At 34.2% G+C, this 72,089-nt stretch overlaps 1 protein-coding gene and 1 long non-coding RNA gene across 3 annotated transcripts; one reads left to right on the top strand and one right to left on the bottom strand.

Annotated features, from left to right (window-relative positions):
- Window positions 1–11,990: 11,990 nt before the first annotated feature.
- LOC108592858 (uncharacterized) lies at window positions 11,991–23,855 on the bottom strand. 2 transcript variants are annotated; one of them, XR_013523717.1, is made up of 4 exons: window positions 23,675–23,855; window positions 23,236–23,395; window positions 20,440–20,548; window positions 11,991–12,230 (listed from the first exon to the last, which is right to left on the bottom strand). It is a non-coding gene; the product is annotated as an uncharacterized LOC108592858 (long non-coding RNA). The 2 variants fall into 2 exon arrangements; XR_001913162.4 differs by lacking the exon at window positions 20,440–20,548.
- A 118-nt stretch (window positions 23,856–23,973) lies between these two features.
- Window positions 23,974–70,239, top strand: AHR (aryl hydrocarbon receptor). Its single transcript, XM_002751529.6, has 11 exons — window positions 23,974–24,661; window positions 35,329–35,516; window positions 48,031–48,137; window positions 53,018–53,107; window positions 55,175–55,298; window positions 55,980–56,110; window positions 59,126–59,328; window positions 59,910–60,019; window positions 60,690–60,831; window positions 63,460–64,708; window positions 67,343–70,239. Exons 1-11 carry the CDS (start codon window positions 24,597–24,599, stop codon window positions 67,484–67,486), a joined length of 2,553 nt encoding a protein of 850 aa, XP_002751575.3. The 5' UTR covers window positions 23,974–24,596; the 3' UTR covers window positions 67,487–70,239.
- The last annotated feature ends 1,850 nt before the right edge of the window (window positions 70,240–72,089 follow it).

The raw sequence follows: 72,089 nt of genomic DNA, 5'->3' as shown, positions 1-72,089 counted from the left end.
GTGTGAAGAACTCCCTACAGCATTTTTTGTAAGGCAGTTCTAGTGGTTATAAACTCATTCACTTTTGATTGTCTGGGAGAGTCTTTATCTTTTATTCATAACCATAGGACAGCTTTGCTGGATAAAGTATTCTAGGTTGCCAGGGATTCTTTTCATTTCATTTTGTTTTGTGATTTTCTTTTTAGCACTTTGAATATGTAGGCCCACACTCTTATGGCCTGCTATGTTTCTGTTAAGAAATTTTCTGATACCCTTATATTCTTTTGTATGTCACAAGGTTGTTTTTTCTTTTGCTGCTTTCAAAATTCTCTTTCTTTTTTGACAGTTTGATTATGTGTCATTTAAGACCTCTTTGAGTTGAAACTGCTTATAAACTTTTGAACTTTATATTCCTGGATATCTACATTTTTTTTTACCAGATATGGGATTTTTGGAGCCATTATTTCTTTAAAGTTGCTTTCTGCCCCTTTCTCTTTCTCTCTTCTCCTTCTGCTACTCTCCTAATGTACATATCACGGCACTTGATCATGTCCTATAAATTCCTGAGGCTTTCTTCACATTTTACCTTTTATTCCTTTAACTGGTTAATTTCAAATGACCTGTCTTTGAGTTCACAGATTCTTTCTTCTGCTTGATCAAGTTTGCTGTTGACACTTTCTATGGCATTTTTCATTTCATTCATTGTATCCTTCAGTTTCAGAATTTCTGTTTGGTTCTTTTTCATGACTTGTATGTCTTTATTAACTATGTCTTTTTAGTTTTGCTCATATGTTGTTTTTCTAATTAGTTCAGTTTTCTATTTGTTCTCTTGTAGCCCACCAAACTTTCTTAAAATAATTTATTTTGAATTCTGTGGCAATTCATAGATGTTCATTTCTTTGAGATCAGTTATTAGAAAATTATTGTATACTTTTGTTGATGTCATGCTTCCTTGATTTTTTCATATTTCTTGTTCCTTGCAATGATGTCTACCATTTGATGGAGCAGTCACCCTTCTAGACTTTTCAGACTGGTTTTAGTAACAAAGACCTTCACATTGAGGCAGGTGCAAGAGTGCCACGTAGGTGGGATGTGACAATTCCAGGTTTGCTGATGGCACAGTAGAACACTCTTTGTGCAGGTCTATCAGCTGCAGTCAGCATCAGCAATGGTTACAGTGTTCCTCAACAGCCAAAGCTCTGGGTGTCTGCAGTGGTAGTAAGGACTGTTGGGATCCTTGATGATAAAGGCTATTGGGGTCTACTTGGTATCTTTTTCTCCCACAGAGGAAGTTGTGGCCAAGGGGATCACTCTGAGTGCCAAGGCTGGCTCATGGACACTCATGGGGCAGTGGTATCAGTGTGTGATGCATGACATCTGTGGAGTGTCATAGAGTTGGGGTCTAAAATGTAGGCATGCATGAAGGAACTGAAGCTCCAGAGTCTGTGATAGTTGGTGTCATGGATTTCCAGGGCCCCTGCAGCAGCACTAGTAATATCGTGTGAGGCTTGGGTGCTTGTGGAGAAGCTAGGGAGCTAGGGTCAAGAAAACAGGCATATGCAGAATCACAGCAGCTATGGAGTTCAGAATATGGATGCTCCTGCTGTGACAGTGACTTTCTGTCCTGGGCATATGTGCTCAAGAAAGCTGCCACAGAACTGGGGTCCAGAGAGTGGGCATGCACAGAGCAACCATAGCTCCAGGGTCTTGGGTACAGATAAACCTACTGTGGCAGCAGCTCTGGTGTCCTAGGAATAGGTGCTCAGTTTGGCCATGGAGCTGGGATCTGGAGCATGGGCATATGCAAGCAGACTGCAGACTGTTGTTCCAAGGTATGGAACAATATACCTTGGAACAACCTATGCTTGTACCTGCTCTAGCCATGGCCCTGGTGTCTATGATGCAGGAACTCAGAGAGAAGCCATGGAGCCAGGTTATAGAGCAACAGTAGCTCTAGGGTCTGGGGTGCCAACTGGCCTACAGCAGCAGTGGCTTTGGTATATAAAGCATGTACATGTGTAATGCAGCCATAGAGCCAGGGTCTGGAATGAGGGTACGCACACAATGGCCACAGCTCTGGGGTTGGTAGAGCAGTGAGAGCCCCAGTCCTAGAGCAGCAGAAAGTGTTTCTTCTTGGCTAGAGTGTTGCAGAAGCAACTCCCTCTCTGGGAGGTCCACAGTATCAGTGGTTGTTGGTTACCTTACAGGCAAAAGCTGAGGTGTCCTAAGTGGAGCAGGCCACTGTGATCCATGCAGATGAGCACTAAGGGAACCTCCACTGTCAAAGCTATGGGAAATCCATGACTGTGGCAGGGGCTACTGAGGTCTTCAATGGCAAAAAGCTGCCAGGTCCTCTGAAGAGCAGATCACTAGGGACTGCAGTGGCACCTGATGGATGGTTGACACTGGTAGTCCCTGATCTTCTTTGTTACTAGCCATCTCCAGATGTCTCAGGTATATTGCTCTCCCCAACAATCCTTTCTGTGCTGTTATTCTCTGTTTTTCACTTCTCTATGTTGCTGCAGGTTTTTAATTGCACTGTTAAGCCCTTCCAGGGTTATTTTCATTTTTGAATAGCTGTCTGTTGTTTTTGTGAGGGGAACAAAGGCCGCTATCACCTACTTCACCATCTTCCTGACATCACTCTTACTACTTTTGTTTTGAAGGAACCGGCAAACTATGATAAGACAGAAATTAAAGAACTCAAACTAACAGGCTGATTTCATGTCTTTACCTGGTACAGAGAGAGCTTAAAAATATTGTCAAAAAGAAAAATCAGGAATGTGGTCTTGCTAAAGTTTGCTGAGCAAGTTAATTACTTGGAATTGCCAAAGTAGATTTAGTAACCAGAAGTGATCCTTAGTAATCAGAAGTGATTTTTTAAAAGATTAAATATTTTCTTTACAGACTGAGAAGTAGATACTATAACATGTGGCCTGAATCTAGGTCTTATAACAATCCAATAAATCCAAAACTGGGCATACATCCGATTAAGGAAACCACATGTAACATTATCCCCTTCCTTTCCAAGCCTTCTGCCTTTGCACCGGTCATGCATGTCACCCTCTTAAATCAGACAGTAAGAGCTACACCCTGGCTCCCAGTCTCTTACTCTTCTCACCAGCCCACCTCTAGCCATCAGTACTCTTTTCAGAAAACACAAATCTGATCTGATCTTTCCCTTGCTCAGCATCCTTCGATTAGCAACTAGTCCATAAATAATAGCATGTAAACTCTCGTGGTTGGGATTTAAACTTCTCTAGTATATGGTTCCTACTTTGCTTTCCAGCCTTACCTCCTGTTACAGTGTGCCCCCACTACCACTAACAACTTCACTTTCAATATACTCTAACTGCAAGTCGTCCAAACATTTCTTGCGTCCTACTGCCACCATACAGAGTCGAACAAACTTGATATTTTTAATGGGAAATTCAGGTTTTAGTCCATTATTCAACAACTTTGACTTGGTACCAGTCACTTTCCCTCTCTCTTCCTTGATTTCATCATCTATAGATAGGAAACTAGGAAGCATATATACTTTACAATGCAGCATTTAGGGTCAAATAAGAATGATAGTGAAAACACATTTTCAGTTGTAAATTAGCCTCTGGATGATAGTTATTATAAATATGGCCATTCCTCTTCCCAATTAGATACTTAGCTCCAGTAGGTAACTGCCCTGTCTTCATTTTGATATTTCCCAAATCTCACAATAATTTCCCCTCAGAAAAAGTATGTGCTAAATTGAGTGAAAATATTCTGTGTTTTAGGTCCTAACAATTACAACATGCATCATTAAAGGTTTACAGAGTACAGGGCTATGGAGGACAGCATCCTCAAACCCTCGCAAATAAATTTTAAAGAAGCCTACAGATAAAGAATCTATCTCAATAATATGCATTCTGTTTCAAAAATCAGCACTATTATGATAGGCCTTACTGCTACTGTTCTTATACTATTTCTGATAATAATAGTATCTACAAGGATCCTGGGAGCTACATAATAGGTAAAGAAAAAAAAAGTCAATGACTATTTTGTATAAATTTTCACACCTTTAGCATTCATAAGATCCAATATGAAGTATTAGCATTCATAATTCCTAAGATATAGGAAGAAGTTTCAAGATGCATTATTTTTAAACTGACTGGTAAAAACTGAAGGAAAATGGAGAGGAAAAAAGAAGGTAAGATGAAGGAAGAAGCTGCCTTTCTTCATTCTTAATTGTATAATTGCATTTTATATTACAGTTACCCTGTCTTTACAGGTGCTAGTGTCTGAGAAAAAAAGAATCAGAGAACACAGATGTTGAAAGCTAAAAGTTTCCTTATGGGTTATCATAAAGATAACCATAGTTCGGATATGGTTTGTTGTCTCTCCAAAATCTCGTGTTGAAATTTGATCTCCCGTGCTGTGGTGTTGGGAGGTGGGGCCTGGTGGGAGGCATTTGGGTCTTAGAGGTGAATCCCTCATGAATAGATTAATACCCTCCCTCAGGGGTGAATAAATTCTCACTCTCTTAGTTCCAGGAGAGTTGGTTGTTAAAAAGAGCCTGATATCTCCCTTCTTCTCTTGCTTTCTCTCTCACCATGAGATTTCTGCATGCCCAGGCTCCCCATCACCTTCCACAATGAGTGGAGGCAATCTGAGGCCGGCACCAGAGGTAGATGCTGATGCCATGCTTCTAATACAGTCTGTAGAACCACATGGAAAATAAACATCTTTTCTTTATTAATTAGCCTCAGGTATTCTTTATATCAACACAGAATAGACTGAGATAAAATTGAAACTCCTTATTTTTTCAAATGAAGAAACTGAGGCATAAAGATGATACAGGAATGGCCCAGTTGGCTTACAATCTGATAAGAGTAGATTAACTTTCTGCAAATTGATTTGACAGTTACCTTTAAATATATATTCCATCTAGCAAAGCAGACACTGCTACTTCTGTCTCATATAATGGTATCTTTATTTCATAGCGGGTCTCTCCAATGTGACAGGAAGTGGTTTTCCTAAAGCTATGATTCATACCCTCTATGCTTTGTGAGGCACTGCAACTATAATACAGGGAACAAGACCCTAGTGCCCTCACAGAGTTTCAGAGCCTCCCAAGGCTACTAATTTACTATGAGGGAGGAGTTTAGAACTCAAGAAGATTAGATTCTTCTTTATTATATCAGTATCCTTTTATTTTGTTAACCTAATGCCCCTAGCATTTCCCACCATTATACTTCTTTCCTTCCTTTGGTACCCAAAGTCCTTAAAATAAGTAGCGTATGCTTACCACCTTCTTTAGCTTTCTCACTGTTTAATCTGCTTTTTGGCTGCTTTCCATATGCCAATATTCTGCATGTCGGGGACATTCCTTTTAGACAAATTCAAATATCTTTTCTTATTCTTCTCTTTCTTGATTCCTTGGTCATATTACACAAGTTTAACTATTGCCCTTCTTGAAACTCTTCCATAATTTGGCTTCTATCATCTGGAAGAACAAACTTTCTGACCGACACTGACCTCTAATTATAACTTATCCTCTTGTCTCTTTTCTGTGGGTATTTCTAAGCTTACTGGTCTTGTTGCTCTCTTCTCTTGGCAAATTTATCTATGCTGATGGCTTCAATGACCATGTCAGTGTTAACAATCCCCAAATCTTGGTCTTCATTCCTGATCACTCATGAACATTCTAATCTTATAACTCCACTTGTTCTCTGAGATCTTTTGCCATATGCTAACTTATGTCTAAAATCGAACTCATTGTCATACTGACTAAATTGTGCTACTCTCCAATATACCATTTTGAAAAACTAACACTACAGATTTCTCATTTTTATATGTCCAGTCATCTTTACTCCTACTTTAAAATGTATTTCAAGAAAGGATTTATTCCGTTTTATTATTTCTTATTTTTCTTGGTAAATGCCATCATTTCTATGTCCATTGTCTTTACCTAAATCCATTCACCCACCCATCCATCCATCCATCCACCTACCATCATGCTCTGGTTAATCTTCTTCCAGATAAATCTACTTATAATCTGCACAAAAAAACCTGCAGTGTCAATTTTTGATTAAGTCAAAATTTGATTAAGTCAATTACTACACAAAAAAAATCTGCTGTAATCAATTTTTGATTAAGTATATTAAGTGCTCCTGAATATATTAAGCAGTTCCATCTGACATAACTATTAGTTCTCATCTGCTTCTAACTTGAATTCTCTAAATTAAGCATCATGTGCCCAAGGCTGTGCTCTGTTACAAAAGGGTGGGATGGGTACAGTCTATAGCAGCTGCATTGTGTCCTTTTTGTTCTTATTTGGGTTGGGAGCAGTTCCAGGGGGAATAAAGAAGGTGGAGAGAAACATCCCACTACAATGACAGTTTATTTAATAATGGCCTCATGCCAATGTTATGCTCACTCTTAAGACATATTAATTCAAAATCTCTAGTTTTCATTTCTAGATTTTGCTAAAGAGTTACTTCCCTTCATGCAGCACAGCTTACAACAATATAGAGCACTTGGCTGCTTTACTTGGAGAGGCTGTCTTCTCTGCCAAATATATGTATCATTCTGTGTACTTACTAGCAGCAGTCTCTTTAAAAGACACTGTGGGTAATCATCTCAGGGAATAGGCATCTATGTTATAACCCTTGAAGAATGTTAGCAATCTTTCATTTTTATCCATAGTTTTTAAGTCTTGTTGTTTCATAAGTTTATTTATTCTTTGACTTCATTTGGCAAATAGCGTTTGACAAATATTCTTGAGCTACTGCCACTGGATGCCAGGTATTTGTTTGGTTCTGAGAATAAAATGTTAAATCTAATAGACGCAGACTGTGCCTTCTTAGACAGGGAAGCCAGATACTGGGTAAGCAATTACAAAGAAGTCTGAGGAGCAAGAGTTCTGTGGAAGCACATGGTATTAGCATGACTATCTCAGTTCCACTACTTGTTGGCAGTGAGATCATAATGCAGTTGTTCAACATCTCAAAGGCTCATTTCCTCATGTGTAAAGTTGTGGCCAATAATAGCACCAGCTTCACAGATTTTTTTTTATTATGATTAAATGTTTTAAAAAGCATTTAGCCTGGTATTTGGGACACAGTAAGTACCCAAGAAATGTTAACAGCAATAATAAAATAACATTAATTTTACATTCCAAATCATTTTATTGCATTAATTTATACTTTGAAAACTTTACATTCTGTTTTTTTAAAATGTCGGCAGCTATATTTTTTCACTTCTTACTCAGTGCTTATAAACTTCTATATGTTTGTCCATTTATTCAGTTTCTCAGGCATTCTTCTATTCAATAAATATTTTTTGGGTGCTCACTATATACCAGACCCTGTGTCAGGCACTGATAATTCAATGCTGAACACAGAAAATAGGATCCTTTCCCTGAGGAGCTTACAGTCTACTCAGACAGATGGGCATTAAACAAACCATCACAGGAAGAAGTACAAGATCACAAATGTTCTCAACATAGGCATAAGTACATTTAAAGAAAAAAGATTTAAGGCAAACAAGATTCAAGTTATAAAATTAGAACAAACTAGTCCAAATATCATGAAAATATTATACCTTCTTCTAAAGCCCCAATCCTAAAATAATAAAGATTAACCTTAAAGCCTAGAATATAAGCTTCCAATAAGCTTCTACTTTCTTGCTCTATAAGGTAGCTGAAAAAAAAATACTATTTATTACAATTTTGCAATGGGCTCTATTATACAAATAATGACAATTTACACATGGCCATATTATTTAATATGCTAGTTACACTAAAACTCTGTTAGCATTAGAAATATACTATTCTATTTCAATCTAACAGTGCTAGCCACAACATACATGCTTGTTTTGCCAGTGAAAACAAGCAGACACATTAATGAATACATTGATGTTTTATTTAATTTGTTTCCAGGCCCCAGCTTAAAGTGCTTTAAAATGTGGACTCTGGAATCTACCCTAACTGTGAGGCCTGTGGTCAGTTACTTAAACTCTCAGTGCTTAGTTCTTTATTTTAGTAAAGTGAGTTAACCATAGTATCTACCTCAAGTGCTAGGAGACAATGTGACATGTGCCAGGTGTGGTGGCTCATGCCTGTAATCCTAGCTCTTAGGGAGGGAGAGGTGGGAAGACAGCTGAAGCCTAGGAGTTTGAGACCTGCCTGGGCAGTGTAGCAAGACCCCTACAGAAAAAGGAAATTAAAAAGACCAAAAAAGAAAAAAAAAGGGAGAGAGAGAATGTGGTGTGTATTGAGAACTCAGTAATATTAGGGATGAAATGGTAGCTACAGACTCTATGTTTTAATTTTAAAAATGAATGATTTGAAGTTATTTGGGGTATGACTTAGGGTGACCAGTCTCCCTAATTTGCTGTGGACTGTAGGGTTTCACCTGAGGAAGAACTTCCAGTGAGTCTCATGAACCAATGATGAAATGTATGATGAATCAAGAATCATGATAAATCTAATTTGGGATACTTGAGGGTCATGAATTTTAGTCCTGGAATTTTGATTAGGTAACAATATTTTAGTGTTTGCCATATGCATATCTCAGAAGCAGAAAGCCAGGGGATAATAAATGGCTCCTCAAGCACATCTGGACTAGTCTACGACTTCCTAAAATAGGCAGAATTTAGCACCTGTGCTTTAACGAAGGTTTGACTAACATAGCCATTTGAGAGGAGAGTTAAAGGTAAGAGAGAGACTACTGGTCTTTAGACAGGTGCTAAGAGCATTTCTACAGGTATAGAATGAAGAATAATACTAAATTAAATTCTGGCATTCTTGTTTTTTTCTTCTTCTTCTCATGGAATGTGTCTATCATCTATCATCTATCTATCTATCTATCTATCTATCTATCTATCTATCTATCTATCATCTGGATATATTGCTTCCCTTATAAACCTTGAACCTTAATATGGTATTTAGCAGCTGTTTGTTTTTAACAAAAAAAAAAATTGTAGACTTTTCTCTTTATAGATCAGTACCTGTTGCAAACTTATAGTTCAACTTAAAGAGAAGTGGTAATTTCTAAAGTTTGTTGTCACACAAATGACTTTGCAGCTTGGTGTTTATTTTATCAAACATCACTTATGTGCCCTTTACAAATATAGCTTTGAGAAATGACATGGTTAGTTTTCTTAGCTTATGCTTCACGATGTACACAGTTTTGCCAATTGTTGTAATGTCAATATGGGAAATATTATATGCCAAATACAGATACTATATTTAGCAACTGTTCTAGTAAAGCATTCTCCAGCTGTCAGGGAGTAACAATCCATAGTCTTAAATAGATGTTTCTGTCATCAGTTTCATTAGCTTCAGATTATATGTGTCATCTGTTGGTTTTGGGTGTAAACTGGTGTGGGGAAATGTTTTCCTCAAAATGTATTTTTTTTCAGACACACAATTCCCTAGATATTAATTTTATTCCAGAAATTCAGAATCCACAAATAATTTTGTATTTTAACTACATTATTTCATGTATTTCATCTATTATGTATTATTATCATCTCTTATTTATTTCATCTATCTTATTTTAATTTCTAATGCCAGAGTCCACCTGTGACTATTAAAGATGTAGAGAGGTTTGTTTGCCTTACATCATTTCCTAGTTCCTTCTAAGCATGTGCTTAATGAAGAGCTGCAGCAGAGGACTGGGAAAGCCTTAAACTGTTGGGAAAATTGCAACAGAGAGTCTATTTTCATCAAATTGAGAGCCCGGGTGACTGATTAATGTACATGCAATCAACTTAATAGATTTGAAGCAGTTTGCACTGTAAACACAGATGAGCTAATGCCATACAACAGTAAAAAGAAGAAAATCTTTATGAAAAGATCCTGCAACACACAAATACATAAGAAATAGACTTTAACCCTTAGCTTCCTTGTTCACAAGGGCAAAAGAGAAAAACCGGACAGTGACTTCACTTTAATTGGTTAGAACAATGACTCCTAAATTAGTACTCCCTAAGGAAAGTTAAAGACAAGTAACCAGGACCTGGGCACCCCTCATCCCTGAGTCAAACAAAGCAGCACGATGTTCACTTGTTTTCCCTATTAGACTAGTTGGTAAATGCTTAATAGCACTGGTGAGGGGGAGAGTAGGTTTTGATAGTAGTGCTTGAGACTTCTGTGGTATAAATGTACATACTATGTCCAATTTCAAGATATCAACATGACATAACTAATCACAATGTTGGAAAGAGATGTGCGCAGTTCACTCTCATGAGGTAAATACCTGTCTAGATAACTGGTTGTCCTCTTCAGTGCATCTACTGTGCAAATTACAATTAATTACCAATGATATGTTGATCACCCCAAGTATATCTCTGGCTTCTCTTTCTCTCCTTAGCCTTTAGAATCCTTTTCTAATTACCTATTAGATACCTTTATTTTCAGGTTAAGCAGACAATCTATACTTAGTATGTTCAAAACCAAATTCACTCCCCCATATACACACATATGCTCCTGAATTCCCTCTCTTAATGGCATCATTTTCTGCCCAATCATTGACAAGGAAACATGGGAGTTATTCTATGTTTTACCTTCAACATCAGTTGACCATCGAAGACTATTAATTTTACTCACAAAATACTTATCAAATCAATCCTATTCTCTCCTTATCTGTACACCTTTAGTTCAGAGCTTCGTTTTTGTATCATAATAATCTCCCTACTGGTTTTACCTTTTCCCATTCGTTTCCAAATTTTTATGAGTTATTTTACCAAATATGGTTTGTATAACAAAACACTCATTGAAAACTATTCAGTGAAAACCATGGACCTCACACACACTAAAATGTTTTGCCAGTTTGCTTCCAGCCTATTTTTTCATTTTTATCTGCCAATGAATCCCCCACAATAAATAAAGATGTTAAAAAATGATTTCTGTTCCTTTTTAACCACAAACTTAAGACAGACATCACAAATTAACCACAGCCAAGCTTTCACATGGAACGAAGATTGAGCTTCAGAAATCTCAACAATCAACCACGGCTTTCAAGCAGCTGTCTGGTCTTTCCAGTGCCAAATGCAATGAATTGGCCTTCATTCATTATTTTGGAATGACATATGAGATTAAGGGGTCAGTCCAGTAGCATTTACTATCCTTTACTGAGCATATAATATGTTCTAGGAATTGTGCTACAGATTTTACCTTAAAAATTGTATCACATTTAATTCTCACAACAAATCTGTGAGGACCTATATTCGATAAATACTAATTTTTCTTCTTCTTTTTTTTTTTTTAAAGTTTGAATGGTAAAGATGGCTTTTATTCATTTGGGGGAATTATTAAAAATTACAGTTTACATGAGATATATGGAAAGAGGATACAAATCTATTAAAATATTTTTTTCAGAATACTTCATATAGGGCTAATCAAAAGAACCCCTTTATTCATTTTCCTGACTAGTGAAATTTGCACTAATGTGGGTACACCAAGTTGTGCTTCTTATAAGTTATCACTATAATAATAAACACCTAGGGATGGACACAGCACCCCATCCAAAAACCATGTGAACTCGTTACCAAATTATTATTATTGCTACTATGTTGGTTGCTACATAACAGATATGAAAAAATACAATGTAATCACAGTAAAAACAATGTCAGAATTTCATGTCATCATTAGTAGGCTACTGGCTGTAGCAAAAATATTTTAAATTATCAAAGCTAACCTAAAATCTTTTCACAGGTACAATATGTAGTGGTGAGCATTTAACTTTAAATAGCACAGCAAATTGTAAAAGTCACCCTATGTCATAAGAAGTGTATACAAATAACTGTTTATGGTTCTACATCTCTAAAAGATGTGCATGCTGCACTAAATGTTTAATGTGTCCTTGTCCAAAGGGAAATAAAATATTAATTTTGTTTTGAGGACAAGTTGACTCCATAAAAAAATAGGTAACTTAGCCAGGTATAAAAGTTTCAGAAAATTCTGTTTCCAAGGTGGTGGGATTTTTAGGAAACTTACCTTTCTCAGGAACATAATGTCAAAAAACACTCTATAAATTCATCAAAGTTTAATGATGAAGAGACACAATAAATATTATACAGTTTAGTGGGGGATACTTTGGAAGTGAATGCTGAAGATTAAAATTCAGAGAAGACTGCAACCATGAAACAGTTCACAAAGTTTCAGTTGAATGAAAAATTTTTAAAAAGCACATCCAATTTCTTCAAACAATTTGTTTCTTCTAAGATTTCAGGTTTAATTTTGTTTATCCCATGACAGGTAGTTCACAACACTGGGAAAAGAAAGGAAAAAAATATTTTATTTGCATTGTTCATATTTTTTATATTAATGTACGTATCTAAGAATATTTGCTTCACAGAGCTTTTATTCTACTTTTTTTTTATGTGTAATTAAAATTCAAGAGGATTTGACATCCCAAATCTTTTCTTAATGTTTTTCTCTAAATGATCAGCATAAAACACAAAATAAAGTTATCTTTCCACCTCAGTCTCCCAAGTAGCTGGTACTACAGGAATGTGTCACCACACCCAGCTATTTGTTTATTTTTCATAGAGATAGCCTTTCACTGTGTTGCACATGCTCCATCATCTATCATTTTTTATTGACTAATTCTAACCTTAATAGTTTCTTATTTTTAGATTTACCTCCAATTTTCCCATCCCATGTTAAATACTACCATAAACTATTCTGAAAACTCTTTTCTAAATCCACATCACAGCTTCCATCTCAAGAACCTATAATTTCTTCTTGTTCATCAAATCAATTTTAAATATCAGTCCTAAGATAACCCCATCAACTAATCTAACTTTGCTTTCTTACCTAATTATATTTTCCCTGTTCCCTAACACATACCTTCCACTTCAGACTAATTTTCTTCATTTCCTCAATATGTCAGATTCATACTTCTCACTCTATCATGTTTAATTAGAAAATCTACTCGTCACTTACTTAAATTGTACCCATTCTACAAGATCCATTTCATAAAGTACTTGCTTGTGCCATATATTCTTCACATTAACTTATATTTTATCTTGTATTGTTTATGACATTTAATCAATAAGCCATGTTTCTCACATAATTGAAGAATAGGCTGGTAAAATCTTAAGTGCTTAATCATTGTGTGTTGAATTGAGCTAAATTTGTATACTTAACTTGAATTTATATGCTTAAATATTGTACTGCTGACGTTAAAAATTTTTTAAATCACAGTTGTATTATTTTATATTATTTATTTGGTCACTTCCAAGTTTTCTCAGCTACAGAGCCCACGAGGTTGAGACCACAGTGAGCTGTGGTTGTGTCACTGCACTCTAGTCCAGGCAACAGAGCAAGACCCTGTGTCAAAAATAAATAAAAATAAATGACGGATGAATTAAGAAAACTTTATTCCACCATATGATGGAGTTTTATACATGTGGAAGTAAATGAATAAACTTTCAGGCACAAAGTCCTGGAAAATTTGATGTAGTTTATTCTGTCCAATATATAAAATAACCTAAGAAAGTAATGAGTACTTAGTGTAATTCTCCTATTTTCTGAGTTCACCTATTGAGGAAAGCTGAAGGGTGTCTTCATAGTCAAGGTTCAAGTGAATGTAAGTCCTGAGGGATGAAAACTAAAGTATATATACACATATATGTTTTTAGGAGACTTTCTTAGGTGATACACACATACACCCCTCCTAAGAAAGTCTCAAGGAAAAAAAATGTCAGTGGGATGAGCCTTTTAGGAGGGCAGAATAAAAGACTGATTACAAATTGAAAGGCCAAAGAAGCACCCACAGATGGAAATAGAAGCAAGAGCCAGGAGCCAGGCTGAAACAGGAGGGCAACGAATCAAGTCAGGAAATAACTGCTATGAAGTACATTGGTGCCTTAATAGTAGCTGAATATGTGGGCTAGTTTAAATGGGAAAAGGTCTCTTGATTCCATAGATACAACAACACATATTTCTAAAAGGAAATTCATTAAAAAGGGGAAGGAGAATTATTTTATTCCTTTAGAGAGTATAAGATCAAAAGAGAGCAAAGAGCAACATTTCTCCAAATCTGCTCAAAATCTTGCCACACATGGCGTCATGTCAGTCCACTTCCACTTACAAAATTAGCCATAGTGCTTCTAATTATGACCACTGCAAAATAAAAATAGTAACAATACTAGTAAAATGTAAAATTGAAGTGAAAACTATTCATTTATAGAACAGGTATCATACAAACTCACATTCTTAGAACTGGAAATTTATAAAATCTAGATACCAATTGAATATGCAATTGCTTCTTCTGCACTATTTGCGCAGGAGATCCAATACGTCACAAAATTTGTTTAGACAATATTAGCTGAGCAAAATTAATGACAAGAGAATGCCATGAGGCAATTTGACAGTTGCTTCTCATATCATGAATATGCATCTTTCAAAAGAGGAAGCAATATTAAATATGCTTAAAATGGTTTAATCCTCTCAAAGACTTTGTAAGGTATGAATGAAATTTGCACATGTGTGTCAATTAGGTTTTGGTACAGAAAACAGAGTAAGTTTCAGGTATTTTCAGAAAACAGGGATTTAAAACAGGGAATAAAATGCTTACCAAATCTTTGGAAAGGCTGGCGAGAGAGGCTCTAGGCTAGGAATTCAGGAATGTTTCCTGAACACTGTAGAACTGATTTATTAGAGAACTATGACCTCTGGTCCAATAAGAAAAGTGGAGACTCCAGAAGTCACTACAAAATTTATTGACTTCAAAAACACACCACTCTAGCTACAATTGAGAGATCAGGGAGCCACTACTGCTGACACCACAACAGCCTCTCAAACCCTAGAACTTGGATGCTGGAACCCATCACAGAAAAATCATGTTTCCACAATCTCACTTATTAGCAGAAAACATGGAAGCAGCAGGAGGATGACCTCCACTTGACTTCTGCCTCCTAATCTCAACAAGTGCATCTAATTGGATGAAACTTATTTACATTTGGAAGTTTGATGGCACAGGAATTTGGGATAAGCAGTTTTCAGCTTTCTAGCTGCTGTAGTATAGAAATACACAGTATGAAAAAGTGCAAATGGTTGTCAGTTGGCCATATGCACCATACTGAGATGCAAAGGTTTTAGATATTTCTCATCCAAGGTCACAGAACTTGTGAGTGCTAGAGCAACAAACTTGAATTCAGAGATTTTGGCCACTTGCCCAGTGCTCTTTCCACTACATCAGTCTACAGCACTGATTACTCTCTGAAGACATTTGCCAAAGGAGACATATTTTCAAATCTTGTGCTAATTATATTTTTCACTGAAGCATTAATTCAGGCATCTGTGAACACTGTTACCTTTTAGTCTTATGTCAAACCTAGTTCTTCTTCCAAATTCAGACTTAATCTTATTTTACAGTAATTACAGTTAAACCAACACTGCTAGGGTTTAATACCTTTGAGTATTTTTCTCAGCAGGCTTGCTGCTTAATCCATTTAATGTCAGAACAACACAAACCTTCTTATTAATATGGGGGAAAGGACATTATTAGAGGCTGCATTCGTGGGTTTTTTTTTTCTTTTTGGTAAAAGCCACCAATATGGCAAGATTTGTATCTTATTTTTATTTTGTTTTCTGCTGACCATATGCAGAAAAACATTAAAAAATGAAAGATTTCAGATGTCAAATCCTCTTGAATTCTAATTAGACATAAAAATACAATGAAAGCTCTCTGAAGCAAATCTTCCTAGATTTGTACTTTAATATTAAAAATATGAACTATACAAATAAAATATTTGGACAAAACAAAAAAAATAATGCATCAGTGATATCTCATTCTGTTAATCAAATCGTCACTTTCAAATGCACTTGAAAATAATTTGGGGAATGTATTTTAAAATGCACATAGAATGACCTAAACACAAAAATTCCTAACATATACCTTAAAAGAAAAATATAAACTACTACTTAATACTTCTGCTTAGACTTAAGCAACAGCACTATGTTAAAATTGAAGAGGTGATTAAATTCATATAAATTCATTGAAGGTAGATATTATTATTATAGTAATAAGAGATTTGTGTTCTTTAAACAAGGAAATGATTATTGTCCAAAAGTTGTTTAATCAAGTGGATCTAGCTTTGTGATAAGATCATATAGAAAAGCATATAATAAACAATGTATGTGGTTGTTAAGGATCAAATAAAGTCATCTAAGTCTTGTGTAGGTTAGACTACATCAGTTTCACAGATTATTTATCTCCACATATTAATTAGATACAGAATGTTAACTCAGAGTGGATACATTTTTAAATCGAAAGGAACTCTTGTATTCAGCATACAAAGCAGTGAAGGCTGTGATTAATCTCAAGGTAAGTTTGGAGAGCTTACTAGAGAAAACAATTGATCCTGAGATTTTTCTGAACATTTCTATCTGTTATTGGAATCCATCTTTTTGTAAAAGACTGTTTTCACTCCTGAAAGTCATTATGTATTCTGTGTCTGTGTGTGCATATATATATATATATATATTATATATTTATTTATTATTTATATGTGTGTATATTATATATAGAAGTCTGTGTATATATATATACATATATACACACACACACACACACACATAGACACACACCTCTCTATATAATATACACACATATAAATTTTGGGGGGTATATTAGGGAGCAAGAGATCACACAAGAAGGCTTTTTCCTTTGCTTTTTACATAGGAAACTAAAATAATAGTTCAGTTTAACATCTAAATTGATTCAGATTAGAAAGAAAGAAAAAAAGTTAAAAATTGTAATAGTGTATTCTTTTTTGTGGAAGAATTTTTCACATTAAAGTCAGTAGTATTATTTGGTAAGTGGACTAGAGAGTATAACTTAAAAAATATATCCCTATCTCAGTTATCCCACATATTTAGTATCCTGTAAGAAATGACCAAAGACCAAAAGTTGTAAACTACAGAAGTTGAAGGAAGCTTTATGATTTTATATATACATATATATTATTTAATATATGTGTTTGTGTGTGTGTTCATTCTTTCTTAAAACTTGCTTTTTAAACAGATTCATGTTGGTCATATAGTTCAATGTCAAAGACAGTGCTTTTCATTATCCTTTAGGTAAAATAATGAGGTCTAGATGACTCTAGTAAGAGCTAATTGGAAAATTTTAACAATAGACACATCATCTCTTATGTTTTTTCTTATTTTTTGACTATGTTTAAAACCATGTGTAGAAAATATGGAAATCAAGTATTAATTTCATGGGGACAGATATCTACCATCTATTTTTTTCTGAGTATAATATATAGTAATATAGAACTCAGAAATTACTGGCTTAAATCAATGCTATTATTACCAAATTAACCATTATTATTCCAGTTATTTACTGAGCTGTATAATTTCCAAATAAAACTTAAATTGCCACTTAAGAGACTTGACCCTTAAGAGGTAATGACATAAAATGCTCAGTTTTGAGAAGTATATTTCACTTTGTGCACTGATGTATTTTCCTCATCTTCTTGAGAGGATACTAAAAGGTAAGAAAAGGGCTATTAAGTTACAGCTATTAAGTACTATTTCTTATTGTTATTGAAAAAAATATATTTAGGTTGACTGATAATGACATTTCTTTTAGAAGGACTGAGTGTTTATGTTCCTAAAAACCACAACCTACTTTATAATTGGCCAATACCTTCAGTATGAACAAACTTTTTAAGAATAACTGCTGTATGTGAGGCTATTTCTTTTATTAATATTTCATGTAGGGCATGTTTATAAGTGAGAAAATTCTATCAGAATGTCAACCTTTTTATATCCTAAAATAGGTAAATACTAATTAAAACCAAATGGTCTGGGGGATTGAATTACCCTATACTACTGATGTCCACTTTTCTCATCTTGTTAATGCAGTTCTTACTGTCTGAACTGTTCAAGAGTAACAAAAAAATCAAAGTTTGCATTTTATATCTTTCATTTACTTTCCATATAGAGTCAAAGCACTCTAGCAGGATTCAGACTGGTATTTTTACTAACATAGATGTATGCAGACTTTTTAAAAATATATTTTATAGGAGAAATTTGCTTCAAAGAATTATACATACAAAAAGCTGGCATAAATATGACCATTCACAAAATGTATTTAAATAATATAGAAAAATACAATACAAATGTGTAATGAACATTTGAAAACTCTGGTTTCTGAAGAGTTTAGATAGGGATTGTTTACATTATAATCTACTGGTATTTCTTTAAACACCAGTGTATTCCAAAATAATTATTTATTTCACATGGTTTTCTCTGAAACATACTTGCTTTATGTAATTCTTTAAAGACTCAGATAACCAGAATGAATTCAACCTAAAGCCAGGATTTAAAGAATGTAAGAGATTTGTCCAAGATCTGGGAATAAACTGAATCCTTCCTACTCATTTCCATTAGAAGCCCTTGCATCTGTAAAGGCAGATGGGAGCTCCACCTATATTCAGGCAGGAAAACCACTCAATTAAAGTTTAAAGTTTTACAAGGAAAATTCTTACTGCTTGCTTTAGGAGGGAAGGGTGGAGAACATTCTGTTTTACAGGACACTCCACCCTCCACTATATCCCCTTGATTAACTATGTAATCAGATCTCCTTCATCAACTTACCAATCAGGTAATGGTAGAATATTTCTGATGCTTGGTATGGGGTCTGAGTGAGGAGAGTCCTAAGAGTATTACTTATAGCACCTGTTTTGCATAGCATTAATGTGAAAAGACTTAACTTGCAGTACAAGTTAACATTTGTTCCAAGTTTTTTTAAAAAAACATTATTTTAGCATGTAAGCCTTATAGACATAACTCCTGTCTACTGATACATTATAAAGTCTTAGAAAAGTCACTGATTATATACAAGGAAGTGGACAAAGGAGAAATTTCAAATGCATAAGAACCAGTAAAAAGGTATTCATAAGGTATTAAAACGATTAGCATTTAGTATAAATAACTTGAAATGCACAAGTACCTACACCTGTTTTCCTGCCCACAGAGTCCATACAATGAAGATTTGGGATTCTAACTTTGTTTTTAAACTGGAGAAGTACAGAAACTTTGAGTCTTTTTACATTTATCTTACATCATTTAGTATCAAGATTTAGAGTAAGGTCTAAAGCTTTATCTTATGTTAAAGCTGGGTGCCTAATATGTCTGTCCTGATCTCCCATGGAAACAGTTATCAGGCTTCAGATAATTATTTTGTCTCTCAATTTTTTAACTTGAAAATACATGGCTATTTATTTTTGCTCTTATTTTTTCTTTTTATTATGCAATTTTTCCATCATTTGGTAAGGTTGAAAGAATACCACAAATGTTTGTATACCTTTCACAATTGTGTATATATGTATGTGTGTGTGTGTGTGTGTGTGTGTGTATAAATGTTGCAGCATGCATTTCCTGAGATTAGGATCTTCTCTTACCTAACCAAAATACCTCTATCACCTGTAAAATCCCAATTCCAGGACACAGCCTAGATAAATTAAATAAAAATCTTTGTAGTGGAGTCAAGGAATCAGTAATTTTTACAGCTCCCAAGTGATGACAATATGCAACAAATGTTAAGAACCACTGTCTAACCATCGACTAAATTTGTTAAACATTTTCAGTAAAGAATACATTTTGTTTCTTAATATGAATAAGAATGATAGCCTTTTAAAATTTAGCAAATCTAAATTATAGATTTTAGGCCAGAGTTTTCTAATAATTTACATTTCCTTAAGCTGTTCTTATTAATATTTTATTTGTTAAATGTATTTTATCTTAATTTCAGTTTCTTCTACATCATGATTTGAAATGCAGAAAATATATATTATGTAGATTCCAAATATATTTATCTCCAAAGTTAAATGAATTTTAGTAAAAATGATATTTAAACATATATTTTAATAAAACATTTAATAAATTAGATAGAAATCTTAGCATGTAAAGCATAAAGCTTTTTCATAACCTTCCACATAATCAAATTTTAAATTAGGAGAAATAAAGGTCCAGACAGAAAAAATCAAAATCCAAACTTACTGCATGTTACATTTAATAGCTAATGTACTTTCATGTCTTAAAAATCTAAATGTTTCTTATAACAAAGCATTATCCATAAATGAATAATCTTGACTCATAACAAATTATTCCTATATTGTAGTTTTTGTCAGAACTAAGATTAGCATTATCCTAAAACACATTTCTGAAATTTTTCAACATCTATTCATTACTTCTCTGTGGCTTCTTTGACGCCGTTGTACCCAAGCAAGTAAAGAAGGCATTAAATATTTAGAAACAGCCCTGAGATATCTATGTCCGTTCTTCAGTGTTAGGAGTAAAAGGAAGCAATGTGTAAACTGATGATTTTTAATAAATGAATTAGAACAGTTCAAAGTGAGGTAAGTTATACATTTTAGACTGAAGTAAAAGTCACAAGATCCAGATTCTAGGCTATGATTAGCAGAGCACTTCATCTCCCTGGGCCTGAAGTTTCTCACCTGTTAAATGAAGGATTTAGTTCTGCCAAAGGTCCCAAACTTTCTCAATTCGCAGCATTCCTAGTATCTCAGTAATTTTTTTCATGGTATTGCAAGTTACAAGAAACACCTAGCAGTTTCATTTATTAAACAGTTAACTCCAAACTTATGTGTGTCTGTCCTAACAACTTAGTAGCTATTTAAAAAATAATATACATTAACATTTTTCATTATTAATGGGATGTGCACATCTATCTGTTGGGCACTTTACAACTTCTCAAACCTTGGAATAAACTTGGAAACCACTTCCCTCATTTCCTGTTCTACAGTAATTTTCCCATAATCCTTGTTTTATTACAGCAATTTACAAAAACACAGCCTCACAAAGATATGATGTTGTCAAAAGGAATAAATTACAATTTAATGTAGAAGTTATGAACTACCTCAAGATGTCTGATATAACTACTGTAACCCACAGTGTCTGGTATATTATAGGGGCTAAAATCTTGCTTACTGAAATGAACTGACAGAATAGGTTTAGCGTTCATTTTGATTATTTTCCTTATTCAAGAACAGTTGATATTTATAATGGCATTCCTAAAACATTTTTCTCATACTATTTCACAGGAGAAAGAAACCCATATACATACAACTGCATCTGAAACCTCGGAAAGTAAGCTCAACCCAATTGATTAAGAGGATGTTCTCTGGATAAGGTAATCAAATGTTCACCAACTTATAGTCAAGTTAATTGTTATGAGAAAAAAAATCATGTAACTACAAAAAAAGAAAACCACTCACAAAAAAATTTTTTTAACTCTTAGCAGATGGCCCCAAAACTTTGAGAACCATGTTCCACAGTGGCAATATAGGAAGTTTCTAGATAACAGCAGCTCATTTTTGTTAAATGGCATTACACTACACTGGTTTTATTCACATACTTGCAAAATGGTTAAAGGAAGTTCATGTCACTATTAAAATGAATTCTGGGAATTGTATTGATATTCCATTTTAATCTTAATTATGCAAAGACCTATTAACTAAGACTATGTAACATAATACAGTATGATATGACTTCTGGATAATGAAAATAATCCTAAAGTTAAACATAAAAAAATAAGACAAAATAAGATACAAAATGACTGTACCAAATAGGTAACAACCTTAAAAAGGGCAGGATTTTTAAAAAAATCACTAAATTAAGATTGGGTCACTGGATTTAGTACATCTCTTTTCTGAAGAGGAATGATAAGCTACAGAATCAATCAATTATGTTTTGACATGAATTTTTCACCCTTAAAGTTCCTAGCTAGGAGTAAATTATTCTTTTCCATTTATCCATTTATACGTTTTAGATAGAATGACTATGAGTAAGTACAGAAAATGAAGAAATGAAAGAGAAGGGAAAATACAGATGGCTGATTCTGTCTCTGCAATTGCTAATTCATAAACACCAAACTTTCCCTGTGTATGCTGTCTTCTTTGGGAATTTGCTCCATCTTTTCCTTAAACTGAAAGCTGGCATGCTGAAGCTATTACTTCCCTATACGCTCTCCCAAATACTGCCTAATTATTTTCTCTTATCACACATTCCGGATATAGGGTGGATGTCCATCTACTTCCTCATTGCCACTTTCCAGATCACTTTTACTTTATGCTCTTCTAAAATTAAAACAAAGATCATCGACCACAAATCACACTTGGTCTTTTGTAGCTCATGCTAGAATACCCTCTTTGTCACATCTTTTTCATCTTTCTGATTCAAAATTCAGTAGCCTACTTCATCTCACCCCATCCTTCTTTTCTCCAGCTAAAAGACAGCTGCTCCTCAAACTTTAAGGACATCTGAATCACCTGGAAGTTCTTGTGAACTTCGGGTTCTGAATTAGTAAGGGCACCCAAAGAGTCTGCATTTCTTATAACTCCCGTGAGAAGCTGTGGAATACTCTGAACAGCAAAGCACTAGAAGTGCTGTTTCTGTTGGTATCTAATCTATTAGTCCTAATCTCTCATTTATACTTTGGAACTCATTCTCTCCTGCCTTCACTATGTTAACATCTATCATTCCTTTACTGTTCCCTTGGGTCCCCTACACAGTTTGTCTCCACCTGCTCTCAGCTGCTCAGTATCGCCCATTTAAAAAAACAGAACTGGCCGGGCAAGGTGTCTGACGCCTGTAATCCCAGCACTTTGGTAGGCGGAGGCAGGTGGATCACGAGATACACGAGGTCAAGATATCAAGACCATCATGACCAACATGGTGAAACCCTGTCTCTACTAATAATAAAAATTTGCTGGGTGTGGTTGTGTGCACCTGTAGTCCCAGCTACTCGGGAGGCTGAGGCAGGAGAATTGCTCCAGCCTGGGAGGCTGAAGTTGCATTGAACCTATATCACGCTACTGCACTCCAGTCTGGTGAAAGAGTGACACTGTCTAAAAAAAAAAAAAAAAACTGGCTGGGCGCGGTGGCTCACGCCTGTAATCCTAGCACTTTGGGAGGCCGAGGCGAGTGAATCACGAGTTCAACAGATCGAGACCATCCTGGTCAACATGGTGAAACCCCGTCTCTACTAAAAAAAACAAAAAATTAGCTGGGCATGGTGGCGCGTGCCTGTAATCCCAGCTACTCAGGAGGCTGAGGCAGGAGTATTGCCTGAACCCAGGAGGCGGAGGTTGCGGTGAGCCGAGATCGCGCCATTGCACTCCAGCCTGGGTAACAAGAGCAAAACTCCGTCTCAAAAAAAAAAAAGAAAGAAAGAAACTAAACCAAAATAAAATTAGAAAACCCTCATTTAATTCCTCATTCCCATAACCTACCATCTGATGTCTCTCTCATCCACAGCTAAACATGGAAAAAGAAATGTCTGCTTGACTATGCCACTTCTTCATCTCCGGCTCAATCCTGTACCCACTTCAATGTTATTTGCAGGCCCATCACCCCACCAACACAGCATTCACGGAAGTCATCAGTGAGTACCTATTTAGAAGACAAAATGACATTTTCAGTTCTCACCTAATTTGAATTTCTCAAAAGTATTCAATACTATTAACTACTCCCAATATTTTTCCATATTGTCCTCCATGACACAACACATAATAGTCCCCTTATTTTCTATTTTCCTGTCTATTGTAGAGACTTCCCGCATACACCACCCCAAAAAAGGTCAATGAAACGCCTAGCCTTCAAGTCTCAACTAAAATCTGGCTTCTAACGCCTCCCCAACTAGGAAAATATATAGTCCCATTGGTTGTCTACCAGTTTCTTGTAATTCTTAGCCATAAGTTAGCTGATCCACCGTCCCTCAGACAGGTGAAGTTAAGCTCAGTATTTGTCATATCTTGATATACAGTCTAGTTAAAAAGAGTTTGCATATGTAAGAAGATGGCTACCGGGGGGCGTTGTTACGTCCTACGTCATCACGTGCCGGGATGAGGGTGGGGCCCTCAAGGAAGATGGAATGGAATCCAGTGGGCGGGGGCAAGAGGACGGGGCGGGGCTACGCAGGATCTGGGCGGGGCGGGGCCGGTGAGGGGTCGGGGGCGCTTCTGCTATTCAGCCGGTGCGCGCGGCGGCGGGAGGCAGTGGCGGGTTAGTCCCCTTGACGCTCTATTCCGAGCGTGCCTTGGACCGCCAGCTCAGACCAGAGACAGCCGTGTAACTGAACGGAAGCTGGAGGCAGCGGGGACTAGTGCCCGGCGCTGGAGCTCTGCAGGCGGGAAGCACCCAGCATTTGGGAAGTCCCGGGAGCAGTACGGCGGCGCCTCCTTCGCCCAAGGGGCCGCGGCGGCGGTCACGGGGCGCGGCGCCACCGTGCGCGACCCAGGCCAGGATTCTAAATAGCCCAGGCTCCTCCTCCTCCCGGGCCGCCTCACCTGCGGGCATTGCCGCGCCGCCTCTGCCGGTGTAGACCGCACCTGCGCCGCTTCGCTCGCGGGTCTCCGCCCCTCGCCACCCCTCACGGCGCCAGGCCCGGGCAGCTCACCTGGACTGGCGCGGAGTGCGGGAGCCGGGTCGCTGAAGCGCGGCGCTCACGCCGCTGTCCGGAGAGGACGCAGGTGGAGCGGGCAAGACTTCGCGGAACCCGGCGCCGGCCTCCGCAGTTGTCCCAGCAGACACCGAGTCCCGGGGACCCGGACGCCCGTGCCCGAGGAGGAGCCGCCGCCGCCGGCTGGGCACCATGAACACCAGCAGCGCCAACATCACCTATGCCAGTCGCAAGCGGCGGAAGCCGGTGCAGAAAACGTGAGTGTCCGGAGCGCGTCCTCATCGCGGGGGCTGGGCGCTCTGGCACGCGGGTGCGGGAGGCAGCCCCACCCCGCCCCCAAATCCCTGCGATCCTGGGGATTAGGTTCTTTCCCGGCACTGCCTGTGGAATTGTGGTTTGGAGGCCGGTCGGGAGACCGAGGACTTGGATTCTCCAGTTTTCAATGATTGCATTTTAAAAAGTGCCCTCCCACCCATCCTCGGCCCCCGCGCCAGTGCACACGCACCCTCTCACATCTGCAACTTTTTCTCTCTTCTTTGGTCCTAATTTGTTGACAGCTCTCATCTGCCTTGTGCTGGTGGATTACTTAGTATAAACCTGTCGAAATCTCCTTCCACTTCTAATATCCGCATGGGTTAAGTTAGAGGACGGTCTTAGTTCTTCTTCTTGGTAGAGTTTGGTAGGACAAGATGTTTTAAAGAGCAAAACACGTGGCGAATTTTTGCGAAGGGGCAGTGACTCTAAAGGTACTTTTTGGTCCCCACCAAATGGCTTTCTATTGCGCTCTTATTTGGCAGCGATTTTGTAGCGCTCATCGTGATTGTATTGGTAAAGTGGATAGAAGTGGTAGCAGGTGGGAGTGGATGCAATGGACAGGATACGGTGGAGGATTTGTATTCCTCAGACACCTTTTTGGGAAACTTGCTTATCACTTTTGGGGTGGTTTTAGGATCTGTAAAATAAAAGATTTAGAACTATATTTGAGAGAGGTTTTCATTCTTAACATCTACCTCTAACTCTTTTTCGCTTCGAAGTTTTGTTACTTCTAATAGAGTCAGTACAAACTTGCTTATGAGGTCGGTTGATTTTGGTGGGATATTTGTGTGAGATGGCAAATACTATAATTTTTTTTTTTTTTTTTCAGAGAAAAACTAGCCGTGCTTGAAATATTTCCTTTTGTGAGGTGGTTGTATTCCCGTGTTTATTCCAGTTTTTTTATTTCTAATTTTATCTGAGTTACTTTACATATTTTTCAAGTTTCCGTAAACAATTTTAGGACTCTTAAACGTCTTCTCAGACCAAATTAGAAGTGTGCATTTTCCTTAGATTTTACCTAACACTAATGGGAACCAGAGAAATAACAGTTTAAGATTTACGTGTAAAATCAATTATTGGTTTAAAGGTACATTCTAGAATTCAACTTCCTTTCAGAATTTCAGTTATCGTAGTTCTTCAGAACTACACATATAAATTGGCATTAAGAGGATAATTATAAATAGACTGATTAAAATTTGGAAGTTTTACAGTATAGTGTGTCTTAAGGGAATATTGTCAGACTAGCAGTTTTCTACCTTGGCAGTTTGAGACATTGGTTTATACTACTTTTAATTTTGTAGAATGGTTTCTTAAAGTATGTTTGTTTGAAGGACAATTTGACATTGTCCTTGATGGTTCAAGTTGGGAGGCATCCCAAATGTCTGTTCTATGTATTTATTAATACACTTAGCATCATGTATAATAGGTATATTAATGGGTTTTATGTGTATTGTCAGAAAACGGGAAGATCTCCCTGATGTGTTTTTAAAATACCGGGTTCCAGTTAGCGTATTATAAAAGGACTTGGATGGCTTTGAAAACAAAAACAAATGCCATAATTTTGTACAGTTTAACATTTATGGATTCTAATTTAGATGGTAATGTTTTAATATATTACATTTTTCTTTTGCATAAAATGTAACTTGTTAGATTATCTTAATATTTTAATACACTTTCTTAGTCTTTAATGTACTTGTTTTTAATAATTTCCTATAACAAAAGTATTTTCCTGATTCAGCCCACATTTTATTTTATTAGTGTAGATGTTTATCTGATCTCTGCTGAGCACTGTACATTGCTTCTAATCATAAAGATGCCTTAAATATCACCAGCTTGTTCTGTAAGAAAAGCCTAGTGCTGGCGTTTTCATTGTCAAATGAAAGTGTTTATATAAATTATTTTTACCTGAATAAATAATGGTTAATTTTATAATGCAGTTAATTAAAGTTTATTTTAGGAATGAAATCATTAAACCTGATATTAAATTTAGTATTAGTTTTAAAATTAAAGTACTAGTTTGTGGCCTAATTAGGCCCAAAATATGCCAACATTGGGGAAAATAGATGTTGTTTTGAGCTGAAAATGCTATCCAGACCTACTATACCTCCACCTTAGTGAGAGCCACTTTATTTTATTTACAGATAAAATATGACGTAGCATAATATAGGATTGTTTAAAAAGACAGTCATTTAAATATTAATTTTATGAAATATATATGTTCTGCAAAATTTTGGTGTAAAGTAGGTGACACTTGTAACCTGTGAATTTATTAAGAAAAATTAACCCCCCCTAGTGGCGACTCTCACATTGAAAATTATTAGTAGGAAATACATTCTAAATATATTCAATTTAATTCCACTGAAGTATCTCGAACATAGTAGACTCTCAATAAATGTTTCCTTTCTTTTTGGAGCAACAAAAGTTGGGAAATTAAAGGCGCTGAAGCAACTTTACATCCAATTCATGTCCTACCTCAAGAAGAAAATATCAAAGATAACCTTCATTATAGGATTTACTGTAACTTTCCTTAGACTGTTGCCCCATACTTAGTAACCCTACTCAGAGAAAGAACAAATCCTGTGTTTATTTTATTCTCGTTGAAAATGAAAGTGTTTGTTTAGTTATTTTGTCTCATGAAGACAGTCAAAAAGATCATTATAGAACTAAATAGAATGTTTTTCCCTAGTGATAACTTTGGACATAGTTTTGTATTTTTAAGGTTTTACTGATGAAGACAAAGTTGTAATGGATTTCAGCTTATTTATGTGTAGCAAGTTAGCACTGACTGTTGGCAAATAATAGGTGTTAAATAAAGGGCATCTGCACTTTAAAATGATACCAGCAGTAGTGGTGATTAAGCCGCCCATCATGAAGTGTCAGAACTGGAAGTAACTTCTGTGCTTAGCTGATCCTTCTTTAAAATGCATACTGATAAAAGCTTTTACATTTATTAACATATTAATAATATAATATAAAAGCATTGTCTATTTTGCTATTCATTATTTTTAAATGTCATGAATTTCATATATATAATACTGAATTGTGTTACTTACATAATACTCATTAAATGTTTCATATAAATGTATGATGCCATTTTAAAAATAGCTTCTAAAATAAAAGATCTTTTCATTTACACAGTTATTTCACCATCATTTTTCTTTCAAATAGCTTGATTTAGATAGCATGTACATAGTAGTTATGGACACTTGCTCATTGGAACAATGAAATGAAATAAGTGAAAGTGTTTAGTTATAGGTAACATTAAATGGCAAAAAGAGACAACAGGTATAAATTGAAAGCACTGGATCTAAACTAAAAAAAAATGATGTCTAGTTCTTCACTGTTACAGATCTGGGCAAGTTTCTTGACCAATAAAGCAGGGCCGTCAGCACCTATACTGATACTCTCACAGCTAAAACTAACAGAAAAAAAAATTATAAACTGTGAACACTGCTGAAGATATAAATGAAACAAAAACATAAATTCTATTCTTTGAATAATTTTAGTTTACATTATCACAGAACAATCAATTCTCCTGTGAAACAGTAAGAGGCAGTATACGATTATGTTCTCAATTATGGCTACAGCTGAAATGTACTACCTTGCTGGTGAATAAATTTACATAGTACATGCTTACTCATGTAGTTAATTAAAACAGTTACCTGGAAGTAAATGCCATACAAATCTTTTACAACAGTACCTTTCTACTTCCACACCTTTTTTAAAATTGATATTTTGCTAGTGGTTTAATATAACTGTTTATTAGCACTTATTATGACACAAGTGTGCGTAGTTCTTTACATCATTTTCTTCGTTTTTGTAATAGTACTAAAGAAAGATAGTGTTATTTAAGTTTATAGATAGGGAGCTGAGGTTCAAATTCAAAGTTGTTCAGGTAATGAAAAAGCGGTGGATATTGGACCTTAGGTCTTGTGACTTCAAAGCTTATGTTCTTACTGACTTCACAGTACTGTCCAGGTGAACAGGTTCAGTGATGCATACAGTGCAGCCATATCCGAGGGCTTTTCTATTGTCCACTGTTTCTTCTCAAATAGTGTTATGGCTGAAATAAATTATTTATCATTTCCCATACATGATTTGTACTTGCTCATCTTCATACTTTTGTTTTATGAGTCTTTTCTCCTGTCTTGTTGATTTGCTACTTACCTCCCTTCCTCTTGAAAACATTGTTTTTAATGGCTGCATAATACTCTGTTGTGCTAATACTCTATAATTTATTTAACTGTTTTCCTTTTGGGAGGAAATTTTATTCCCAACATTTAATGTTTTAACTAGTATTTCAGATAATACGCTTGGGACATGTAAATTTTTATGCAAATTTATTTTCTTAGAAAAAATTCCTGTAAGGGAATTTGGAGGTAGAAAAGTATGTATTACTTTAAGGTTGAGCCAAAGGTTACACCCCAAGAGATAATGTCAAATTAAGAAAAATTTGCTAATTACATACCCATCATCAATCTGGGGATGTGACTATATCATTGCATTTTTGCTTAAAAATATTATAGTCAGTTTCATAGGCAAAAAAAAAAAAAGCGTGGCTGGTAATTAAAGTTATATGTTGGAATCATGGTTGTGTATAAGAGAAGTAGTTGCAGATTTTCTACTTAGGGTGTCGTTTACATATTCGTTTGTTTTGTCATATATTTTTCAGTCGTCTTTTAGTTCTTTTTACTTCTTTCTATTGAAATACAGTTTTAAAATGTATTTCTATTAAATAATACTGGTAGATTAAAAAAGTCAGTTATGTATGTGGTGCGTCTTAAGTATAGCATGTTAGGCCCTATCTTTTGATGTATTACTGTGGTAGTTACAGATTTTAGTGCTGTCTGTCTCTCCTTAACCTTTTTCACCTTCCTCCATCCTCCCTCTATATTTTATCACAATTTCGGATTATATATACTTTAATGTCGTATTATTTTTCACTGTATATTGTTTACTGTTTACCTAAGTGGTATACTGTGATTACATTTTCCTTCCTGTTCTGTGCTATGATTGATTTCTTTTCTACCTGTTTTCCATCTTCATGTTTATTTGCATCTGAGTTTAGCTATCTCTCAGGTTTTTGGAGACAGAGTGTGTGCGTCTGGCTCTTGCTTTTCTTGTTTCGTGTGATTTTTCTGGAAGAGAAGGGTAGTTGCAGAAAGCCAGGTATTCTACCGTCATGGAAATAGAGGTGTCTTGCATGTATTTAATACCTGATTTAGATGCCACCTCTTCATCACCACATAGCACCTGTGTTACTGAGCAATACATTATATTGATTTTGCCATGTTATGAAATATATTTCCTCCCAGTAGGAAAAAGAATGTCTTTAAAGATAGCATTATCATTTGTCTTTGAAGCTACCAGAGCTTCCAAGTACAATACCATGCACATAGTACATATTTGAGATGTATTGATTTAACAGTTAACTACCACTTAACATTTTTTGGTAATGTTTTAGTGATTCTGATAAGGCAGATACATTTTATGTGGGTTCAAGGGGAATTAAAAAAACGTGTATTTGCATAGAAGAAGAGGGAAGGGGAAACAATGAGTTTTTCAGGATTATGGAAATGATGGTGGTTTCTAGACCATATTTCATTTTCCTGATTTTCCTTGCTGATGTCTTGTGTTGTTTACATCTTGTCATCTCTTCTTAGGTATAGCAAACAAAAGGTAAAGGAAAGAATTCATCACCCTTATAGGGAAGCAGCAGGAGGGTGGCAGAAGACTTCTGACTCATTACATGTGGCTTCCAGCCTGAATTCTCAGAAGTTTTTGTAGATATTTTTTTACTCATATAGGGAAATAAAATATCTAGCAATATTCAGCCTGACAATGAAGTTGGGATCTATTTGTGCTATGTGTCACCTCTGTAATGTTACATTAAGCACATAGTTTATGAGTGTAAATATTTGAAATTTATATTCAGAGATAAATACGTATACATTGAAGCTGTGGGGCAGGAAATGAAGAATGAATGGGGTTGAGAGTTGGGCTTTTTTTGGGTGTAGGAAGTATGTTAGGGAGATTTTATTGAGGAATACTTCAAATTTCCTAGCTGTTGGATGGAGAGTAGCACTATAGTCAGTGGTGAGAAGGGAGTGCCCAACTTCTGGGGAATGTGAATGAGAGGGCACTCAGGTACAGGACTGGAAATAAAGATAAACAAGTTATGGGTAAGTAGACTGAAGCAGTAAGAATAGATTAAATCACCCCGAGAAAAAAATCCGATAGAGCAAACTCAGTACTGTGAGAGGTAATCTCTTTTTAGAAAATGTCACTTTAATCTCATGGGATTACTGAAATCATATCTTTGTATGTCATTTTGAGATTTTATGATAAAAGTTATATAAAACACAGTTATATTTATGATTAAACTAGGTTGTTAATTTTTTCAGCTTTTCTTCAAACACTGGCTACAAATGATGAACCTTATAGACATTTTTGATGGAGATGTTAAAAGAGCTTTCAAAATAAAATTCAAGCTGGCATTGAGCATACTGTTGGGCCTGTACCACCAGCAGCTAAAGCTTGCAGGGCTTCTAAACAGAAGCATGGCATGCAGTCAGCTAGAGTCTTGATTTCGTAATGATTTTAATTACAGATTGAGACAAGATTTTTGAAGTGAAGGTTTCAAAAAATAAGGTGTTGCCCCTTTGCCTGACCAACATCATACGGTGTATTTCAGGAACTCTGGAGCTCCCAAATCCAATCTTACAGGGATGTTTATTTATATTTCAAATAACCTTTTTCTTAAATAACGGTTAGCAGTGTCCTTTGGTATAGATTCGAAGACAATATAAAAGTAAAAACAGCATAATCCAAGTCAAGTGTAGTTAATGTAAGATTACCCTCTATTTGTAATCATTCTGTATATATTCAAGATATATGGATAGATATTAAATATTTTCACAAAATAATTTTGTACGTTTCTCACAAAATCAGTGAAAAAGTGGGTCAAATGCATTACCTTTCTTAGCTTTAACAATCTGACATTTTAAAAACTTCTGCGTTGTTGAGTCCAGTGGGTACTTCTCAGCCCTGACCTTAATTTCTCTGTGTATTTGACTGTCTCCTATGACCTCCAAAATAATCTACCCTGGTTCTTTTTCTGTTTTGTCATTTGTCCTCTGTGTCTATGCCTCTTCCATAGCTCTATACCTAAACGTTAGTATTACTGATGTCTGTCCTCAAGCCACTTTTCTTCTTCTTTGGTATTGCTCTTTTTGGGAGATGTCGTTGTTTTTTCCAAGCTACAAATTGTGGAACCATTTGCAACCTCTCCTCAATCAATGTTTTCCTCTTCCTTGCTTTCTATACCACGTTAGTTCAGTTAAGTGAACATTTGGGTCTGGCTTAAATCTCTCTTCAAGCCAGTCCTTTCTTAATCTCACTATCACTGCCTTTGGTCAGGTTGTGATTATTTCTTTTCTTGGCACTTTCGGTCAGCAAACATTAATTGAGAGTCCACTCTGTGTCAAGTAGTATGCTGGGCATTAAGGATACGATAATGATTACGTTTACATAGAAATAAGAGTGGCAGGCAAACAAGTGGAAGCAATTAGGTTACTTGAAAATGGGAATTTGTTCTCATATTATTTTATAAGATATACAGTAATACAGTAGAAATGTAGACAGTTTTACATTATTAAAAACAAGTGTCAAAGTCTAGTGTGAAGTTGAATATTGCAAAGAGCCAGCACGAGATAGGGAGCAGTAGCACATGAAGGGATACGTTCACGTTCCTGTTATTTCTCCCTGTGTGATAGCAGCTTTCCTTACTTCAGTGTTTGTGTTACTGTCTTCTCTCCAGTGTTTCATAATCATTACTGGAAAGCTACCAAGAGTGCAGGACTGGGTTGTATACACATTTTCTATTTATGTGAAGTTGTTTGTATGGAATATTCCTTAATGAAATGGTTGTGTAAGACATTTGTATAAGAAGCCGAATGGGGCAGAATAGCTAATCCATTGTGAGGCAGGTCAGGAAGGACTTCACAAAAGTAATCTACTTGAGCGGGACTTGAAGTGGATGGGACATAACAAGGACGTTGTATGAAAGCACCAAAGCACATTTTGTAACTGTAGGTGATTTCTTAGCTCTGGGGTAGAATAGACAAAACTGGCTTTGGCTAGAAGAAATGAAGCCAGAGGGGTAGATAGAAGCTAAAGATCATGAAAGATTTTGTGTGCTAAACTGAGGAACTTGGACAGTGCAGAGCTACTGAAGAATTTTAATCAGAGGAATGACAGTCATTTATGTTTTAGAAAGAAGTTCCTGGTGGCCCAGAATCCTAACTTCAGCAAACCCTGCCCTGCTTTCTGTATTCTCTATCACTAGAGTCAGCTTGGTAAAACACAAGGCTGATCTTGTAAATCCCAGCTCAACACTTAAGATGACTCCCAGATGCCCAAGTCCAATTTTCTACCATTATTTTGCTATCTCCTCTATCTTGAACATTTTTTCATCAGACACCCACATGGCTCACTTCATTTTACTTATGTCTGTGCTGAAACATCACATCAGAGAGAACTTCCCAGGCTATCCAGAGCATCATCATCTCCGTCACCCCTTAGTTTCTTACCTTGCTTTTTCTTCTTAGCACCCACCAGCCCTGAAAGCTATATGTTTGTTTGTTTATTTCTGCATCTTCCACCTAGGATGCAAGCTCCATGACAACAGGAGCTTTTGTATGTTTTCTTCACCTGTAAGTGTTCTGTGCTGGGCACTTGATAGGTATTCAATATTTGTTGAAAGAACACGGCCTTAACCATCTATCTTCTCTCCCTTTCACCCTGTGCTTCTCCCTTCAGATGGTAGAATTCTCACAGTTCACCAGTCCTTAGTTAAACCTCCTCATGAAATACTGTCCCTACCTCAAGATCCATCTCAGATACCACCTTTTCTGTAAAATCTTTCTTCAAGTAGTTGCTGCTTCTGCTTAGCTCACATGACACTTTTTGAACATTTAGGAGAAAAGCGTTTTCCTGGGCTGTCCAGTATGTGTTGGGTGGAAATAAATACTTATTGAGAAGTTATTAACCAGTAGAGAATTACACAATGAGGCAGACAAGCATTAAAGGTAAAGGTTGAAATTCAGTTGGCTAAGTGGAGAAATATAATAATTAGGTGTGACTTGAAATTTGTTTATAATTGCAATACAAATAGGGGAAAATAGCTAGGGGAACCATCACCAATTTCTATTATATACACAGTTCTACAAACAATTTGGAGAAGATATCTGTTGATACAAACACACACACACACACACATACCATTTTGCCAATGTATTACCTGTTTTTTGTAGAAATATTTACTTTTCATCATCTTTCTGCATAAAGTATTACTTGTCCACATACATTATTGAAAAGAAATTATCTAGAAATGTTTTGATTGGGTCATATTAATAGCTCTATGCCCAGGCCAATGTCTATTTTACAAAAGCTGATATAACTCCATTTGAAGTGTTGTAAGAAAATGCTGGATAATTACTTTTCTGGCTAATAGGAAGGTATAGAGGTATAGGGTATAAATTACTTTGGTTTTTCAATTCAGCATGGGTATCTATGATCCTTAAATTCACTTTAAGTGATTAATGTCTGCTATGAAATCCTGGCTAGGGGCTTTGTGTGAAGTTGTTCAGTTTTTCAATTCTGAACTCATATTCCTCTTTAACCTGTAAGTGTCTTTTTTCTCAGGTGAAAATATGCTGAATTGTTTAGGGTTTCATTGAACTTTCTGAGACACAAACTATGAAAGCTTTTACATGTATTTATATTTCTTGTTGACAAATATTAGAAGTTGTCATTACTGACAACTTTGCTTTTACATGTAGGCAATAATTCTACTTATTTTATGAATATTTGAATATTCTACGAATATTCGAATATTCTACTTATTCTATGAATATTTGAATATTCTATAAATAATTAGAATTATTGCCTACATGTAAAAGCAGAAGTTGTCAGTAATCACAACTGCTAATATTTGTCAACAAGAAATATAACAAAAGTCAAATTTATTCTTTTTTTAATATTTGAAGACCACATTAGATGGCTGGAGGACCACCTGCAGGTGGCAGAGGGGCTTTGGGACATTATCTCTAATAAGTCGAAAGTAAATAAATACAGGAAGCTGGTGCTATGAAGATAAATACTTTATTTAGGATTGTCTTTCTTGACAGCGTCAGTGATGCTGAGAGGCTTCCTGTGGAAGATAGAAAAGGAAGTATGATTTTCATATAATTTATCACAGATTTCTCTCTTTTTTCCACCTAACAATGGCTAATACATTTGAGAGGGGGGAAGAAAATCCCAATAGATCTGTTAATCGGGAATCACTATACTACAAATGCATGAAGTATAGGTAAACGTTTTCCTATCATGAGTTTATAAGCTTTTTAATGAACTATTAGGAAGAATTTAACCCCTTTCCTTCTTTTTCTTAATTAAGATGTGAAAGGAAGATTTAAGAAACACTTATGTAAACTTGAAATAGACTTTAAAAGTTTGTTGTATTAGAGAAATATTTGAAGATATATTATAATGCAATAGAAATTTTTGCTTTTTAAAGGATTTTTATGGTATTTTGTTTGTTTTTCAGAGTAAAGCCAATCCCGGCTGAAGGAATCAAGTCAAATCCTTCCAAGCGGCATAGAGACCGACTTAATACAGAGTTGGACCGTTTGGCTAGCCTGCTGCCTTTCCCACAAGATGTTATTAATAAGTTGGACAAACTTTCAGTTCTTAGGCTCAGTGTCAGTTACCTGAGAGCCAAGAGCTTCTTTGATGGTAAGACAGAAGGGTTTAATTTGTCAGCAATCATGTATTAAAAAGAAACTATTAAATATGGCTGTTTCTGTGTTAATAAATACAAAAATTAGCCATATTTGAAAACATTTTGTTTATTGTTGTATAGTAAAACTTCAGTGGCAAAGCCAGATTTATAAGTCTTAAAATCAATTTTCCAGTTTTATTCATCAAACAGATGGAGCCACTGAAATGATGCATGGTATGATTCTTTGAAAATCATCTATTCAGAAGTTATGCTCATATTGATTATGTCCAATTCCAGTTTCCCTTCTACCTTAATATTTAAAAGTCTCTTTTTAAGAAAAAAATAAAGGAAAGGATAAAACACCATCTTGCTGGATTTTCTGTATTTTCATAGACATGTCATTTTATCCCTCCAAACTTACGTGTTTCTAATCTTTTACATTAATTGTATACTGACAGCAAGAAATATAATTAAAACTTTTTTTTCCCCACTAGAAAGAACATTTACTTATAAGAGTCAATAGAATTGGATTTTATTCTCTATTGTGTCACTGAAAACTATTTGGCTTTAACCAAACGAGGTAGCATCCCCATACCTCAGTTTCCTCAGCAGTAAAAGTTAAGGTTTGAGCTAGGTGGCTGGATGATATTTGTTACCTTTAAATCACAACGGAAGTTTTTGTTTGCAAATGACGTTTCAGTTTGTTGTCTCATGTAAAATCATTTTTTGATTACTCTTTTATCTGTCATAAGGCAGAAATCGATTATTTAAGGAAATGGTCTTTTTAAAATGTCATATAATTTTACTAACTATAGCAAGTTAATGATAAAATCTCAATGGCCAATGTCGGTGCTTCTCATGCTTTAATGTATTTACACATCACATAGGAATCCTGTCAAGATGCAGATTGTTGTTCAGTAGCTTTAGATTTTGCATGTTTAGCAAGCTCCAAGATGGTGCTGATCCTGCTAGTCTAGGTCATTAGTAAGTGTCTAGACAACACGTTTATAGATACTCAAATTGGTAATTTGTGTTTAGAATATTGCAACAGCTAATTTCCCTTTAAATTTAGGTTTACATAGTTCGATGTGTTTAGTCTCAGCATCTTTTTATTTATTTGCTTGCTTGCTTGCCTGTCTCTATATTCTTTCTTTTGGACAAAAGCTATTTTTTTTAACAGTTGTGTTCTGGGCAGTATACAAATTTGAGGATAGTGATTTCAGGAAAGATTATATATTTCAAAGTTTCATAGTAAACAAATTTTCTCTGACCTGTACAAAAAGTATTTGAATTTTCAGTTGCATCTATACCAAGCCCTTTTTCTTGGGAGAGGAGTTAAGCAGTATTCAATGATGTGTCTGTGAGTATGTGTTTATTAGCTGTAGTCATTTTGCCAACTTAGTTGAAACTAGAATTCAGGTTTCTAGATTCCTTATATTGTTTTTTTCTGACCAAATAATTACTTATTTTCTTCTGGGAACTGTTACATAGCAAAGCACTGAGGATTTTTTCCTAGACCTGTGGTTCTTAAAAGTGTAGTACCCAGACAGGCAGCATCAGCATCACCTGGGCACTTACTAGAAATGCTAATTATTGGGCCCAAACCTAGACCTTTGCTATCTAAGGTGGTGGGACCCTTGGTGGTGGGATCCTTGGTAGTGGGGCTAGATGCATGTTAAACTTTAGGAGTCACTCCATAGATTGTAACCTCAGGCCTCCTCCCAGCTTCACAGAATATTGCCCTGATCCCTAGCATTTACTCACATGCTGTGCTTAGTGCTTGACCATGTGGTGGCAGATTCTGTGATGTGTAAGACGTGGTTGCCATCCTTAGGGAGTCTGGAGTCGAGAGGCACAGGAGGCATTAATCCTTGACTCTTATAAAGGTTTATTGACTTGAGTCATTTTACCTTCCCGTTTTCTGCTCTTTATAATGGGGAATCAAATTATATATGTTTTACAAAAAAGTATTGGTTTTTCCTCTGTTTAGTAGTATATGTGTATATATATGTGTGTGTGTACCTAGGCAGATACATATAAATGTACGTATGAAGCATACACACATATACATAAACAAATATATATTTAATGTATACATTGTGTGTGTTCATGTATATATACACAAAGAGACATATACTTGATTAGATATGTGTCTTGTTACTCAGTGCCTCATGTAAAGATAAAGAATGTCATAGTTTAACACAAGATTCATCATGGAATTGTTAACCGTTTTCTCAGCTCCTCATAATGGGTTTTTCTGTTTTTATTCTGGTTCAGTGTATTTGACAGTAGGATCCTAATACCTATTTGCATGATTCCTTCATCAACTACATTATATTTATTGTTAGATCTTTTTCAAGCAGCAATATGCATAAGAATTACTAGAAAGCTTTTTAAAATGCATATTCTAACGTATGCACCTGCTGGTACAAGTAAGTTCTATGTAAAACTCAAGAATCTGTATTTTAACAAGGATGTTACGGATTACAGAGTCTGAGGCAGTGATTTAGCCTAGCCTTGATCATGCCCTGAACGAGTTAATTTTTTTTTCTTTGCCTTCAGAATGACAAATGTACAAAATTTAAAGAAGTTTATAACTATTTTTGCTTGGGTTTTAGTGGTGTACATTCAGCCTAAGCAGTTCTTAGATTGTTTGATACGGAAACATAGAATAAGATGGAAAATGAAAATAATCTGTTTTTTTTTAATCCCCAAATTTCCTGCAGACTACCAGTGATCTAAAAAGGCAATGCAATATTTCAGAGCACACAGAGAATGAAATTTTAAGAGTAACCCTTATGACCTGAATAAATAGTAAATGCAAATAGAGAGACTTGGAACATGCTAACAACGATTAGCAGTTTTGTGTGCTGTTAGACCCACTCTCCCGCTATTAGGGAAACAGTATAGCGAAGCGAAGGGAAGCTCAAAGTGAATAACAGGATGCAAACAGGGGGTGTGTAAATTCCTGCGGAAAGAACAATATAAACGAGTAATCATACAATCTTGTTAGAAAGGAAACTCAAGTTTTACTGTAACAATAGATATTTTTCCAAGAAAATACAACTATTTATTGCAAGTTTAAATAATCCAACCTGGATGGATCTTCTTAAAGTTTGGAACCATGACTATACTGCTGCTGCTGTCTGAAAAGCAACACTAAAGTTTTAAGTAGTACATTAATGTTTATTTATTTCTAATTAATTAAAACATTTTGAAATATAACTTTACTTGAACAAGGCTTAGTAATTTTTCACTTTTTATAAAGTTAAAAACAGTTTTCTTTGACATGATTTAAATATTACATTTAAATATATTATTGCTGAGATGGAGGGTATTTAAAAAATTTAAATAACTTAATGACTACAATCAGTAGTAGTTTATTAATAGAGACTAGGATTTGGGTGGTTACAGCCTAACCTTTGAAATTGGTTGATGTGAAGAGAAAGGATTGTTTCCTCCTATATTATGTCTCTTAAAATTATTAAACACTGTACACTGGGCTTGTTGACTAATCTTATTAGCATGTTTTATTCTTAACTTCACCATATATTTAATACAGTTTTTAATGAGATTTTCTTACTTTTTTTGAAATGCTCATTATTATGTAAATATTTTGTTCAAATTATTCTGGTTTTAGACAGCTACCCCAAAAATTAAGAATTTGGAAATGACTACTCTTCATTTTCTGTTTACATACAAATACCTAATAAGCCTGATAAAATGGAGCTAAGATTTCTGAATTTCTAATTTCAAAGTCTTGCATTTGCGGCTGTCATGGGGAATAATATTCTTCTAGTTATTTTTAAAATAAGGTAATGTTAGGGAAAATCTAAGACTTGAATCATACGTGCTTAAAATAATCACCATTTTATAAAATGTAGAATTATTTACATCTTAAAATATTTTACATTCATTAAGCCTAAAAATGCTGTGGGAAGAGAGGATAATAGTTATATAATGTGATGATCTAACATTTATTTGACCCCATTGTTTATCATGAATCTTTCTTTACTTTATTTTAAACTAAAAATTACAAGTGCTCTGTTCTTGGTCTTCTTTTGCAGAAGCTTTAACAGTTCATTCCCAGTTCATTAGGTTTTCGAAAGAGAGCTTTTGTGTTCATTCATCTTCAGCTTGTGCATTTCTCTGAATTTTGGTTGTTTTAGTATCTTTCTAGACCAGAGCATTATTCTTGTAAAACAAGTATATATACATATGTATATGCAAAGAACAAGCTTGAACAAGCAGTAAAAATGAATTAAATAGCAAGGTACTTTTAAGTGTTGATGTTTTATAAAATCTAATAGATTTGTATGTCTGCATTTTTATTCATGAGAATTTTATAGTTTCATCTGCTTTGCTATAATTTAAAAATTTCTATGTGTCAATTTGCCAAAGTTTCAGTATCATAGTATCATAGCAAACGTCATTTCTTAATTCTAGGACTATCCAAAGTAGATTTGTTTGCGTAACAGTTTAGCGCATCTGAAATCACCAAATAAACTATTTGTTTTACCCATGGCATTATTCATCTTACGTGGTGATTTAATTATTTTTTTCCTAATTCACATTTTCAAATGTGAAACTCTAATTATATTCATGATAACTTTCATAGCTAAAACTATATAAATCTAGGTTCTTTTAAAATTTTAATTTACGCACTTCCTACAATAAAACCCCTGCAGATTTAAACATGAATAAATACAAAGAATAGTAGAGCATTCTTATTGAATGAATATACAAATCCTGGCTCTCAGATTTAATATTGTGACCTCTTTGGTTCAGGAATTTAATCTTTCTTTTCCTCAAATATCCCGATTTACAATATAAGGTTTATTAGATTATATGAATAAATGTAATATGATAGAACTTTATATAGGATATTTTTTATTGCTTTTGTTTGCTTTGACAAATATTTTGAAGAACACAGTGACAAATACCTGAGATTCAAACAATCTAAACTCATTGCATCATTTATTCTATATTTTCCTGCTTTCCTGTCTCTTTTAAATTTACTGACTTAATGGCTTTCTGTTTGATCATTACCTAGTCTTACATGGCTCTAGAATCCTTGTTTATTTGGCCATGAACAGGTCTAGTTAGCCATTAATTTATACCTTTAGTTTTTTGTTTTGTTTTTGTTTTTTTGCTTTTTAGGGAGACTACCATCAGGCTAACATTGAACACCAATTTTCATCAATTTTCCTTTTTCAGCAAATTTTCAAATACATTTAAATTTCTATAGTTAAAACTTATGATATTTTGTGAGACTTTGTGATCTGGTTAATGGAAATGTACACCTTCATGTTACAGTGTTTTAGAAAATATATTCACATATAATAATTACATTAAAGTCTGAAGAAATTTTTATTTAGTAATATTTATGTATTATTTTTAAATGTTTCTCTTACAGCCTTTTGACTTTTTGATCAGTGAATTTTAATGAGTAACTCAAATTCATTTATTTGCTCATGGCTGGAGATTTAGATTTTAGAGGCATTATATCACTGGAATAACATTTTGAGCCATGAAAGTGAATAAAATATTCCAGGGGGAGAGCTTGTAGAATAAGAGGAAAAGTACCAAAAGATAAGATGTTTTAAGGATGAGGAGGGGTAGAAAAAAGGGAAATCTGTGCAATATGAAAGTATGCTAAGGTAATAATGACTTGACTTAAGATGCCTTCATTTGATGTGTTAAATTCTTAAATTAGAGGGCCAGAGAGAAACCTGAATATGAAAGTGTGAACTGAAATGAAAAGAAAGTGTATACAGAAAAACAATTGTACTAGAGAAGGTTATTTCCATTCCTTGTTTGTCCATAAAGGCCAAGAAGCCGTTCAGGTGTTAGCATTGGGAATTAAGAGGGAGACAAATGTCTGGGCATTTTGTAATCTCAAAACCTGTAATCTCAGCATTTTGAGAATTTGGAATGGGAGGACAGCTTGAACCCAGGAGTTTGAAACCAGCCTGGACAACGTAGTGAGACCTCGTCTCTACAAAAAAATAAAAAATTAGCTGGGTTTGGTAACACAGTTCTGTATCCCAGTTACTCATGAAGGTGAGGGGGGAAGATCTCTTGAGCCTAGGATGTCAAGAATGCAGTGAGCCACGATCGAGCCACTAAATTTCAGGAGTGAGACTCTGTCTTACACACACACGAAAGAGGGAGACAAGCAGTCTAACGGGATTGGTTGACATAAAGAACCTTAATGAATTGTCCATACTGAATTCTTCATGTATTTTCTAGCCTGAAATTTTCCCACACAATTGTTATTTTTTCCAAACATTCTGTTGTCAGTTGGATTTTTTATCGTATCTAGTTTCTGTGTTAGGGAGACATTTCATCTCTTTATCTCAGCATGGTAGAGGGAGATTGTGTTTTTTGATGAAAACACTGAAAGGCAGGAGATGCGGATGCTAGTTCAGTTAAGGAATCTTGTGTTTTTTGATAGACTTTAACCTCACCATTCCACAGGGTCTTCATCTTCTCAGCATGTTTGATAATGATGCTTGCTATCCCTGATGAATTAGGTTTGTAGTAAATTAATCCTAAAAATGAGAGATCTGTGAAATAAATTTTATAATTAACATTGTTACTGTTATGGAAATGAGAGTTATTTCCTGCAAAATACTGATATTTCACTTGTTTTAATGAAGAATTATCTGTTGTTTTGTTAAATATCCATAAGGGCCTTTTCGGAGCTGGTATTAATATCAACTGAGAATCTCTTTGTTGAATTAATTTCATATTTTGATTTAGGGATAGAAATTTGTTAATAAACTGTTTTCCCCATTTTGATATAATATGTAATAATTACATATGCTGTTTTCTTTTTTATCAAAAGTGGCACATACTCAAATCTAGATGCTTAGAAAAGTGTGATAGCTTTCTTTGGTGAGGATACAAAATTTGGGCATTGTATGCTACTTGCTGTATTGGGATACATGTTGAATTTTGTGTTATGCTATGTCTTAGTCTTAAATTAGGTACTTCAGTTTTTGTGTTATTACAACAATTTTGTGTAAAATTGTATTATTTCTCAAAGACATTCCCAATAATAACTGATTAACAGCATGGTAATGATAATTTTAAGAAGTATGAGGGAATTCAATTCAGAACACTCATGAGTTATTTTCTAAATCCTGAGGTTCTAAGTCTCTGTTTCTCAAAGAGTGGCACCTTGTTCTCAGCATCACCAGGGAAATTGTTAGCTATGCAAACTGTAGACCCCTATCCTGGACCTACTGAATCAGAAATTCTAGAGGTGTGGCTAAGCATTGTATTTTTAGCCTTCCAGATTATTCTAATGTCTGTGAAAGTTTAAGAATCACTGCTCTCATGATGTGTCTTAAAATGCAGTTTGAATACATCTTGTATGTATGAAAAGCTGAATGCAACTCATTCTCCACTGAAAACGTCAATTAACTGCTCTTGTTCGTTCTATTAATGCAGAGATTTGACATATAGAGGAATTGTGTAAACTGAATGTGTACCAATGAGTAACTAGAAGAATGTTAAACATTTTTGGAAATCAGATTTCACTTGAGAGTTGGGATAGAGCAAACTTTTAAGGACTATTTGACCTGGAAAATGATGTTTCCTAGATTTGTTAAAAAGATAGTTACACTAGTTTCTCAGCCTACAATCATAAATATATTTACATTTAAAAAAACTGAGTATTCTTTCATTCTACCATGGTTATTAGAAATTTGTAGGCAGAAAAACAGTAGTCTGTCAATATCATTAGAAGGTACTGGACTATGCAGACCTACTCTCTGTTTCCTAGGAATTTAGAATATAACATAGGTTTCTTTAGTTGTTTCCCTCCTTCCCTCAAAAGAACATTTCTTTTACAAAAGCAAACACTGTATTGGAGTGAAACATGTATGTTTTGCCAGTAGGAGGTATGTAGAAGAAGCTCCTTTTATGTACACTAATATATTATTTGGAAATACCCATCATAACAGACTAAACTAAACTGGGAATGTTTTTCTTAAATTTAAGAAATACTGCATTACTTAACCCTTTCTAATTTATAAAAGTTTATGTGGTGGGTTGAATATTATAAGTCATAACTTTACTGTCCTTTATGTTTATGTCAATATGGGAATGGAATTGAATTTTCCCTGCCAAAGTAGTAAAGGGGATGGTAAATATTATTAAATAAATTGAATTTATAGCAACAATTTGGGACTAAAAAGGGATATGCTTTTCCCTGGCAGGATTTTTATCATGTCATCTTTCTGTTTAAATGCAACCTATAGTAACAAATATAAAATATAGTTTACCACTATTCAGTATCCCTCATGAACTTTTTTTCCCTTGGCCAATTCAAAGCATGTGATATGAAGAGATTTGCTTTTAGGGAGAAGTGGAAATCTGAACTTACATGTATAAGGAAGGAAAGTACCATATTATGAAACATGGATATGGTTAAATGCATGTGGGAATAAAACTTGAGTCATCTGCGGTATGATTATTTGATATTGCTGTGATATATTTGCATTCTAAATTCATAATTTGTTAAATTCTTACTTGTATGACTGCTTCATAGATCTTTCAATGAGGAAATAGTTGAAATATTTTGGTTTACTATCTTAACATTTTAATGAGTGTTCAGAGTCTGATTCTAACACTTTGGAAAGTGTGAGAATATCCCCGCCAACAGGGAAGATTTTAACAAATGCTCATTGCGGTATAGCAGATGCATCCCATCTTATTTATTTTCAGATGTTACATTTTGTTTCTGTGGACTGTGGTAAATTTAATTCCATGTTTAAAGTGTCATTATGCATATAATTTATGTAACAGTTTATAGTTTTGAAGTATAGTTGACCCTTGAATAACACAATAATAACATAAACAGCCAACTAATGTATATTTTGTGTATGTATCATATGCTGTATTCTTACTATAAAGTAGACTAGAGAAAAGAAAATGTTATTAAGAAAATCATAAGGAAGACAAAAAATATTTACTATTCATTAAGTGACGTAAATCATCATACAGGTCTTCATCCTCGCTGTCTTCATCTTGAGTAGGCTGAGGAGGGGTTGGTCTTCCTGTCTTGGTAGTTGCAGAGGCATGTAAGTTTGCGTAGTTCAAACCTATGTTGTTCAAGGATCAGACATAATTTCAAATATGTCATATAGTCATTATAGTAGTTCTATTAAATACTCATTACTGCTCTCAAATTAAAGATGATAAAATACTCAGTTACCCCCTCAGGGCACTTTAATTGTAAGTTTCTCCTCATGGTTTGAGGGTTTATAAACTCAGCATAGACTTTGTTACTTCTGTCCTTGATTGTCAGTGATTGATTCCAGGCATTAACCAGGTATTCTACATGTTATTTTAATCCTCAAAAATTTGTCTCAAGAGGTAGCATTGTCCTCATTTAACGGTGAGGAAACTAAAGGTCAAAGGTGTATAGTGTAGTGGACGGTGGTTAATAATAACTCACACCCTGAGGTCTGGCTACCTTGAGTTTTTGCCTAAGCTCTACCAGTTTAATCTCTATGACCCTGGGAACATTTTCTCAACCACCCTAAGTCTCAGTTTCCTAATATATTGAAAGAACAATGTCAGTCTTGTAAAACTATCGTGAAGATTAAATAGGATATAATACGTGGGAAGTGCTAGTTATACAATGTGTGCCCAATATCACATGATTACAAAGGTCACTTAGATGGTAGGAAGCAGCTCTTGTGACAGTATCTCATGTCACTTTCTTACCCATTGCTTTCTTTCTAATCAGGGCAAGCAATATATACACAAAAGTGAGTAGTATTAATTGATAGAGCGCCTAGTAATATTAACAGAGGTAGTAGACATGACAGCAAGAAATAGAAGAAAAACTTGATGCAGCGTTAGAAATTACATAGTTTAGGCTGAGAGGTCATGACATAAAACGAGTTTCCGAAAAACGCACAGCAGTGTTTTTAAAATGATGTTAAAAGTCCACCCTTCTCAGACTCATCTTTGCACAGTATTTACTTAAATTATTTATCAACGATTAACCTTAAACACAAAAGCAACAGAAATATTTGCATATTTGTTTTTGTTAGAAACCTCCAGTGATCATTCCCCCAAATTAACTTGTTACTTTTCCTACTTAAGCAGTAGTTATACATGTTAAATATCATCCTTTGAACATTTATAGTTATAAGCATTGTTGTTTAGAAAGAATTTGTTCTTTTTATTTTTTCTCTACTTCAAGTTCCTCTAATACTTTAATTAAACCCTGTTCTAGTACTTAGTATTTTTTGACATTGTTTTCTAGTTCTTTATTTCCATAGCTTATATGCCCTACTTAAAGACAGGTTCTGACTCTAGTGTCTAATTACATTGGCTACTACCCCAGTGTAAGCCCAAGAACAAATTATAAATTACTCTGAGATGAATGGTCTCTTTCATTGCATAGTCGTCCTCTCAGTGATCAAGTAGTTATCTCTTAATATTTTTCCATGTTTTTCTACTGCCAGTGACTCTAGGTGGAAGATTTCCCATGATAATTTAGATATTTAAGATCTGACAATGTTATTGTTCATTTTTGAGCTGATTTCATAATTTAAGTGTTTGGTTTTGTTGTTTTCTTTTTAGAAGAAAGTCTTACTGATGCTTGGTATAACTCTTAAATTGTGCTTCATACCAGAGCTTTTAGAAAAGTAGCAGAATATAGTTAACTCTGACATGGTATGGTTTCAGTGCATTCAAGCAAATGTGGCCATTAGTAAGCAAGCAACAACATAACTTACACAATAGAAAGGGAGAAAGCGCCATTCTCTCTTCTACCATTCTCTCTGTCTGTACAGATTAAACATTTCCTTTGGTCTTGATGAACTGTTAGGTCAGTTTACCTCAAAAACTGTTTTTTGGCCTAAGGAAATCTGTTCTCTGGCCTTTTGGAGTTGTTATATTCAGAGACTGTGCTTTTGGCTGTTTCTTGCAAAGAGGTATGTTTTAACTTCTGCAAAGGCAAGAACTTGGCATGAGATTCTGGTGTGACACATTCACCGATGATTTATCAGAAAATACACTGCAAACACGAAAGACTGCAGATGGTTTTATATGTGGTAGTCTGCTCAAACTGAGAGAAAGTCTAGTTATTAGTAAATCTCCAGTTTTTTCAGAGCTGGATTATTTTGGCACATAAAAATATAGCGAAGTAAGTCTTAAGAGGACTGCCAGAGTCAGTTTTATTTAATAGTTTCTCTTATTCAAATATCACAGGTTAAAAAAAGGTCAGAAAATGGAAAGTATCTTAAAGATTATACTTTATACCCAGGTAATCCATAAGCTCTGGGAAATATTTCTAGTAATTAAAGCTACTGTTTGTTGAACTACTATTGATCTGCTTTGTGTCAGAAACTTTACATATTTTCCCATCAGTCTTCACAACAGGCCTGCAAAATGGGCTTAAAAAAAATTGTTTTTAAATTACCACCTCACATATTAGGAGACAGGCTGAAAGGACTCACACTTTTATTAAATGTCAGAGGTAGAATTTGAACCCAATTCTATCAGTTGCCAATATCCACATACTTTTAAGTAAGATAATATTTTAAAGTGCTTGGCAAAATGCTTAAGTAAGTGGTAGCTATTATTATTTCTATTCAGCTGTGCTTCCTCTCAGCCTATAAATATATACACAAACACAGTGAGAAAAAAAAGAGAAGAGGTAGCATTATAACATGCTACCTCCAAAAGTAAGCATTCCATCATGCCATCAGATTTTCCTTAACATATATAATCCACATAAGCAGTTAGAAGCTATAATGGAGAAGCCACATGGCAAGATGTAATACCTAGGAGTAAATATAAAAATATTTGTGCACATCTTTTTGTAGACAACTTTAAAACATTCTAGCTGGGCAAAATATAGACTTGAACAAATGGAAAAACATTTATGTTCTTGGATAGAATTATTCAACAATATAAAGACATTAATTCTCCATCAGTTAGTTTATAAATTTAATGTTAACCTATTGAATAATAACATTAATTAACAGTTTTTAACCCAAATGCTGGGTAAGAAGATTCCAAACATCGGAAATACATCTCTCAATAAAGTACGTAGTTGCTTTTTTTTCTCCTCACCACCACCCATTTCCTGATATTTAGATAAATATACATAAATACTGAAATCATTTTTATAGTTACATTGTAGAGAAATGGAGGGGAGTGTTTATAGCAGTGTTGTGCAGTTCTTTGAAACTCTTAAGTTTTGTGACAAAAGTCATATAGTGAACTCATCAAAAATTATTTTTAACAATCTGTCAGCTGACTAGACTAAATCCTTCAGTTTTGTTATAGCATAGAAGAAAGAGCTACCTCCTGACAACAGGACTACTTACCTAGTATTTATTATTTGCCTAGTATTACTCAATTACTAAAAGTACCACTAGATGCCAGTATTTCAAATTGTCTTTGTTTAGTGTTCAGAAGTTTTCTTTTATAGCTCTTTACTCTTGCTTACTTTAAAAATCCATCTTCATTATTGTTTTTCCCTTTTTTCTATAGTTGCATTAAAATCCTCCCTCGCTGAAAGAAATGAAGGTCAGGATAACTGTAGAGCAGCAAATTTCAGAGAAGGCCTGTACTTACAAGAAGGAGAATTCTTACTACAGGTAAATTTTAGTAAATAAAGTTTTTTACACTAAGGACAATTATAAATGGAAAATGAATTAATAAGTCTTTTAGTAATTCCCAGTTTATTTAGGATTGACTCAGTGTTTCCTGTCACTTTTATCTGAACTGCACTAATGAGTGATACTTAGTTCATTTAAAAAAATGGAATTATAGTCATGTACCAAATGATGGTTCAGTTAACAGCAGACCACATATACGACAGTGGTCCCATAAGATTATAATACCATATTTTTTACTGTAACTTTTCTATGTTTAGATGTGTTTAGATACAGAAATACTTACCATGTGTTAAAATTGCCTACAGTATTCAGTGTAGTAACATGCTGTATAGGTTTGCAGCCTTGGAGCAATAAGTTATACCATATAGCATAAGTGTATAGTAGACTGTACGATCTAGGTTTGTGTAAGTACACTCTACGATGTTTGCTTGATGATGAAAATCACTTAACCATGTATTTCTTTGAATGTGTTCCTGTTAAGTAACACATGACCGTTTATGAAGTAGGTTAGTTAGAGGACTAGTCAACCCTTCCTATTGTATTAATATTTCTTCAGACAGCAAGAACTCCCTAGAGTATTTCAATGGTTCTAATTTAAGATGTTGAATTTATATATGCCTTTTATGCAATGGATCTCTATTAAAATTGTTAAATGCATTTTTAAAATACTTTAAATTAGTTCTTAACCTGAATTTTATTTTTGCAATATGTTATAACTTAGATTTTATTTTAGCAACTGTTTGTGACTTATTAACATGCCATAGATTTTCTCAACAACTCTAATCCCTATTTTTACACTTCAGAATTTAGAGTTTCTAATTTGTCTATAAAGCATTTCACATCTTTTTTTTACTTTTTTCTTTTTTTTAGAATTGATGCTATAATTGATTCTCACTTAAAATTCTCATGTAGTTATTTTGTTGAAAAAAATAGAATAAAGATGTGTGCTGTATGTGCTATTGCCACTATGTGATCATTTTCAGTTTTATCCACTGAACTGACTAGGAAAACTTACTTCACCATTGTTACAAAAAGTAACCGTAAGTTTTGGTAACTCCACGAGTTCATTCAGTGAATGGTGATATGCCTAATAATATAGAATTTTTAATTACAATTGTGTAATCACATTCAAATTTCTGTTAGCAAAAATTAACTTAGGTTCAATAAAGTCAGTCTATTAAAGTATGAGTCCTCCTCCAGCCCCAGCTAAGGATCTTCATGTATATATTAACCAAAACATAAAAACTCCGTATTCGGTCATAGGAAAGCATTCTAATAATGGCAGCTTAAGATGATTAAATACACATCTTGGGTTATCTACTAAGGCGATAATGAAATGCTGTATTTCAGGAGAAATAAACAAATAAGGACTGATTGACATAACACTTGGCAAGTTGGTTTAAATTATGGGCCAGGAATTTTTATTTTTCCCAAACATTTAGATAAATTGTGTACATACCCTATGTGCAGGAAACAGAATAATACTAATGTAAAGCTGTAAAGCTATAATTATATGGAATATAAAAAATCTGTAAATTGGTAACCCTTGAGAAGTTAAAATAAACTTAACTGTTTATCTTGAATACCATGTATAGATTGCTCTCTAATAGGAAGACTCACATACTGTATTATTTTCTTAGGATTGTGCTTATATGTTATCTTTTTATGAGGAAGATGACTGAAAACGTTATACACATGTGAAAATGGCTGTTTCATTATATGCACTTGCATAATGACATCTGACTTTATATTGCAACCTGCAGTTATCAGCCAATTACCACCACAGTGTGGAAGATGTTACCAGAGGTTCTGTTTACCATATGGCCTAAAACTTTTGAGGAGAAATATTTTCCTTTGGTTAACAAAGGCATATAAAGAAAATGTTACAAAAAAATTTATGAACAAAAATATAAGATCTCTTTCTAGGTTAGCCTTAATTTATTACTATTTTGCAAGGAATAAAAATGAATGCAAATAACTTTCCGTGTCTTTATAATTATTTACTTCACATGTTTATTTCATATGTTTAAAATAAATTCTATCTCTTGCTATTTAATACTGTGCTTATTAAAATCTTACAGCTTTATTTTTCAGTAAGAGCAGTTGAAATTTTATATAACAATATTAATTGCAGTTTATTCTCTTAAATAAGTGAACTCAACATGATTTTCAGATAGGTTGGGTGTATCTGTGTGACTAAGACTAAAAGAATGATGATCTCTTTTATTATGTAATTAGCATATTCTTTCTGTTAATTTATTAGGATAAATCAATACAAGTAATAACCTTGGTCCTCCTGGTACTTGAGATCATTTGAGATATATAAAAATTGATATGCATCTACCCTTTCTAGATTTTTATTTCTGACAATTAAGATTCGTCTCTAGGGATTTGTTAACTATACCCTAAATTATCCTTCTGTCTTCTGGCATGTATACCAATGAGTTTATTGGAATGTGACTGAATTGGTTTCACTGTTTGAAGAAGTATGATGTTCTACAAAATAATAGGAATGTGATCAATGGATAATCTTCCTTAGAAGCAGACATTTGCAGGATGAAACAGTGCAATGATGGATATATACTGTTACTGCCAAGAGAATTTAAAAATATTCAATTTTGAGTGTGTTAATCATTAAATATTCAAGTTCTTTTGGGTAGAATCACCATTCTTTTATCCTGGGGGAATTACCAGGTATTACATATAAATAATATCTGCAGTCAAAAACCTGAGAGCCTGCTTGTGGTTAAAGGGACATGGATGGAGCCTGAGGCCATTATCCTGAGCAAGCTAACACAGGAACAGAAAACCAAATACCACATGTTCTTTCTTTTAAGTGAGAGCTAAATAATGGGAATGCATGGACACATAGAGGGGAACAACACACACTGGGGCCTTTTAGAGGCTGCAGGGTGGGAGGAGGGAGAGAGGGTCAGGAAAAATAACTAATGGGTACTAAGCATAATACCTGCATGATGAAATAAACTGTACAACAAACCCTCATGACACAAGTTTACCCATGTAACAAACCCGCACTTGAACCAGTAAACTTAAAAGTAAAAAACAAAATAAAACAGTCAGAACCATGTACTAGTTTGGGATTAATCACACATAAAGGCAGAATATCATGATATTTAAGTGAGTAAGCTTTGGAGCCAGACTGAATTTAATTCCTGGATCAGCTTTTTTTCTGGCTATGTGACCTTGGGCAAGTTACTTTTAAAGGTATAGTCCTTGACCTCAGTTTCATCTGTTGTAAAATTGGAACGTGGCACTTATCTCATTAGGTATTTGGGAGAAATAAACTACTTGAATAGATAAAAGCATGTAGAAAAAGGAATACTAAATTATAGGTGTTATCTTTGTAGCCAAGTTGTCAGAAGTATAATATAGATCAAGAATCTTGAAGGTGGAAAGTAATTGGAGTGAAAAGAAAGACAGTCCCTGTATTTCATTTATTTTATCTGATAATGAGGATATCGACTAGACTATGTGAGCATCATAAGCACAAAGGCAAAATCTTATTAACTCTTAAATCCCAGTACTTAGTATACATATCACCTCTTGGGTATGTAATAGTTTATTAGGTGTTGAATAAATGAATCAGTATTATTTAAATAATGCTTTATAGTTCTCAAAGCATGGTGATATAAATTTTTATTTGTTCATTTCTACAGCCATATAGTATTGTACCTTATTGCATTGAGTGCCAACTCTGTGCCAAGCATTGAGTTAGGGATATGGTCATTATGTCTACCTCATAAAGTGCCAGTTTTTGAAATAACACTAAAGCCTTAACCAAAGTCACACAGCTAGGAATAAGCAGAGACAGGAGTCCAGACCAAATCTGTCTGACTCTACACAGTATGATTCTTACACTAAACCCTAGTATGTTTCTCTTTACATGAAAAAGAGGGTATCAGAAGACATTAGTTGTGACAGAATAAAGAATACGTCAAGTACAAAATTGAACTCAAGCAGAAAATGGTGAGGACTTGTAGAATTAAAATACATTATAATATAAAGTAATCTGTGATACTTTTGTTATCCAAGAGGAGAATAAAGGTATTAGTCGATATTGGACTTGAATTATCCAGTAATAAAAAAAGAGGGTATAACTTCCAAACTAAAGAACATGGGCTAATAAATAATGGATCCAAGCAGGCAAAAGAGAGAAAAAGAAACATTATACCTACAGATGTGCATTGAAGAAATAGGAATAACACATATAAAATGATAAATTTAAATATGTGTTCATAATGACATTAAATTTTAGTGGACTAAATTTGCTTTATGTATTTAGTGGACTAAATTTGCTTTACATATATATTATATTTTAGTTACATCTATATTATATATGTATTATGTTTTCCTATAAAAGTCTTAAAATGTGCTATGACTTAAAGTGTTGGCATCAGTGCTTGAAATGTCTTTGTACAAGTAAAGTTTCTAGTAAGAGTTCCCACTTTAAGGATCTAATCAACATCTTTGCCTCCTGTCTCCCTCTAAAGAAACCAGTGTGATAGACTATAGTGAATGATGTGTAAATAGTTGTTTTTTTTTAAAATAAATGTGCAATATATATATAAGAAAATCTGAAACATGGGGAAGAAGATGAAGTCTATATTCTACGAAAGTTATTCTGGTTGAACTTTAAATTTGGCTGTTTTTCCTTAGACAAATCAAAAGGTATGAATGGGCATTTTTTAGTCCGGGAGTATATGTTATGGCTGTGTTTGTGAAATATAATAATTTTAACTATTTTGAAGAGAAGATTTTTCAGAGATAAAAGTAATAACCTTTATCTGACAGTCAATATTAAGTCAAATTACTGATTTTAAAACTTCTTTTCCTTGTAGGCTCTGAATGGCTTTGTATTAGTTGTCACTACAGATGCTTTGGTCTTTTATGCTTCCTCTACTATACAAGATTATCTAGGGTTTCAGCAGGTAAGTATACACTATTTATATCATTTATATTTACTTTTCATATACATACTTTAGGACACAGTTGACCATTTGTATGTATAAAGTATCAATATATTCTGTAGAATAAATTAAGTATTTGTAGCTAATAATTTTTCTAGTAATAATTTACTGCACTATAATTTCATTAAACCTTTATGTGATTCATGGTGGTTGTGTTCCTTTTGCTTATCAAGAATCTAATATATAAGAAACTTTCAGGCACATAGGGTCTATGGGAGAAGATACAAAATTATTTGCCATCAAATAACTTATGGAAAGCAGAGGATTTATGACAACTATGAAATGAGTGAGGTGTTATACAAAAAACACAAGTAAAATCCTATGGTTTATACCTTTAATTCTGATTTATGTGGATTATGGAAGTTATCCTAAAGCAAATGGTATTTAAGCTGACCTAAATAATATGTACCAGATGGGTGGACAAGGGACTGTAGAACTATAGATGTACTGTAAGCATTAGACTGGAAGTTGTTGAAGGAAACAAACATCTCTGGCTTGTTTAATGTTATTGAATGAATGGTGAATAGATGGAATTATAAATATTTGACATATTTGAAGGACAAGAACGTCTTTTATGGTTTGAGAACAGACTGTAAATACATTTGAATGCTTGCTATTCTCATATATCTGGTTCTCAAATTGTAATGTGCACAAGAATCACTTGAAGACCTTGATAAAACTTGGTCATATCTCTGAGCCCCATTGCCAGGTATTCTGAATCAGTAATTCACAGTGGGGAGCATGAATTTGCATTTCTATCAAGCTCACAAGGATGCTGGTCTTAATAACAGTTATATAGACTAGAGCTTCGACCATATTATATACCCGGTGGAAACCACTGAAGGTTTTTGTTAAAGGGAATGTGTATGATTCAACTTGTATTTCAGATGCAGCTTCTAGAAATTGTGTAATGGGTGGCACTGAGATGATTTAATACTAGAAGATTAGGTTCCTAGGGAGATTTAAGTGTAGATAACTAAAGGAATGGACTCTAGCTGCTGCCACAAAGTCTAAACTTTTGTTTTCTTGCATTCTAAAGAAAATACATTAATGTCCATAGAAAAACTTGTTTGAAGTCCAATGAATTATATAACTATTGAATCATGATTTGAAATTGTGATTTGTATCAGTAAGAAAATCAAAGAGATTAGCCATTTTCCAATCCATTTTTTTTCTTACATATGCACATGGATTTTTTTCCTAAGAGAACATTTATGTCTGACACGTGGTAGATCAAGGTACCATTTTTAAAACTGCAAGTTGTGACTGCTCGTGGATGTGCAGTTGAGACAGTGGATCACTATTAAACTGCTTTTTAGTTGCTTAGGATGGAATAAAATAATACAGAATATACAATATTATCTCATAATAATGGTAAGTGTTTTGTAAGACTTTTCCACGTGTATATGTGCATACACCTGTGACCGGTGGAAATGTATTTTTTATCATAACTTGCAGTTAAAAAAAAGTTATGAAAACTCTGGTTTAAGCACTAAGGACTCAGGCACTGCAGGAAATGGTGAGAGGTAAGAGGAGGAAAGTGGGTTTGGTATGGTAAAGGCACAATCCCTTACTCTTGTGGAGTGTACTTGGAGTGAAAATTTTATACAAAGAACATTTTAGTCAACGGCAAAGCAAATACATGAAGAATACCACTAAGCTTAGAGAAGTCAAAGAAGCCTGGGTGGTTAGGAAAAGATGCGTGGAAGTGATAAGAATCTAAAAATTAACAAATAGATACAGAACATAAATAGATTTTAATATATTGCACTTAAGGAATGGGGAGGTGACTTATTTGAGCAACAGCATTCGTGCTGGGAAGTGATGACAGGTAGTTTTTGGCTTCTCTGTTGTAGTGCCAGTCTCTCTAGCTTTTTCTATCTTAGGTGATTAGGGAACTTTAGGAATCATTTAGTTCATATTCATCACCATTAGCAAGCACCCACTAATTTAAATAGGCTTCAAAATTAGTAACCCATATTTTTTGATCAATACTTTTGTTGTATTCCTTGTATCTTTTTTCTTTAGTCTGATGTCATACATCAGAGTGTATATGAACTTATCCATACAGAAGATCGAGCTGAATTTCAGCGTCAACTACACTGGGCATTAAATCCTTCTCAGTGTACAGAGTCTGGACAAAGAGTTGAAGGTAAGAATTGATGGCACAAAAGATAGTGTTGGTAGTTTTTAAATATGATTCAGTGAAAGGAGGCAGGGAACCTGTAGCGTCATAGAACTCCATGCTAGGGAAGTAGTGGAAAGAAGTAAGTCTGTAACCATAGGCCACAGCTAGGTCACAAACAGCCTAATGAGCTAAGGAATATTTTGGCAAATGAGAGCCATTAATGAGTTTCAGGCAACACAGTATTGCCATACTCAGTAATGTATTATAAAAATAAGTAGGACTATCATGAAAGATGGAAGGAGGGTACAAGGTTGATACCTGAGTGCATGTAAATTATTATGTTTAAAATCCACCAAAGAAAGAAGTAAACTAGCATATGCAAGTATAAAAAGGCTTTTCTCAATGCAAAACAAAATTGTTTTTGGAAATCTATTAAAGTGTTAAGAAAACAAAAATGTGTTAGAAAATATGAAAATTGTTGACAGTGATAGCTCAATAAAAAGTTGAAAAATTACACCAGTTCTATGTGATAAAAGTGATATTTAATAAACTTTTAGTTTCTTGTCATTAGCTCTTCTGAAAATGATTTTTTTTGTATTCAGAATTCCGACTCCAGTTTAGAAATTAACACAAATTTTACCTATTCAACTGCTTAATTTTACAGCAAAATGGAAAGTAATTTTTGTTTTGCCTTTATTTCAACAGAAGCTCCAGGTCTCCCCCAGCCAGTAGTCTGTTATAACGCAGACCAGGTTCCTCCAGAAAACTCTCCTTTTATGGAGAGGTGCTTCATATGTCGTCTAAGGTGTCTGCTGGATAATTCATCTGGTTTTCTGGTAAGGTACAAAATCTTATGATATTGGCTTTACTATTGTTACAATAAAAATTTGAGGCAAATTTAATTTAGAAAAATTTAATTGAGCAAAGAACGATTCCAAAATTAGGCAGCCCTCTAGAACCAGAGAGGTTCAGAGAGCTTACTTAAAAACATGGGCTGGAGCATTTATGGACAGAAAATGCAGGTGAGGTACAGAATTAGCTTGATTGATTACAGCTTGGGGTTTGCCTTATTTCAATATGATCTGATCAGTAGACCACCTGTGACTGACTGAGACTCAGCTATTTGGTTACAAAAGTTTACTCCTACTGTTAGGCTTTCCCTTGGTTTATACAGTAAATGAAGTTGTAATTCCTTGGTAAGGACTCAAGGAGCAGTGGCATCTTCAGCCTAAATTTAGTTTCATTTGACATTATTAAGCTATAGGAAAAAAAAGTTAAGTGAAGCCAATTTTCCTTGGTTATCTTTGATTTCAGCTTTAAAAAGTTTGCTACCAAATAATTTGATAAAGGAAGGTAACATTTTAAAATAATTATTTCTGATTTTGACTATCTTCTATAACTCAGAAAACTATTCTTTAGGATATAGTAACAAAGATTGAGTGAAATAACATGAAGTCTTGTATATTTTAGGATTTTTAAGGTGTCAGAGAATCATGTATCCCTTTTTTAGTGGCAGGATGTTTACCATCTTGGCATTTAATGCCTTCTAGATAGAAAAATTATGGCCTTTCCATAATTTTTGGAATATCTGCCACATAGAAAAATGATTGTATATTCATAATTATAGAGTAATCATCTTATAGGAGACGATGTTTCTTGTTGCAAAGTCTGAACACCTGCATGGGAGTTGACTGTAGGAAACAGCTTAGGATTCCTCAGATTGGGCTTGTCTGTTCTCTCAGTTATATCCTTAAGACAGCTTATGTCACCAAATACTGGAGAAGAGAATACAAAGTATATTGTGTATTCTTTTTGTGAAATTATAAGGAATTTGAATCAGATAGTCGAATCTTAAATTAAGCATTTTCAAGCAATGATTTTTGTTTGTGTGTTTATTTCTGAAGAGAATTTTGCTGACCCAGATTTAGACTTGTGCTTTGAGATAATTTTCCCAGTATTATTGCTCATGAACAGTTAGTATGTAGAGTATCATGCTGCATAATGATGCTTTGGTCAATGACAGACCACGTATGTGATGGTAGTCCTGTGAGATAATGTAGCCAAAAAACTCCTGTCACCTCATGACATCATGGCATTACTCACATGTTGATGGTGATGCTGTTGGAAGCAAACCTGTGTTGCCAGTCATATAAAAAGTATAGCACATACAATTATGTATAATACATAATACTTGAAAATAAATCACTATGTATTTATGTATTTACTATTCATTATTTTACTTTGTTATACTTTTAATTATTATTTTATTCATTGTTTTAGAGTAAGGTTAACTGTAAAACAGGCAGGCAGGTCCTCAGGAAATATTACAAAAGAAGGCATTGTTATCACAGGAGATGACAGCTCCATGCATGTTACTGCACTTGCAGATGTTCCAGTGGGACAAGATGTAGAGGTGGAAGATAGGAACATTGATGATCTTCACCCTGTGCAGACCTAAGCTAATGTGTGGGTTTGTGTCTTAGTTTTTAACGAAAAAGTTTAAAAAGTAAAAAAATTAAAATTTACAGAAGAAAACTTATAGAATAATTATACAAAGAAAATATTTTTATATGACTGTATACTGTTTAATTGTTATTACAAAAGAGTCAAAAAGTTAAAAATGTAAAAGTTTATACAGTAAAAAAAGTTACAGTAAGCTATGCTGGGATTACTGATGTGAGCCACCACACCTGGCTGAAGGGAAAATGTTTTTTTATAAATTCGGCATAGCCTAAGTGTATAGTGTTTATAAACTCTCTAGTAGTGTACAGTAATGTCTCAGACCTTTACATTCACTCTCCACTCATTCACTCACTGACTAAACGAGAGCAACTTTCAGTCCTGCCTGCCTTATTTACAATAAGTTCTCTTGCACAGGTATACCATTTTTGTCTTTTATATTTTATTTTTACTGTATATTTTCTATGTTTAGATACACAAATACTTACCATTGTGTTACAATTGCTTAAAGTATTCAGTATGATAGTATGCTGTACAGGTTTGTAGCCTACCAACAATAGGCTATACTGTATAGCTTAGATGCATAGTAAGTTGTACCATCAAGGTTTGTGTACCTACCCTCTGATGTTCACAGGATGACGAAATTGCTTAAGGATATTCCGTAAAACATGCCCCTTTTGTTAAGTGACATGTGCCTGTATGTCTGAGGTGCAATATCTATTTGCAAGAGGATCTTCTCCTCCTTGTGCTGCTATTAGTTTGATGTCAGAATCATCCCTTGGACTGATTGATACTGTTTTAACCAAATAAATATATCATGTTCATGTTTAAATCACCTTTGTTTTCCCTGACCTCTAAATTTCTTCTATATCTTTGCTCAGTAGAGCTCTGCATTCTTTATATGTTTTCATGATGATTCATTTTAGTGTTTTAATAAAATTATATTTTGTCTCTATAGAAAACATTACTCTGAACTATGCAATATGCTATGAGCTGTGATATAGTTCATGTGTGCTTGAAAATGAGTGTTTGCTTCAGGACCTTATCACCATTAAGGATATATTGATTGCCTGGTGTGCAAGGAGCTGTGCGAGGTGAAAATGATAGGGTAATGGCAAGCTCGGAAAATGATACAGGTATTCATGCTATGACCATTAGAAACAAGGAGTGCTTCACTTATCCCCTTACAATATTTCTCATACTACACGTTGGGATAGTTTTAATGACGTTCCCGTGGAGAGAGGAGTGAAAGAAACTAACCATTCTCAGTTCCAGGAACATTTGTGGAATTATCAAGAACCCTAGAGGCAGCCATAATGGAGCCTTTTAAAAAGGAACTATTTTATATTGTTAATTTTAATTAACTTTTTTTGCTTTTTTGTTTTTTTAAGGCAATGAATTTCCAAGGGAGGTTAAAGTATCTTCATGGGCAAAAAAAGAAAGGGAAAGATGGATCAATCCTTCCACCTCAGTTGGCTTTGTTTGCAATAGCTACTCCACTTCAGCCACCGTCCATACTTGAAATCCGGACCAAAAATTTTATCTTTAGAACTAAACACAAACTAGACTTCACACCTATTGGTTGTGATGCCAAGTAAGTGAGACTTTTTCACTTCTGTTTTATTGGATGTACATTATGTTTCAGTAAGTCTCTCTTAGCATGTAAAACATACAGTGTAGACTGTATGTAATATTGTTTATTATTAGATTGGCTATTTCAGTGTAGGCTTTTAAAGTAAAATAATTTCATCAGGCTCACAAATCATCCTTTTAATTTTTTGCACTACTTGTCTCAAATGATGATGTTCTTATATATTTGTAAAATTTGTTCTGATGACATTTATTGTTGGTTTCTTTTACATTTTTAAATGGCACAAATGTTATTAAAGATTTTCTGTTACCCATACATCTGCTCTATTAGATTCATTTTTAGCTTACTGATTTCCATGGTTTTATTCAGGAAAAGAAAGTAGGCTGAGACTGAAATTTGCGGCCATAAGCAGAGAAGAGCGATTTACATAGATGTGTTTAATTTCACATCTACTTACTCATGTGAAATTCTAACTGTGAATTAACACATTTGGCAGAAACTAGCATAAAAACAGTGAATTTATCTTGGTTATTTCATTTATGTTAAATATAAGTTCATTTTTATTTTACCTTTATTTTAAACAGGGGAAGAATTGTTTTAGGATATACTGAAGCAGAGCTGTGCACAAGAGGATCAGGATATCAGTTTCTTCATGCTGCTGATATGCTTTATTGTGCTGAGTCCCATATCCGGAGTAAGTCATAGTTCCTTATGAACATGTCAGGAAAAAAACCAGCATACGCTGTAGTACGTGTTTCAAAATATGTAATATAACATGTTTAAGTAAACTATATGGATAAACTTCTACTTAGTAATGTATCATTATGATTAACCAGGGTTACACTCTGTTCATTAACTTGTCTATACCTGCCACCCAGAAATATTGTAGCTTAGTGACTGAAAAATGACCATTGTGGCCCATGAAATTTTGCTTGGGAATTCTTCAGTTACATCATTATCAATTCATAAATCTATGTTAATATTTTAACAATAATAGTGTTAATAATTCTACTTTAAAATTATAAAATATTAGGCTGTAGGAAAACATCCCCTATTTAAAATGAAAATGTTTTAATCTTTTTTCCCCAATTTCTGCTCTCTCTATACTTTCCTGTGTTACTAGAATTGTCTAGTATGTAATCTTTCCTCTAACATTTAAAATAATAAATTTAGTCTGAAATGGGGGAAAAAAACAACTCCAAAAAACTATTTCTATGCCTAATCATATTTTGTGTTTAAAACTTACTGTCTTTGGGAATAAAGAAAATACATCCAGAGCTATGTCACAAGAGCTTTGTTTTTAGGAATATCCTTCAATATATTGATTTGGAGTTTCATAATGTACTTTTTAAATTTTATTTTAGTGATTAAGACTGGAGAAAGTGGCATGATAGTTTTCCGACTTCTTACAAAAAACAATCGATGGGCATGGGTCCAGTCTAATGCACGCTTGCTTTATAAAAATGGAAGACCGGATTATATCATTGCAACTCAGAGACCGCTAACGTAAGCACAAAGAATGTTTTCTGTTTCTGTTATCAGTGTTGTTTTCATAAGTCCTCTTATGTGAACGCATAAAAATAATTCAATCAGAATTTAGTCTGGAAATAAAAATTGAAAAGTTAATGTAATTTGTTTAGTAAGGAGAGCACATGTGAGAGACATTGAGAAGATACAATTGACAAACTTTATTGGTCACCTACCTGTGCAGGTGATCAATAGAGCTAATATTTAAAGAATATTAAAAGAACACTCTAGGGTTTTATCCTGAGCATATGAAAAGCTAATGTCATTGGTAATATAAAAGAAAAATATAACAATTTTTTTTTTAGAATATGTTCTGTAAATATAGCAGTGATTTTAAGAGTTTCTTATATATGCTGCAAATGAGTCTTTTGTCAAATATTTGTATTGCAAATGTTTTCTTCCATTCTGGAGAATTGACTTTTGTCTGTGGCTTGAGGTAAGGATTAAGATTGACTCTCCCCAGCCCTTATATGTGTACCCAGTTGACCAGGAACATTGAAAAGATGCTTTACTGAAAAGGTCATCTTTTCCCCACTGCACTGTATTTTAATCAGGGGATTTTGTCTGTTGTTCTCTCTCTGGATTCTGTCGTCCTGTAATAGTTCCATTGATGTAGTTGTCTATTTTGTACCAGCATTACACTGTCTTATTCTCTCTTTATTATACATTTCGATGTCTGACTGTGTCTTCATTTTGTTTGTTTTGCCTTTTTTTGGTTGTTGTTCAAGATTGCCTTGGCTCTTTTTTGCCCTTTATAATTCCACATACATTTTAGAAAGCAGTTGTCTGAAAATCTGTTGAGATTTTGAGTGGGATTACATTGAAACTGTAGATCATTTGGGGAGAATTAACATCTTTTTAATACTGAGCCTTTGAACCCATGAGCATGGTGAATGTGTATGTTTGTAAGTACCCATGGAAGTACAGGCGTATGTGTGTATGTATGTATATGCGTGCATGGGTGTGTGTGTACCTCTACAAATTTGTCCCTTCTCCCTTGATCAATGTTTCTAGAAGGCAGTTTTTTTTAGGTTAGATTTTATTAGTCTTTATTAAGATCCAAATTTTGGTTGATTGATTTTTTTTTTCTAGTGTACACATTTGTTTGTCATTTTAATTATGTCTGCTCATTATTATTTTCTTCCTTCTACCTTCTTTGAGTATAATATATAATTTTTTCTAACTTTTAAAAATATATATACTTAAACATTATATCAGTTTCCCTTTAAGTACAACACTTAAACTACAACCCTCATCTTTTGCTGTCTTATTTTTATTATTTAATTGAAAATACTGGCTAATTTTCTTTTCATTTGATTTTTATTAGTGAATTATTTATAAATACGGTGTTACTCTACTTTTTGATGTTTGGGGATTTTTCTAGTTGCCTTTTTGTGATTGACTTTTAGTTTAATTCCATTGTAGTCAGAAAACATTCCCTGAGTGGACTTCAGGTTTTTTGAAATTTGTGGTGGCTTATTTTATAATCTAACACATGGTCTGTGTTGGTAAAATATCCCATGTAATCCTGTAAAGAATACATGTTCTGTCTTTTGGGAGTTCATATGTCCATACATGTGTTGATATTTTGTGTGCTTCTGTTATAAGACATGTTTGTTGTTTCATTTATTTATTACTAATGAGGGAGGGTATCTTGTTACATCTTTCTAGGACACTTTTCTTTTTTGAATTACAAGTTTGTATTATCATTTACCTGTTTTTCTTGAGTTGCTTGACTCTCTCTTAGACTCTATTGGAGCTTTTTACCTATTATAGATATGAAATTTTATATATATATTATAAATACATTATATATGTTAAAAATATTTTCTTTATGCCTTAAGAATTCTCTTGCAAAAATACAAACACTTTAATTAATACTAAATAATTTTCATATTACCAAGTATACCAGTAATGTCTTTATAGTTTCTGGGTTTTACTAGAGAGGTTAGTTGTTTCAGATTCTTAAATTTCTAATTCATAAACTTTTTAATTTTGTTTTGAGATGGGATCTTACTCTATCACCTAGGCTGGAATGCAGTGGCACAAATATGGCTCATTAAGGTTAGGGTTAGGGTTAACCTCCAGGCTCAGGCAATCCTCCTGCCTCAGCTTCACCAGTAGCCAATACTGTAGGCATGTGCCACCATGCCCAGCTAACTTTTATTATTTTGCAGAGGTAGGGGTCTCACCATGTTGCCCAGGTTGGTTTCAAAATCTTGGGCTCAACAAATCGCACACATCTGCCTCCCAAAGTGCTGCAATTACAGGCATGTACCACCACACCTGGCCCCTAAATTCTTATAGTCTGTTTTTATGTGTAGATCTTTATTCCACACAAACTTATTTTTTCTACAGGATGTCAGGTAGGGATATAACCTGACCATGGAATTAACTAAGTTAATTTTTAACAATTAAATTATTTAAACATGCTTGTCTGAAAAACAATTTTATGGCACTACTCATGAGAATAATTGAGGTGAAAATAAAATATGTCCCCTTCTGAATTCAATTATGTATTTTGCTTGTTTTTCTTTTTGTAATTATATTTATTTTTAAATGTTTATGATATAATTTTTATTAAGACTTTTTTATACACAATTTTAGAGATGAGGAAGGAAATGAGCATTTACGAAAACGAAATACGAAGTTGCCTTTTATGTTTACCACTGGAGAAGCTGTATTGTATGAAGTAACCAACCCTTTTCCTGCCATAATGGATCCCTTACCACTAAGGACTAAAAATGGCACGAGTGGAAAAGATTCTGCTACCAAATCAACTCTAAACAAGGAGTGTCTCAATCCTAGTTCCCTCCTGGCTGCCATGATGCAACAAGATGAGTCTATTTATCTCTATCCTGCTTCAAGTACTTCATGTACTGCACCTTTTGACAACAATTTTTTTAATGAATCTATGAATGAATGCAGAAATTGGCAAGATAATACTGCATCAATGGGAAATGATACTATCCTGAAACATGAGCAAATTGACCAGTCTCAGGATGTAAACTCATTTGCTGGAGGTCACCCAGGGCTCTTTCAAGATAGTAAAAACACTGACTTATACAGCATTATGAAAAACCTAGGCATTGATCTTGAAGACATCAAACACATGCAGAATGAAAAATTTTTCAGAAATGATTTTTCTGGTGAGGTTGACTTCAGAGACATTGACTTAACAGATGAAATCCTGACATATATCCAAGATTCTTTAAATAAGTCTGCCTTCGTACCTTCAGATTACCAACAGCAACAGTCACTGGCCCTGAACTCAAGCTGTATGGTACAGGAACACCTACAGCTAGAACAGCAACAGCAGCAACAGCATCACCAGAAGCAAGTAGTAGTGGAGCCACAGCAACAACTGTGTCAGAAAATGAAGCATATGCAAGTCAATGGCATGTTTGCAAACTGGAACTCTACCCAATTTGTGCCTTTCAGTTGTCCTCAGCAAGACCTCCAACAGTATAATGTCTTTTCAGACGTACATGGGATCAATCAAGAGTTTCCCTACAAATCTGAGATTGATCCTATGCCTTATACACAGAACTTTATTTCCTGTAATCAGTCTGTATTACCACAACATTCCAAATGTACAGAGTTGGACTATCCTATGGGGAGTTTTGAACCATCCCCATACTCCACTACTTCTAGTTTAGAACAATTTGTCACTTGTTTACAAGTTCCTGAAAACCAACACCATGGATTAAATCCACAGTCAGCCATAGTAACCCCTCAGACATGTTATGCTGGGTCTGTGTCGATGTATCAGTGCCAGCCAGAACCTCAGCACACCCATGTGGGTCAGATGCAGTACAGTCCAGTACTGCCAGGTCAACAGGCATTTTTAAACAAGGTAAGGGTATTAACAAACTGAATGAATCTTTCAGTGATTCTTGTCACCGTATAAATAGACATGTTACACATTTTTTATGTCCGCTGATTTTAATCTATTATCTACAGCATTCATGGAGACAGCATTTTTCATTATATCTGTGACTACCTTTTTTTTCATAAGCCTGTACTTTTTCCAGTATGTTACTAATACATCACTCACCTGAGTCATGAGGGAGAAAGGTGTCAAGGGCTAAAGCAACATAAATGTGTCCTTAATGTAAGATGACCTAAATTAGCAAGTGAAATTAGTTTTTAAAAGTATTACATTTAAAATGGGTAATTTGGTTGATTCTTTCTGGATTCTTTAAAAATTATATGGCTTTTTAAAAATTCAAACTTTATAAACATATTGCAATTTTTAAGAATAGTTTCTTCCCGGCTCTATTTTTTTGGATGTGTTTGAAATTGAGTTAGACTCAAATGTAAGTGTGCTTTCTTATAATGCCTTTGTCCTAGATTATATCCCTGGAATTAAGTCCTAGGCCTCCATGTTCTCTAGCTATTCCTCACATTACCTGCCCTATCTTCATTTTATCCTTTAAGGCAGAATTGCTTTGTTTCTTTTCTGGCTTTCTTAAAAGAGGTAACTCAGCTAGCTTTCTGTCATGGAAATCAAGCTTGACAGTATATTTTTATTGTTTAAATGTGTCATCAGAATCCTTCTAGCAGTGAATACACTTTAAATCTAAAAATGATCACTTAAATAAAAAAAAGGTAACAGAAAGCCACTGAGGAATACATCATGTTTGCATTTATGCTTTTCCAGTAGAAAATACTTAGTTCATTTTAGAGTATATTTAAGTTTAGTTTTAAAGAATATTTTGACTAAAATTAAGTTCCTTGACCCCCGTTTACTCTGTATTTGAGTATAATGATTAGAAGTATGACCTGAATCTTTATCCTTAATTGTATTTTCTGGCTTTTTTCATACATTATGTTTGTCTGATTTTTCATACATTTTGTTTGTCGTATTTTATGACCATTTTAATAGAAAAGGATGGCGAAGATTATTCTTACTCCTTATATCCTTCAGTTCTATAAAAATTGAATAATATTCAATTATAGACAATCTCACAAGATTGCTATGAAAGTATATTTTACTCTTGAGTAATTGTATAGAAGTTAATTCTGTAAAATTACATTTTGAATAAGGAGTTGCATTAGTACCACATAAGTTCTTTGCAGTGTTTTCCCCTCACTACTTTGTATTGCTTCTTTGTGAATAACCAAATAATTCTGTAGACCTACATATGCTCCAGAGTAGATGTTACAGAGCTAAGACACTCAGTATTGAGCCACTGAGTAGCTCTTACACACTTGAAATGTAGCTAGTCCAAATTGAGATGTGCTGTGTGAAATACACATTGGATTTTGAAGACCTGGCTTGAGAAAATGTAAACATCTCATCTTTTATTATTTATTTCATGTTGAAATGATTAATTTTTTCAGTAGCCACATTAAAAAAAGTAAAAAGAAACAGGTAAAATTAACTTTAGTAATGTATTTTATTTAATCTACTGCAGTCAAAAATTTAAGTTCTCTATGTGGCTCACACATTTCTATTGGATGACACTGCTCTGTACAGTATGTTTAAAGAGAATGGCTGACATGAATTGTGTTATGAGTAATGAGAAAAATTCATTTAAAACTCACCATTATCTGAACAAGTACTATTAACTTTTTATTTAAAGAATTTACAGAGTTGCCATTCATTAAAGATCAGATTATATGATTTTTACTATAGATTTGTTTTGGAGGATCTGTGAAGTAATCAATATTTTGATTACTGAAGCCTGATGCTACCTAAGGTTTAGAAAGGTAGATTTATTTGAAGCAATTAATAATATAATTTTAATCTGTTTTAACATTTGCAGAACATACACTAACTAAAATATAAAGGCTCTATAATCTAAAACTCTACAGGGATATGCATCTTCGTTTCCTTCCTTTTTTTTTTTTTGTTTTTCTTTTTTTCTACTTGCAGTTGCAGAAACCAGATTCATTGCAGTATAAGAAAACAAGAAAGGGCATTTTCTTTTGGTAACTTGATTCTGTAATTAGAACTATACTTTCAGTAGTATTCACTAATTAAAAGTATATTATGAATAAGATACTGGTTAAGCAAATCATACCTGTGGTGTAATATTTTAAGAATATTTAGAAAATCAGAAGCTGCCTTTTTTGGAAAAGTTTTGCATTCCAGTGTAAGATTCCTGAATATAACCAATTCATTGACACCTACAACTTGAAACCTGGTCAACTATAATTCCTGACTGATGCTCTTTGATCCATCAATTCCTATGTTATCCAAAGGCAGTCTGAAATGAGGCAGCTGTATCACTCATCTGTACCATATTCAAAATTTCCTGTCAAATTAATGAAAAAAAAAGGTTATAAATGCAGCTAATACATAATATGTCCTCAGTTATGTCTTCACTGTATGAAAGATTTAACATTTAGTAGCAGTAAAGGAACTTGAAGTTCACAACTCTCAGGGGTAAGATTTTAAAAATACATGTTAATATGTTATTTAATGGCTTAAGATACTTGGAAGATCCATTCCAGTAAGTTGCATCACTATTTTTGTTTTCAGTTTCAGAATGGAGTTTTAAATGAAACATATCCAGCTGAATTAAATAACATAAATAACACTCAGACTACCACACATCTTCAGCCACTTCATCATCCGTCAGAAGCCACACCTTTTCCTGATTTGACATCAAGTGGATTCCTGTAATTCCAAGCCCAATTTTGACCCTGGTTTTTGGATTAAATTAGTTTGTAAAGGATTGTGGAATAATAAAACTGTCACTGTTGGATGTCAGCAAGTTCACATGGAGGCATTGATGCATGCTCTTCACAATTCTTCCAAACCAATTTTAATTTCTGTTTCTGGAAAAGGAATTTTCAAAATGATATCAAAATTATATATACTATAGTCATTAGTGTAGAAAGTGTGCTGCCACAGAGTAGTGAGATACTATCTACATTTCACATTATTCTGAGCATCACAAAATATGCAAAACTTATTCAGGGAAACTTTAAGACTCTTCTAAATTAGAAAACATTCTCTATTTTAATTATTTCTGTCAGAATAAAAATAAAATATTTTGAGTTTTGAACTTCTGGATTCTTACTAGTTCTCCAAATACAAAGTTACAGAACTAAACTCATTTTTCCTATCATTTTAGCCTCTGCATTTATCTTGGATGTTAAAATAAATGATTTGGTGCTTTTCATAAAAAGATAATCTCAGTGCTTTCCTCCTTCACTATTAATCTAAGTGCCTCACACTTTTTTCTACCTATAACACTGTAGGATGTATATTTTATGTAAAGTATTCTTTTTTTTAATTATTTTCTGCGCACAAATATTATTTGTATTTCCAAAATCCAACCATTTTATTAATTCAGGCATGTTTTAACTGTCCTACTCCCCTACTTACTTCAGGTAAAGGGCAAACAGTGATTGAAAAATAATTATTTATTGCATAATTTAGTTGTTTCTAGACTATAAATGTTGCTATGTGCCTTATGTTGAAAAAATTTTAAAGTAAAATGTCTTTCCAAATTATTTCTTAATATATAATAGCACTTAAATTCTTCAACGGTGTTTTCAGAAGAAATAAATATACCACTGTTTATCTTTATTGAAATTTCTATGATGATAGTTGAATGTTGCCATGTGAAAAATCTGCTGTTAACTGTGACTGTTTATTAAATTGCAAGAAGCTTTATTTCTAGCTTTTTAATTCTATTAAGCAAAGCACCTATTTCAATGTGTATAAATTGTCTTTAAAAACTTAGGTCTATAATCCTTGATAATATATTGTGTTGACTTTATAAATTTCGCTTCCTAGAACAGTGGAAACTTGGTTTTTCTCATATTTGAGGAATGTTAAGATTGCAGGTAGCAATGTTTGGTGCAAAGTATTGTAATGAGTGCATTGAATGGTGCATTGTATAGATAGAATGAACAAAATTATTTGTAAGATATATGCAGTTTTTCATTTTAAGAAGTCCACACCTTATATATACACTTAAATAATTTGTTGGGTCTTTACATCCTTTGTCAATGTGTCTTTTTAAGAAATCAAGTAATAAATCCAACTGCTTTAACATAGTTCCTTTACATTCAGACATTAGGTTGTTTTTAATGATATAATGATCTTCATTACCAATAAGCAAATTAAGCATCCTATCTACTTTACTGTCCTGAAATGGTTTAAAAGAAAATATGCCACCATTTTTTATTCTTTTCTACTTCTTCTTCTTTTTGCGGGGGGATGTGGAGGGAAACAGAGTCTCACTCTGCCTCCCAGACTGGAGTGCAATGGTACAATCTCGACTCACTGCAACCTCCACCTCTTGGGTTCAAGTGATTCTACTGCCTCAGACTCCCGAGTTGCTGGGATTTACAGGCATGTGCCACCATGCCTAGCTAATTTTTGTATTTTTAGTAGAAACGGGGTTTCACTATGTTGGCCAGGCTGGTCTGAAATCCTGGCCTCAGGTGATCCTGCCTCGGCCTCCCAAAGTTTTGGGATTACAGGCATGAGCCACTGCACCCAGCTATTCTTTTCTTTAGATATGAGCGCTGAAGAGCTTAGACACATTTTGCATGTATTATTTTACAATCTGATGGAATCCCAAACTGAGATGTATTAAAACACAATTTTCATTTGTCTTACTTTTTTTTAGTAAATTATTGTATTTAAAAGTGGCTTCAGACAAAATCTCTGTCAGTTCTATGTATTTTCAGTCAAAATTTTAAATCTGCATAATCAACTTGTGTTGAAAAAAATTTGCCTGAAGCATTTCATAATTTGTTTCCAGCATAAGATATCTAAGGATTTAGACTAGTGGTCTAGCTTAATATTCTATTTTTACATTTAAACCTTTTAAGTCTTCTATAAACCATTTTTGTTACTCTCTTCCACAAGTTATTGGACGTATTGTTAAGTGGAAAAATAGGCTCTTTAATTGTGAATATGATGACAAATCAGTTATACAGTTACAAAATTTAAGTTTTAAAAGCAATATTGTATATTTTTATCTATATAAAATAACTAAAATGTGTCTAAGAATAAAACCACATTAAACCAAATACATCTTTGTCTGTATTGATAAGTGCCAAAGGAAGGATGCTTAGTGCACTGCCACACTGAGGGATTTATTTCTAGATGATATGCACATCTAAGAATGTGGATATGTCTAATTTAGTCTTTTTCTATACCAGGTTTTTCTTACAATACCTGAGGACTTACTAGTATTCTAGTGTATTATGAAGCTTTCAATCATTACTATGCACAAACTAGTGTTTTTCAGTGTTAATACATTTTAGGTAAATGTTTTCATGGCTTTTTTGCTTCAAAATGTTACTGCTTACATATGCCATGCATAGATTTTTGCTTAAAGTATGATTTATAATATCCTTATTATCAAAGTTGTATACAATAATATATATGTAATAAAATAAATATGAATAACATGTTTTAATGTAAATTCTTCTTTCTGGTCCACCTAAAGGAAATTGTGTCATAAGTTACATAGTATTGTAACTATTTTAGATGAGGGCGGTCTATAATACATAGAGATATATTAAGTCAATAATTCATAAACTTTTTACACAGTTTTTCCTCCCAATGTTTGGCCTTTATCTGGATATAAAAAATACTTTCAGTAGCTTTTTAAATTAAAATGCTTCTGAAATGGACTTTTTCTTTAAGCCCTGTATTATCAGTGTAGTAGTGTTTGTATCAGATTAAAATCCAAAATTCCATTTTAATAAATAATATTTTAAGAATATTTCTGAAGAAATTTGAAATAACTCTTGTTAGCTTTTTTGTGCTTAGTTTAGAAAAACCATTGCCCAAACTTTGTCTTTCTGTTTAATAAGTATAAATGATACAGAAGCCTTTGGCTTTAAATTTATAAGTGTTGAATATCATGAAAAATTCTGCAATTAGAATTGATTGAAGAAAAATTCCTGAGAAAACATTTTCATTCTCATGACAGTTATGTTTCTATTAGTTTTGTATTTGTTCTTTACAATTAGGTATTTTTCTCAATAAGCAGATTGTAAGTTAGCATCATACTTAATTCTGAACATTTTAGAGTAACCCTGAGTCTTTAAGAGTTACATAAATTTTTTAGTTTTAACTATCTGAAAAAAATCAAGTAAAAATCCAGATTACCTGAGTGCATCTCTGATTATTTCTGTCACCATGAATGACTAGCTTGTCTAATTTCACCAGCTCTACCAAACACCAACCCAGGGATGTTGGTCACTGACAGGACTGGGTGACACCTCTCTAACTTCTTTCACTGTCTGCAGATGACCTTGCTTCTGTTTTTACTAATAAAATTGAGGGTATCATCCTAAGTTTGTCTGTACCTTCACCTCAGCAATTCCTCTCTCTTTGGTCTCTTAGACTTACCTCCAGTATGTGAGGAGGAGAGGTTCCTGAATTCCAGGGTTAGCCCAGGTTCTTTCTTGTTCTCATGCATGTAACTTCTATGCTTCCTTTCTCAGAGGCTCTCCTTCTCCATAGGATTCCCTGTGTATAGGTCCTCCTCCATTTTGGAAAAAAATTACATGATCTTCCTCTTTTTTTTGTCCAATAAATTACTTCTTTACCTCCTTCCTTTGTAACAATCTTGATCTGAAACCTGCTTTTGTTTTCCATCTTTCTATTATACTGCATTGTTGCAGTTCATTAAACTTAACCACAGGCTCGTTTTCTATGGCCCTGCAACCAAATTGATTACTTTGAATGAACTTTTTTCTTGCATGACATTAGTTGTCCTACAAGCTCTTATTATCCCTTCTTTTTCCTTTGTTAACCATTCTTTCCTCTTCCCTCCTGGCAGCAGGCTTAGTTCTGACCATTTGTGGCTCTTTCTATACATACTATCTAAGAAGTGATTCAGTGTCTTATCTCTGATGGACATTTGTGGAGCAATTCTATCCCTTAGAGAGCAGCATAGACTGGAGTCACACTACTAGGTATAAATCCTGGCTTCCTCACAAATAAGGTATGTCATTGGGAAGACTTCTTACTTTCTCTGAGCCTAAGTTTCCTTTTCTATAAAATAAGGCTAACAGTACCTGCCTCACTGGGTTGTTGGAGGATTCAGTGATTTATATAAAATCGCTTAGCTGCCCTTAGCCAAAACTGGAATAATTTGAGCAACTAAGTAAGTGATGATAGCACTGGATTACAACCCAAAGAATAAAGTAAAGATCCATGAATCCATCCTGATACAAATAGATGGTTGAAAAATCGGGTTGGGAGGCCGAGGCGGGTGGATCACGAGGTCAAGATATCGAGACCATCC

The sequence above is a fragment of the Callithrix jacchus genome, chromosome 11 (assembly GCF_049354715.1).
Source record: "Callithrix jacchus isolate 240 chromosome 11, calJac240_pri, whole genome shotgun sequence".
Taxonomy (NCBI): Eukaryota; Metazoa; Chordata; class Mammalia; order Primates; family Cebidae; genus Callithrix; species Callithrix jacchus.
Note: the sequence above shows the minus strand (reverse complement) of the source record. Positions and strands in the feature narration are given on the sequence as shown.

What these genes read in the sequence shown, in the direction of transcription:
- AHR (XM_002751529.6), top strand. Translation starts at nt 24,597, where the DNA reads ATGAACACCAGCAGCGCCAACATCACCTATGCCAGTCGCAAGCGGCGG. An exon ending in TGCTGAGTCCCATATCCGGA is followed by an intron (nt 60,020 to 60,689) that starts GTAAGTCATAGT and finishes ATTTTATTTTAG; the next exon opens with TGATTAAGACTGGAGAAAGT. An exon ending in GCAACTCAGAGACCGCTAAC is followed by an intron (nt 60,832 to 63,459) that starts GTAAGCACAAAG and finishes ACACAATTTTAG; the next exon opens with AGATGAGGAAGGAAATGAGC.